Source organism: Tiliqua scincoides, chromosome 16 (assembly GCF_035046505.1).
Source record: "Tiliqua scincoides isolate rTilSci1 chromosome 16, rTilSci1.hap2, whole genome shotgun sequence".
Taxonomy (NCBI): Eukaryota; Metazoa; Chordata; class Lepidosauria; order Squamata; family Scincidae; genus Tiliqua; species Tiliqua scincoides.
The window spans coordinates 6,857,053-6,918,000 of NC_089836.1; the positions used below are offsets into that span (position 1 = coordinate 6,857,053).

The following is a 60,948-nucleotide window of genomic DNA, read 5'->3' on the forward strand; positions in this document are numbered from 1 at the left end:
ATGCTGCCTCCTCACCCAATGATATGCCCACTGCCCCTCACCTTTCTACTTCCTGACTCTGAAAAAGAAGAAGGGAACGGGGCAGGAGTCTGGAGGAGGAAAAAATTGGCAGGCTAGAGTGTTGGAGCTCTAGCCCACCAAGCTCTTCTCCTCCATGTTTCTCCTTCTGCTCCCTACCCCTTGTCCTTTTCAAATTAAAGGAATGGGAGGAGGTGGGTAGTAGCAGCAAGCAGTGGGAAAAGCTGCAGCCCTAGAAGTTCTCCCTCCTGATGGGAACATGACTCTTGTGGCATGGAAAGGAACTGCCAAAGCAGACTGTGCCTCCCACCAGACTCTCTGAGCTGCTCCCTAATTGGATGAGACCCCCTGCTTCCAAACTCTCTTACCCTTCGGTAGTTGAAGTCCTGCTGCACAGGGATCCCGGCTGCAAGGTGAAGCACACAGGTCAGGGTCAGGCCAAAGATGCACAGCACAGCTCTCATCTTGGTAATGGTTCTCCGTCACTCCAGCTCAAGGACCAGGAACCTGACAGTAGCAGCCAAAGAAATGACACAGCTCTGTAATGACTTGGGATAGCTGCTTCCCCAAACTCTTCCAAATGAATTCTCCTAATTTAGAGAGAGAGAGAGAGAGAGCATGCACACTCACTCCCTCCCTCCCTGCCTCTGGACATTAGAAAATGTTGCACTCATCAAGGCCTGCCCTCCAGGCCACCAATCATTTTGTAGGAGTTTGTAGTCAATCACAAAAACAAGAGTGGTGATGCTTGACAGAGTGTAGCCCCTGATGATCGCTTGCAACTTGTTCAGGAAACAGAGGGATCATTTTGGACAGAGGGAAGAGGCCAAGTCTACACAGTGCCCTTTTTGGGGACTACACGTTTGAGATTGAAGCACTTCCTGATTGAAGGGTATGGGAGAGGGAGAGACTGTAGGAAACAAACAAACGACACTGCTTGTTTGTATATAAAGCAGTTTTCCAGCCCTCTTGAAGCCAGCTCAGAGGCGGAGGACTTGGGCTTTTTTTAGGGGCATAAAGGGTCCAAGTGGCAATGGTATGCAATGCCTCCAACACACACCCTTTCCATCAAGCATCTCACCCATCTCATCCCCAGATCTTCTCCTGCCCCTTAGCCAAGCAAGAGGTGTGCACCCAGTTCCCTCCTCAGAGCAACCCAGCCTTCCAGACACTAAATGCTGTAATGATTTTGGGGGTGTCGCTGTGAATGCTAGTTGGCCAGTTTTTCTAAAGGGGTGCATGGGTGAAGGAGAAACCAAAGCAGTAGTTTGGAAAACATGCAGGCCTAAAAGAGACTAAGGCTGCTATCCTATCCACACTTACTTGGGAGTAAGTCCTATTGCCTATAATGGGACTTACGTCTATGTAGACATGCATAGGATTGGGCTCACAGACAGAGAAAGCTCCTTTCTAAGGGTGAAACTGATTCATGCAAGTGACCTGTTGGGACTTGAAGGACTGCTCTGCTGTTGGCCCCCACCTAATAACCTGGATATTTGCAGACAAGTCAAGTATTACAAAGGCACCTTAAGCCTCCACTAATCCCTCCTGCAAAGGAAGTCAAGAGCCTGTTAGCGCTGCCCTGGGAAGCCTCTCCTCTTGGGAAACTGGGGAGCACATGCAGCATAGACTCAGTGGTGCAAATTATCCCAGTGCTAAACAGAGAGTGAGAAAGGGACAGTGCCATGAGCTGCAAGGGGTCTTGCATTGCAGCAACTGGGTGCTCCAGCTACTGGGTGCTAACAGCGTGGGGGGTCTTCACCCCAAATTCCCGGCCAACTTGGCTAGCCACCCCAAAGGCCAGCCTGGTTCATCACCTCTCCACCCAGTTAGGACTCTGCCACTAACCGGTGGGTGAGCAAATGGGACAAAGAGAGGTCCCAGCACCCAAGCTCAGAAAAAAGGGTGACAGAGAAGAAGGCAGCAGAGACGCCTCACCTCACCCTCTCACGGCTTTTGCCCGGATCAGCTGCTAAGCAGGAGACTTCTGAGCAGGAGAAAACAAGGCGAGGCCCTTTATGGAGAACCAGCCAAGGGGAGGACTTGCAGTGAACCTATAAATCATTTTGCCCTGTTTTGCAATTCAAGAGGCTCTGCATGAGGTCTGCGTCTGTTTTGCTGCAAAGTCAACACTCGCTCCACCCATTTTGGCTGTTTAAGCCACCAACACAAGGTGCTGACTCAGTCCCCCATTAGCAGCACCTGTGAAATGGGCACAATGGAAGAAGGTAGCGCCTCTTCTTCTTGCCGAGTTGCAACAGGCACACGTGTGTAATGGCGCAGAGCAAACTGTACCACCCTCCAAGCATTGCAAATGCCCCCCCCATGTCATCTTGCAGGGTCTGCCCCCTCTGAATGAAATCAATCATTGCCCATTTTGGAAAGACTGTAGGATCATCCTGAAACCGTCCATTTAAGTAGCTGCCTCATGGACTCCTCTCCAAAGGCTCCTTGTGCTCCCCTCAGGGTTGCAATTTGCCTCCAGTCCTGCTACCTCGCAAGGTGAAAGGGAGCTGCTGCCTGAGGAACAAGAGGAAGGCCACAGAGCAGCCTCCATTTTGTTTGTGACTGGATTGTGTGATTGGCCACAGAGCCACCATTTTGCTCTCACCTTGCGCCACCCTTGGTTCCTCACGAGGTGAAGGGGCAGGCCAAATGCCGCCATCCCAGCAGGCCTGCATCATTACTGTGAGGGAGAAAAGCAAGCTGGGAACTGCACTGAGGTGAAAAGGAAGACCTGGTCACAGAGGACCAAAGGGAAGCCATCTTGGCACTTGACAGAGGAAAAAAAGGTGGGAAAGAGGAGAGGGCCTCGTGCCTCAGGACTGCCATTTTGCTCTTGCCGTGGGAGGCCGCACACTCCGACAGCAGCACCTCAATGGGGGAAATGGGAGAAAGTCCTTGTTGCACCATGCTTTGGGGGAATGGCTGCCAGCCCCTAAGCTGCTCTCTGACCCTCGTCATGACGGCCTCCCTGAGCACAGCTGTGCCTGGAGATGCCAACTGGTGGCAGCTGAAGGGAGATGTCAAGCAGTTATGCCTCATCTGCCTGAATGAGCTAAAGGAAGTCTTTCTACCCCTCAGAGCTGGGGCTGGCCTGCTCCTGGTCACAGAGGACCGAAGGGAAGCCATCTTGCACTTCACAACTTGGCACCTGACAAAGAAAAAAGGCAGGAAAGAGGGCCTCAGGGCTGCCATTTTGCTCTCGCCCTGGGATGCCGCACACTCCAACCGCAACACCTCAGCAGGGGGAGGACCACAGAGGACCGAAGGGAAGCCATCTTGGCACTTCACATCTTGGCACCTGACAGAAAAAAGGTGGGAAAGAGGAGAGGGCCTCATGCCTCAGGGATGCCATTTTGCTCTCGCCCTGAGACGCTACACTCTGACAGCAACACCTCAGAAGTTGAAATGGGGGGAACTCCTTGTTGCACTGTGCTTTGGGGGAACGGCTGCTAGCCCCTGAGCTGCTTTCTTAGGGTCATGATGGCCTTCCTGCACTCAGCTGTGCCTGGAGATGCCAACTGGTGGCAGCTGACGGGAGATGTAACCAGGCCAAGCAGTTATGCCTCGTCTGCCCAATTGCCTGAGTGAGCTAAAAGAAGCCTTTCTGCCCCTCAGAGCTGGGGCTGACCTGCTCCTGGCCACAGAGGACAAAAGAGAAACCATCTTGGCATGTCACCTGACAAAGAAAAAAGGTGGGAAAGAGGAGAGGGCCTCATGCCTCAGGACTGCCATTTTGCTTTCGCTCTGAGAGGCTGCACACTCCAACAGCAACACTTCAGCAGGGGGAGGACCACAGAGGACCGAAGTGAAGCCATCTTGGCAGTTCGCTTGTGCCTCAGGGTAACGTGCCTTGCTCACCATGGCTATTTTGTTTGAATGTCCACTTTTACTTCAGAGTTCTTGTCTCCGACCCCCCCCCCCACAAGAGGATAGAAGACCAGCATAAAGAAAAGGCAGGAAGACATCATTGTGGAGACCTAGGACCTGAGTGAGAACCTGCATTGCCATGTCCAAGACTGAAGGCGTCCATGGAGGCTGCCCATGGGCAAAAGTCCATGCCCTATAAAGGCAGGCCACCACCTCAGGTCATGGTCATCCTTCGGGCCTTTTGCCCCACCACCTGCCTTAGAGAGATCAGAGCATTGGCACAGGAAAGGCAATTCTTGCCTTAGTTTATTAGAGAGGTATACGGGTGGGTCCGCAGTATCTGCAGATTTGGGATCCACGGATTTCAGTATCTGTGGGTTCCCAAACCTGCAGGGTGGACCCACCCACCTCCGGATGATTACAGGGCCCCGAAACCAGCTTATTTCTTTATCTGTGAGTTTTCTTATCCACAGGGGGTCCTGGAACGGAACTCCTTCCCTGGGGACACTGAGGCTTGGACGCTGGGGGGGGGGGTTCTGAGATTTGGGTTATTGTTAACAGAATCCATGTGGGTGGGGCATTTTGGCAACAGTGGGGAAGCACAGTGGCATATCTAGGGTGTGGCAAGTGGGCACATCTGTCCTGGACGCCAGTTGAAGACAGGTGCCAAACGCGGACTTCCCCATATTCTACCGACGGTGCAATTCCACGCCACAGCCAATGATGTGTTTTTGCACCAGTTTCAGGGGACCTCCAAAAAGAGATAAATGTCTGCAGAAAAAAAATTCAAGGTGTTCCCATATACCTGAAACAGAGGCGTTGCAAATGTGCAGTGCTAGTAGGAAAGGGTATCTTGGAACCACTGGAAAAAAATTGGGATTGAGGAGAGGGAGAGGCAAAGAGCCTGTGTGAGGGCTGAGGAGGGCAGGTAAATAACTTGTGTCCTCCCTGTTATCCCCATTTCTGGACCTCTGTATAATAAGGAGAGGAGCTTTTAATGTACTTGGAGCACAAACTTCTTTACCTCAATTTACAGTCCTTTACAAAAAATATATATCTAGCAGGCGAGCATTAATTGTGAAATATACCATTATTTCTCTTTGAGAATCAAACCTGCCCTACTCCCCCAAAAGTCACAAATATTTTTTTGCTCTGGTGCTGCCCCCCGTATGTCAATCACACAAAAACACAAGGGAAAGATAATCTTTTGGATAATCCCAAACAAATTCTTTTTATTTAGAAAGGGAACCAGAGAGCCCAAGCAACCAGGGCAGAAGATTGGTTTGGAACAGGACTGGAAATTTGCAAAAAAGGTCACCTCGGCTGCTATGACTGCACAGGCCAGTGCTTTGGAAAGCGTCCAATTTCCCTGCAGAAACACAAACAGAATTCTGAGACAGGTGGCTCTGGACAGGTGAGTAAAACTTGCAAAGGAAAAGCCTGCCTTTATGTTCTAAAATCCTTCTCCACTGAATCATAATCTGAAAATACAATATATAAAGCTATGTAGGCTTACACCCAATGTGAATGCCAATGTTCACATAACATATGCAAACATTCCTGAGATCCCAGAAAATTTCTAGCTCCCCTCCTTTGACTACGGGAGCCTCTTTTGGAACCTGGGCTCGGATACAATTTACCCCCTGCACCTCACTCTCATGGGCCCTGGCTGATGCAGCCGCAGTGCAGCCCAGAGGTAAGGAACACACATTCTCTTGCCTTGAGGAAGCCTCCGTAATTCCCCCCTTATCACAGGATGTAGTGCAAGCCCCATCAGCACAGCTGCAGAGGCTCTGAAAAATTGGATAGGATTGGGCCCTGAGAGCAGAATCAAAAGTCTCGTTCAAATTTTGCCTTAGGCACAAGTGCTACACATCTTCTATCTACCTCCCCCCCCCCATCTGTGAAAGAGACAGTCTACAGCTCAGGGGTGTAGCATGTGCTCTGCCAATTAACTGTGCCAGGTTCAACCCCTGGCATCTCCCGGAAGGGCTGGGAAAGACCTGTCGAGTTGCTTCCAGTTAGTTTAGATATGATCCAAAGGTCTGACTCAGTCTAAGGAAACTTTGTGTGTACACAATGGGAATAACAATGCTCACCTGCTTTAAAAATTTGTTGCAAAGATGACCACAGTGGTGTGTATGTGAAACACTCTGAATGTACGACTTAACTGCTAAGTGTTTTCTATACATTATCCAAAAATTTATATACAATCCTTCAACAATAAGGTACTCTGAAGGCATCAAGCAAAAAAATAATATATGCATAACAATCTATTCTTAGATGAATTGTTCTTAAAGACTGGTAGACAGTGCGTATTCCAGATTGATGAGCCTGCAGTCATGTGTTCATGTTATGAAACATGTGTGCCGGTTACAAAAGAAGGTTAAAATATGCTGTACATCCAAATATTGTCATTGTTAATCATTGTTATCATTGGCATTATTATATTGTCACATATTTCAGCAAACTATGAGCATGACCCAGCCTTTCTGCATTCCAGTTACATTCAGTTATATGCGCTCATTTTCTTTCTCTCTGTGTTCCAACTGGTGTGGTGTGTCTATAAATGCAAGCCAGATTTTCAAACTGGACCACTCTTGAGTACATGAGCAGCCAAAAAAGCAGTGTACACGCCCCCTCACCTTTGAAATCAACAGTACTATAAAATCATTATAGCTGGCAACCCTCAGCACCACAGATCACAGCTGCAAATTTGAAGTCCATGCTTCAAATACTAATTTAAAAAAATCAGCTCATACATAACGCTTGGGCCACTTCGTTACAAATCTAAAGACTATTCAGTCTAGGCTATTCTGTCTCTATTTTCAAGTCGATGGTAACTACTTGTGATCAATTTATATATACAAGGTTGTGGAGGATCTCCCCTAGTGGTGGACTGCCATTGATGAAAGGAACAGGGCCTCACACGACTCTAGGACCACGTAGAAGCCTCTCTGAGGCTGGCGATGTGGTTGGAAACTGTGCCTCTGGTTTGCCCAGGGAAGCTTCAATAGGTTTCTCCGGTGCGTCCTGGAGTCATGTGAGGCTCTGTGCAGGTAAGTGGGGGGGGGGATTTGCACACAGGAGGTGGTGGCATTCTGCAGTGGGGGGGCGCCATCGTGGGCCTTTGCCTCGGGACATGGGCCTGGGGAGGTCCACCACTGATCTCCCCACCACCACCTACCCACACCACATGGACTTTTAGTTTTTTTAGATTATACCTACGTATCTCTTCACTTCAGGCATGGATCTGTGGAAGTAAAGAAATTGTGGTATCATAAGATGTGAAATCCGAAGGAACAGAACCCAAAAAACTACTCAATTTCAGCCACACTTTCATCTGCAGAATTAGCAGTCAATAACAGTCATCTCCTTGCTTATGTATAGTGTCAGTTTAGGATCTCAAAGACCAGAGTTTAAATCCCAATTTAGCCATGATGATCACTGGGTGATTTTTGTTGATGGAACTCCTGCTACAGGTAGCTGCAGGTACAAGAGCAGGCTATAGAGCTATCCTGTTTGACTGACCCCAAATGACTTGAAGATGCATGGAGAAGGGCTTCAGGGGAACTCTACTAAAGAGCCAACCACAGTGGATGTCCATCATCTTCAGGTGAAAACTATCCATACATCTATTCCTCAAAATTCTTTAGCTTTCTGTCATGGGGAAGCTCACCCTTTGATCATTTTTGGTTGCACAAAACAGCAAGAGTTGGCTTAGGGGAACCCGCTCCTCCTTCTGCCACCCCTTCACAGGCATGAGACAACCTCATCCTATACTGCTAGTTATTCTTCCCCCCACCCCCACCCCTGAGCAGGAAATGATAGTTCCTTTGAATCAACTGCAATTACCAGGTTTGGTTAGGAATACAATATTGTTCTTGGAAAATCCCAGGGAACTGGCCACAGTCTTGAATTTTTCTTTCACATCATCAGATGCTTCTGGTTTCCTGGCTTAAGAATCAAATAGAACATGGTGCCAACTTGAGAATTTTGGCTACAAACAGACAGACAGCACACACATGTTTCCGAATGGGACACCTGTATTTGCTCCTCAGTCTTGCAAAGCTCCTCCATACACAGTTTGTTGGCTCAGGGAAATGGTGGGTGGTGCATGATAGTAATGACTGGACTCCCTACTGCACCCTCTCCACTACACTGGTTTCCCCTGCTGAGTTCCACAACAAGAGTAACTAATCTGTGGAAGCTTAATTAATCTGTGGACCTCCTTGCTACACAATGTTGTGATGGCACTGGGTTTAGATGCCTTTACATTGGGACGGGACAGATTTATGGAGGGAAAGTTCATTACAGGTCACAAGGCATGCAACATCTGGGTTTTAGAGGTGGCTTATCTCTGAATGCCAGATGCAAAACAGTGGCAATTGGATACAGGGATCTTGGTGTCTCTGGGAGCACCCACGACATCTGTGGGCCACTGTGAGATGTAGGAAGCTGGACTAGATGGGTCCTTGGAATATAGCAGGGCTATTCTTACATTAAGAGGATATTAGCATCTGCTCAGCAGAATACCCCAACACTGATGGCCAGCATGGCCATCTACTGAACCATTAAATTCACCCATTGGCTTTTCTAATGGCTCAACTACCTCTTACCACAAATATGTGATGCAAAACCACAAAGGCAGAGTTTATTACGAAATGGGAAGCGCAAAAACCCATCTCATCCCCTCCTTCAGCTGCACACATGTTGCACTCTGAGCAATGAGGGAAGGCTTGTAGCTTTCTTGTGTTCAGCACATTTGCATGGGGTCAACACTGGTAGGTCCACCTGACACATGTAAAGGCCCCTCCCATCTCCACTGTGCCCCTCCACATCCATGATACTTACTGTACAAGTGCAGTGCGTTAACAGCTGCTCCACTCGTTTCAACATGGTGTATGCAATAACCACTGTAATCCGTTTCCACCAAGCGAACAGTGCTCTGTGCTTCAATTGGAAAACAAATTTTTCTTCTTTATTGAGCATAAGCATTGTGCATTCAGAATATCAGTGTAAGGGTTGAGATGTCACTGTCCCTCCCAGAATTTCTAGACTCTGATGTACCAGTCCAGAATCGGCAATATACAACAAAGCATGCACTGAAGATGCCTAATGGCTGAAGTGTCGGGTGTATCAACTGCTCCATGCTCATTGCTCATTATAACACAGAGGTACTGAGCAGCAGTGATCCTGCCCTTTCTATCAATAGATGAGTAGTGGTATCATCCCAAGAAAGGCAGAATGGATGCAGTGGGACGCACCCTCTGCCTGCGTGGTAGGGGGATTAACAAAAGCACTGACAAGACTTAAGGAAATGGAAAGAACCAAAGGAGTAAAATTAGGATGTGCAGTCTTAGAGAATTTTAACTGAAGTAATTGAAAAGTCATGCAGAAACAGACCGAGCAAAACAGGTAAAATAAGCATTTTCTGGGGTTCATCAGCAGAAAACTTTTATGATGTTTATAACAATTATTAGCAAAGGAATGTATGAGTGTCCCAATTAGCTTCACATAAGGATTTGGGTTGCAATCCAAATTTACACATTCCTAGGAGCAGGTTCCATTGAATTCAATGAGACTGACTTCTTAGTAGACATGCATAGGCTAGTGCTGTAAAAAAGAAGCACTGCAGGGTACCCAGAGATTGACAAGTTTCTTACCTTTAGTTGTAAATTTCCCAGGCTGGTCAGTAGGGAACAAAAGAAGCTTCTCCTTCTTGCATCTTTTCTCTCTGACAAGAAAGGAAAGATTTATTTATTTGTCTATTTATTTGTATTCCACCTTTCCCATGCCAAAGCAAATGCCCAGGGTGCCTTACTAATACATTAAAATGCACAATATCTAAAATAAATAAAGTCATAATAGAAACAATAATATAAAACCATTGGGGGGGGGGAGAGCAACAAAGCATCACTCAAACTCCAGATGAAGCTTTGAGCCCTCACCTAAAGGCCATGAGGGAGGGGGTAATTCTTCATTCCCCCATAAAGATCAAAAAGTTTCCATAATAAGCAGGGTTGTCTACACTCCCCATCATTGCCTGGTACAATTCAGAGTTGCTCCAAAGGTTGGGCAACCACTGGGAATGAAGGCATCTTCTCTCAGAGAACCACTCATGGCCCTCTGGGCACTTGAAGGTCAAGGTTTATTATTCAGATCTTGATGGTGAAATTTGATGTTCAGTTATTAGAACTGAAATTTGATTTAATGGTTTGGAGTCAAATGGAGTCATTTTGGAACTGGTCATATTGCAAAATTGTAATGTAATTCATCCATTTGCACAAAATGTAGCTGGCGTGGCATGTCCCTGTCAGATACTCCTGAACGCCCACAGAATATTTGTCATCAGCCCTTACAGAGGAGAACTCTGAGGGTAATACTGGGGAGGAAATTCATTTTGGGAGTGCTTTCTTCATGCTTAATCTCTTGCCCCTTCGAACATGTAGAAGGAAAATTGCAAAATGTTGATGGTTCACTCACAAATTGTCTCTTGATAGAATGATTCTCACATTACAAAAGGAGATTTGATCACATCCCAATCCTAACCTGTGCTGGAATAGCCAGGCCGCACGGCTTGTGCTGGATCCTGTGCAGGCTAGGAGCCGTTGGAGGTCATCTTGGGGTAAAGGGCTATTTTTCCCCCTACCCTGTGTAACACCTTAGCCTGCCCTATGGGGCTACTTGGCTCTGCCCCATCTATTTCGCTGGTGCAAATCCAAGCAGCCCATGTAGGGGTGACCATACCGAGAATGGGGGTTAGGATATGGCATGCACTGCTCCCAACCCTCCCAGGTTTGATCTACCTCCCATTCCACCCTTGGAATGCCCTCCCATCACCCTCTCCCACTCCCTGTTCAGCTGGCTCTGGCCGCACATTTGCAACACTCAGGAGGCGGCACAGGGGGTCTGCGCCAGCTCATCGCAATCTTAGGATTGCACTCTAAAGCAAACTTACCCAGGAACCAGGTTTGTAAGAATCACATTTCCATTCTTTGCCAGCACCATTCTAGTGACAGAGCCCATGGTATGCGCCACCTCTCCTTGATCTAAGACCAATGCAATGGCATGCCATTTTCCTTTAAGCTAGAAAGAGGGTTTAGTATTGAGTCTCTTATCCAGGCAGGGAAATTGACATAATGCAATCAGTAAAACTGAACATCTTGTGCAAAAATGTTGATTGATTTAAAAGATTAATATTCCTCTTTTCCCTTAAAAGCTGAGATGCCTAAAGCAACTCACAAACAACAAAATATAATACAAAAATGAAAAATATAATAGATACAATTCAAGAAAAGTCATGGATGAAAAGCCAGCACGTATAAAAGACAGCAGAATAAAAATGGGAAAACAGCCTATTTGGGGGGAGGGGGGGAAATAAAAGGAAAAGACTAAAATCTTTGGCCCACATAGCATTTCAAGATTTCTGAGCATCCATTCAGAAACTGGCAACTAAACTGCCAAATTGTCAGTGACATAAGAATAGGCCCTCAGTTGGGCTGTACTTGTCGTAAGAGGCGACTAAACAGCCACCGGGTAGATGGGACTCGTCAGCCTGGGAAGGCAGCTCATCTGAGAGAAGGAAAACTCTGATCCCAAACCTCCACTGCCTTGTGGCTACATCCAGTTAAGGAAAAGGCTTCAGGAGTCAACCTCGAGGCAAAATCCGGAGCCGGAGTCCCTGAGGCAGTCCATGGCTGAACACAGTCACGTTCTGGCAACTCCTGCGACGCCGCTGGAACCAACCGTATTGGCCTCTGCCTTTCCATTGGACCATTTCAGCGACGTGGAGAGGGGGGATTTGCTGCATGGGTAACAGCCTATCCTCCATACCTACTTTACCCAGGCTTCGCGCACTGGAGAGGACACTCTGTTCCAGAACCACCATTCAGAGCGTGACACCATAGTCTTCCGAGACTGAAGGATGCCAACAATGAGTGAGAGGCGCCAGTCACTAATATTTATTTCATTTTTATTTCATGAATTTATAACCCAGCCTTTTTAACCACTGTGCCGTGGCACACTGGTGTGCTGGGAGTGGTCCACAGGTGTGTCACAGGAATTTGGGAGAAGGTCATGAATTAATAGGGCCAGTGGGAGATGTGAGCCCACTGGCAGCATGGTGTGTCTTGTCAATTGTCAACAACCTGGTGGTGTGCCTTGACCATTTTAGTGCCTTGTCAGTGTGCCGTGAGATGAAAAAGGTTGAAAATCACTGTTATAACCCCACCTTTCCAAGTATAAACTGCACTAGGCAGCAGTTTAAATAACATTAAAGATGATATCTAAAGCTCAACAAACTGGCAGCCATGAAGAGTTTTGTAGCACCTTTCCTACCCCAGGCTCTCTCAGCTACCTCTCTGGCCATCATAACAGAACACATCCCCTGGGTTGGAGAGGTCAAGGAGGCCCCTAAGAGGCGAGGGGGATCACTGGATCACCCACATCATCTCCTTCTTGGCCAGCTACCCAGGGCAGTAGGTCAGTATACCCTGAAGTTCAAAGGCCTAAGGAGGTTTCTGAAAATGTGGTGTGAACTCATTGGCTCATGATGGCCTCTGTGCCTTGACCTCTGTACTAGATGGAGGAGTTCAAACAGTTCCACTTCTGCTGCTGCAGCCGTACAAGAGACACCAAAGATCCAATAGGAAAGGAGCTAGGCTGTTAAAGCTGACTCCCAGTGCACAGTTGCAAGGTGGTATTCTGCTCTCTATGGCATTTTGGGATGCAACCCCATTGGGAAATCTATTAGCTGTACCTTTGAGATGTCAAGGTCGGGCTGTATGGGAATGTCAGCCGCCCCCTGGAGCACGACTGCAAAGGCTGACACAAAGCTCCACAATACAGTTTTCATACTCACGACGATTCTTTCTTCAACCCTTCTGGGGAACCTTTGCCACGGAGATCTCAGCTCCTTGGTGCCACCTCATTTTATACCCTGCCACTTACATTCCCAAAGTTTATCCAAGCAGATCCACCCTGTCTCGAGGCAGCCAGTTCTGCTGGAGGATAAAGATGAAACAAGAGAGTTATTTTCAGAAGTTTTATGGGTGGGCGTGGGCACCGGTGGCACTCTCTGCCCATCACAGTCTGCTCTGTGGGGGTATAACCAGTGACTGGTCTCCCCATGTCCTCCGAGATGTGGGTAGCAGTTCATGAAGAGCCTTAGTGCCATTAGATATATGGACAAAGATCAGAAGATACCAAGAGAATCTTTCGAATAGAGAGTAATAATCATTCACAAACAGTAGGTTAATCAAAAGCTGTACCAGTGTCTGTACCAGGTGTAGCAGAGTGCCAGTAACTCCTGGAATTGAGACTAGGTGAGGAAAATGTCTTAGCAAAATGCAGAGTTTCGTGTTCAAGTTATTTCTCTGCAGGTGACCAGAAACAGATGTCTATCCATTCCTTTTTGAATTCTCCTTGCCCCCTCATTTCAGTGTAAGTCCTGGAACAGACTGCTTATCTCTGATCAATCCAGAATACCCTAAAATACCAGTCTGGATCACAAACACAACACTAAGTTGCTGTTGGTCATGGGACAAAGATCTGCACTGGGGCTGACCCCCAAAGGTGTTATGGAGACTGCTAACCCAGTCAGTTGAGCCCTCTATCAACCATGGGGTCTCAGTCAGTGTCGTACTTGGGTGACTCCTGACACCACCCCTTTTACTTTCCTCAATGCCGGTTCCCCTAATCACACAGAACCCAATCCTATGCATGTCTACTCAGAAGTAAGTTCAATTACAGTCCATGGAGCTTACTCTCAGGTAAGTATGGATTGAATTGCAGCCTCAAGTCTTCCGAAGAATGAACGTTCTCCATGCTTATATTCTACACAAATTCATTTTAAAGAAAAAAAATCTCCTTCCTGAAAGGAAGTACAAGCAAAAAGTAGAATTACCTTTTGGAAGTACCACTGGAGGTCACTGGCAATGATGTCATCACCAGTTACTTCTAGATTGGGAGGCCAGCAGTAATGCAACAAACACTGTTAAGAGGCTCAGGGTGGCTGAGATGAGCACATGAAAAGCGTATACTGGAGCTCTGCCCACTGAGCTGAGCCTCTTACTGCTGCTCATCTCATTGCATTGCTGGTCTCATTTCCAGGTGGCAGGAGTCTGGGGGTCCTCTCGAGTACCACCGGACACCTCCTCAAGTACCACCAGTGGTACAAGTACCATTGGTTGAGGAACACTGATCTAGAACAGTTCTGATGTAGTATATGAAGAAAAGGGTTTACATAATTCTATAAGCAAAAAGATTTTGCTAACACTCGGAAAAACTGTGCCCGCATTCTAATGGCTATTTGGAAAATCATTTGCAGAAATTCTGAATAATAATTCATTTTTACAGCACCCCTAATTTTACCCTCCCTTCAAACATATAACGGAGGGTTATACTGAGAGAAAGTGAGGATTTATACTCCCAGATTTCTCAACAGTGGAGAGACGTGGGGTCTCCAAAGGATCTGTATTGGGACCAGTGTTTTTTAACTTGTGTGCAAGTGATGTGGAGTTAAGAAAGAACAAGTTAAGTTGGCCAAGTTTGCAGGAGAGATCAAATTAGTTAAGGTGACAGGACCGAAGGCTGGTTGTGAAGTGCTCCAATTAAGCATCATCAAACTGGACTAATGGGCAACCAAATGGTTCAGTTTCAATTTGTGTAAAATGATGCACATTGGTGCTTAAAACACCCAACTTTGTTTACAGTGATGGGATCTGAGGTGGCACATCAGGAATTGGATCCTGGTGTCATGGCTGACAATTCAGTAAAAGCAATGCATGGAGACAAGACAGCAAATGCTGTGCTGGTGGTCATTAGAAGAGGGGTTGAGAATAAGACTGCTAATAGTTTATTGTCCCTGTGCAAATTGGTGGGGCGGCCACATTTGTACACAGTTTTGGGTCACCACACCTTAAGGAGGATATTTGAGAGCTGGAAAAGGAACAAAAGAGAGCAACCAAAAGGATCAGAGGGCTAGAGCAGTTTTTTACCAGGAGAGGCCATTATAAGAGAGGATCTTTCTGAGGCTTGTAAAATTGATGGATCAAAAGAAGCTTTTCTCCCTCTCTCACACTGCTAGAACTGGGAGGGGGGGGGGGTCATTCATTGAAACTGATTGATGGAATATTCAGGGCACACAGAAGGATTCAGGCTCTTCTTCATGCTCTGCATTTTTTAGGCTCTTGCAAAGAGACAGTCCAGTCTGGCTTTTGAGAATGGCGCCTGTCTGCTCTTCCCCCACACATCCCTCACTCAAAAGTGCAAAGAGGACCATTTGTTACATTCATTTTATTATCTTTCCCCCCCAAAAAATATTCATGTTACAGACGAGATTCTCACAGTCCACACTGATTTTGAACATTTCCTTCAAGCCCATCCAACAGAGGATACGTTGTCCCAGATAAAGACCATGTCCATACAAAGCTGTTAGTACCTCTCCTGTTGCTGTACAAAGTTTGTTTTACCACTGCTGTTGTAGCATCCCACAACCTAGACCAATGCTTCTTCCCAGCTGACTTGGCCCATACTCATGCAGTACAGATTCTTGCAGCTGCTAGTGCATTGTGCACCGCTTTTGGATTTATTACTGAAACCAGCTCATGAAAATCTCTTGATAATTAGATTTCCACAGCCTCTGGTGAATTCTGCCCTATTGTACAAGTCGTGACTTGTATAATCTCCTCCATTTTGAGCCACCCCACTCTGTATAAACCCACAAACCATCATGTTTCCAACATACACCAGTCCCTAAAGCCATGATTCTGTTAAGCCTCTGAAGGGTACAATATCCTCTGAGAAGACACTGTGAGAGGGAAGATTCAGTTGGACTGGTGACATATGTAGAGTCCTGGGGGCAGATCTGGAAGTGGTCTAACGAGTTCTTTAACAGAACTCACCAGTGGTTTACATTGCCATGCTATGGCTTTTGGATTAGAATCTCTGTTCCATCTTCAGCCTACTGTGGGTAAGCTCAGCAATGCTGGCAGCAACTGTTACCCTGCACATGCCTGCTCTCGTCTGATCTTGGAAGCTAAGCAGGGTCAGGCCTGGTCAGTACTTGGATGGGAGACCGCCTGGGAATACCAGGTGCTGTAGGCTTATACCATAGTCTTTCAAGACTGAAGGTTGCCAACCAAGGCTGCAGGAGCTTGTTAAACTTCTAAATCCCATAAATGACCCTAAAGTAAAATTACTAAGTTACCAAGCACAAAAGGAACTATCCCCAAACCCCAAGACCCCCAAGTAAGATAGGAGGCATGAGTGACTTTGTACTTCCTGTCCCCAGTATCTGGGTTGTCTCTGTAAAAAACAGAGATGTTCATTTCCACTTTGGGAGATGTAAAGTCTATCACCTGAGACTGTGGCACAAGCAGGAGAGACTTTTTGGTAGTGGTGCCACCCTCGTGGAATTCTCTCCCACTGAAGAGTTGTCTGACCAGCTTCCTAACTGGAGCTCTCAAAGAATGCATTGGGGGTCCTCTCCATTGAAAGAATATGAGCTACCTGACACTTCTGTTCTGTTCATAGAAGACCAGCTTAGAAGCAGTTATTTGCTAATATAACAATTATGAAAAACCCTAAAGAAATTTTTTTTCATGAGGATGTCTCTGTAAGGGGTTATACCAAGGATTTGGGCTACTGGATCTAATCCAAGCTGCTTCTTTTCCAGCATCTTGCTTCCAACAATGGCCAACCAGATGCCCCAATGGGAAGTCCACCATTAGGAGCCGAAGGGAACAACCCTCATCCTTGGTGTATACTCAGTATAAGTACTAAGAGGCAGACTGTAAATGGGTGTTCTATTCAAATTGTCATTGCTAATAGGAGGATCCCTGCTGGATCGGATCAATGTCCATCTTCTTGAGCATCACTTCATCCCGTAGCGGTCACCTATGTGCTCTCAGCAAGCCCACAATTTTGCAGGTCAAAATTGAGAACCTCTCACATGTTGTTGATCCTTAGCATGTGATATTCATCATCATCATCAATTCTGAATTGCAGTATACTTTATGGTCCCTCTCCTCCCTCTCCCTACACATACACACACCACACAAAAACATAGGGGGATTACTGATTCTATTTATTGATTCAATGTCAAGAGACTTCTCTCTCAGGGATATTGAAAAAAGCCCTGAATCACATTGTGAAGAAATCAGTAATACCTCAGTAATTAGATTATACTTATGCATTTATTCATGGAGGGCACCGATCTGTGGAAGAAAAGAAATTCAGGTACCATCATAAGATGTAAAATCCCAAGGAACAAAACCCAACAAAACTGCTCAATTTCAGTAGCAGTTTCATCTGCAGAATTAGCAGGCCGCCCCCCCCCCCTTTCTTGGAGATGTGTCAAATGCATAGACTGACATCTTGCTACAGGTAGCTGGCTACAGGTACAAGAGCAGGTGATAGAAATGTCCTGTTTGGCTGCCCTCAAATGACTTTATGAACAAGCTTGAAGACGCAAGGAAAAAGGTGTCAGGGGAACTTTACCAAACAGCCCACCACAAGGCCCGGTCATCCATCATCTTCAGGTGAAATCTATCCCAGCCTTATTCCTCCGAACCCTTCAGCTTCTCCTCATAAGGAAGCTCACCCTTTGGTCACTTTTGGTTGTTCAAAACAGCAAGAGTTATGCTTAGGCCGGGGAACCAGCTCCTCCTTCCGCCACCCTTCACAGGCATGAGAAATCCTCATCCTAGACTGCCAGCTATCCAGTATTGCTGCCCAGAGCAGAAAATGATAATTCCTTTGAATCAACTGCATTTACCTTTTTTGGTTCGGTAAAGAATCTTCCTGATGCTGAATCCTAGATCATCAGCAAGAGTCATGAATTTTCTTTTCACAGCATTGGTTGGTTCTGGTTTTCTGGCTTAAGAATCAAAATGAACAAGGAATATTGGCAACAGACAGACAGACAGACAGACAGACAGACAGACAGACAGACAGGTGTACATGTTTCAGAATGGGACACCTGCATCTGCTCCTCAGTCTTGCCATGGCCTCTATAGCTGGTTTGTTGACACAGGGAAATGGTGGGTGGTGCAGGATATTAATGGCTGGACTCCCTTCTCCACCCTACACTGGCTACCCCTGCTGAGTTCCATGAGAAGAGGCTACTAGCTTGTGTCCAGTAAAGCTAATACCCCAGAGTAGAATGTCCCAACACAGACGGTCAACTTGGTGTAGTTTAAATCTCTACTGAACCATTAAATTCACTCATTGGCCTTTCTAATGGCCCAACTACCTGTTACCCACAAACATGTGATGCAAAACCATAAAGGCAGAGTCTCTTACGAAATGCAGTGATTCGGAGCAGGGAAGTAGCAAATGGGGAATCCCATAAACCCTTCCTTATCTCCTACTTCTGCTGCACACATCTGGCACTCTGAACAATGGGGAAAGACTGTGGCTTCCTTGTGCTCACCACAGTTGTATGAGGTCAACACTGGTAGGTTCACCTGATAAGGGTAAAAGCCCCTGTCCCATCTGCACTGTGCCCTTCGGTGGTGATGACACTTACTGTACAGGTGCAGCGCATTTACAAGGAGCCAGTGGCCATGTACTTCGAAATGTAATAGGGCATAATTGTCGTAATCTGTTTCCACCACACGAACGACAGTCCCAGCTTCAGTTCAAACAAACAAACAAACAAACAAACAGACTCAAAGTAGTGATCATTTAGATACTCATTGTGTATTTAGAATATTAATGAAAGGGTGGAGAGATGTCACTTCTCCGCTCAGAATCAGTAGATCACTTACAGCGAGTTGTATATGATCCAGGCGGGCCAAAAGCCGTCATACGAAACTCTTGGTTGTTGCACTTTTTCTCTCTGGTAAGAAAGGAAAGATCACAAAATTTCCCAAACAGGACATCAGTGCCTGGTGCAAATCAGACTTGATCAGAGGATGGGCAACCACTAGGAACGAAGCCTTCTCTCACTCATGGCTCATGGCCTGATTTTTGGTGGGTCCCATAGCAGCCAAGCAGAGCATCCAATGAAAACATAGGTGGTGGAAGGATGAGACAACTAATTGCCTCAAGCCTGGAGGCTTTTCAGAAATCAGATAGCTGCTGATTATCCTGCAAAAAGGGAGGGCAGTTGCAAACGTGAAAATATTAAATGTTGGAGCATCTTTTTTCCGGTTATTGTTAGCTGTAAATACATAAACATGTTATTTCCATCTAGAGTTTTTGTAAGTCTCATAAACCTAGGTGGGTCCCTATAGAATGTCATTTTCAAAAGTGGGTCCTAGTGCTAAAAAGTTTGGGAACTTCTGCTCTAGGCAGATGTCGGTCAAGATTTGCCTCTATGTAAACTAAAATGTAATGACCCAACATTTCACATACCTCTTAATATTGGGATCTTGATGGTGAAATGTGATGTTCAAATTTTAGTACTGAAAGTCAACCAATTCATAATAGGGCATGTTATCAAATTATAATGTGATCCACCCATTTGCATGAAATTTTCCTGCCGTGGCTTGTCCCTCTCAAACTTTAGATGCTCCTGAAAAAATCTTAGGTTGTCAAATGATCAAATATTAACCAAATGTTCACAAATCCAGTGAATATTAGCCATAAACATTTAAGGAAAGGAACTCTGAGGATAATTTTGCTTTGGATAACAGATTCATTTTAAGGCCTGCTTTCTCCATACTTAATCTCTGGCCCATACGAATGTGCAGAACGCCAGAGACAATGGCATCACCAGGGTTTGCATCACCCAGTACGGGAGGCCAGTGTGTCACCCCCATGATGGACCTCCTCCCATGCACTGGGCGGGGCAAGGTCTCAGGCAGTGGGTGTGGTGATGCATCATTGCCCCATCATTGCTGGTCTTTTGGATATAACTTTTGATAGAATATAGATATTTAAATGTTGTTTATTTCATTGCATTCTGCTTGAAATAGCGCATTGAATGATACATAACATGATGGTATTATTCAAAAGTATCAAGATTTAAACAATTTCGGCTAGTACTGGGGTCATAGCCCCCATGTGTGTCACCCACACCAGCCTAGCAGTGCAACTGGCTAGAGGCAAAATGTTTGCGGATCACAACTTGTGGATCACAAGTTGTGATCATTCCTTTGTGGGATGATTCCCATACTGCAACCGGGAAACTATGATTACTGTGGCTCAAAGGAACTTACGGTGGGAAAATTCTTGCTATGTGCACATTTCCATTGTCTTCTTTCGTCCATCTAAGGTAATGGATCAGGGTATTCTTCATTTCTCCAGAACTTAAGACCGCTCCATGGGCATGCCAGTTGCCAACAAACTAGAAATAGGATTTATTATTAGCCTTTTATCCAGTCAGTAAAATGAAGATCTCATATAAACACATTGATTTATTTAAAAGATTTATATGCTGCTTTTACTCTTAACTGTGGCAGCAATCATATCCACACTTTCCTAGGAATAAACCCCAATTTGGAAAAGCTTTATCTGTACCTTACTGAGGTCAAAGTTGGGCTGTACTTGAATCCGAGCTGCCTCCAGGACTACAATAGCAAGGGCCACCACAAAGCTCCACAATGCACCTTTCATCCTCACCACGATCCTTTCTTCAACCCAGCTGGAGGAACCTTCGCCATGGAGATCCCTTCTCCTTGGTGCCACCTCATTTTATATCCTGCCACAATGTTCCCAAAGTTCATCCAAGCAAATCCACCCTGTTTCGAGGCACCCAGTTTTGCCAGAGGAAAAAGATGAAACAAGAGAGTTATTTATTTCAGAAGTAATTGCTTTAATGATGGACATCTTCCTAAAATTGGTACTTTCTGCCCATCGCAGTCCGCTCTGTGGAGAATAACATGTGATTCGATCTACCCACATAGCAGTTCATGAAGACCCTTAGTGCCATTGGATACATGGGTTTTGATCAGAAGAGGTTGGGAATCTTTTTGATGGGGAAATAATCACAACGTGTTATTTGTTGGACCACACAATTAGTTGTTATAAAAAGATTGCATAAGCAGTCTAAAAACAAAAGCATAACAAGGTAGCAACGATGATACACTAGAACACCTGTTAAAAGAAGGCAAGTTACCTGCAGCCAAAAACTGGTGGGACCACAAGACTGAAAAAGTAGTCGAGGATGCCACAATATTATGGAATTTCTAACCACAGACAAACGTCTATCTCGCAATACACCAGACAACCGTAGACAAGAAGTAAGAAAAAAAGTCAGTCTTTGATGTAGCAATACCAGGTGATAGCAAAGTAGAAGGAAAAGAACTAGAAGAAAACAACAAAATGCAAAACCCAGTGGCCAACCGGATGACACTCACACAACTGAATAGGAGTTCTAGTATGACCTTGGATACATGGAAATGAGAGCTGACTCATACTAACACCTTACCGATTCCCTACAGTGTCATAACAACACCTCATTGGCTCTCTGAACAGTCAATCTCATTGGTCAGTTTTGATTGCATTATTTGAAAATTCAAATATCTTCACAATGTTGGACAGTAGTGGTGTCACCCCCCCCCCATGAAGGTATCATCCAGTGAGTCTGTACCCCCATACCCCCTAGTGATGCCACTGGCTCCTCCTCCCACCCCCCAGATTGCAAAAGGAAGAGGGACTGGAGTGTGAAGGAGAGGAGAATGGTAGGTTAGAGCAGTGGTTCTGAAACTTTTTATCACTAGGACCCACTTTTCAAAATGACAATCTGTCTGGGCCCACCAGAAGTGATATCATTAACCTGGAAGGGATGTCATAGCTGGAAGTGGCATAATCAAGCATGAAAATTTTTAGCACCCCCCCCCCATACAGCAAAATCAAATCTAAGTAGGTAAATTAAAAGTCGACAGTAAGTTTTAAAATTTATTTAAATAAATAAGAACCCTCCTAACCCTCCCAAGCAGTTGCTGATCTGTTTAAAAAAAATTCCTCAAACATCACAAATCTGCAGTCCTCAAATATCTGCAATCCTATTCACACTTACCTGGGAGTAAGCCTCATTGACTATCATTGTTATAAGCAGATACATAGTAGCCCGTAAAAGTACAGATCTGTAACATTTCCCCAAATGCAGTCACACACCATGGTAGTCAATCAAGTCTAATATTAAAAATAAAATACATACTGAATGACTGGGGACCAGTGGCATAGCTAAGGGGGTGCAGAGGTTAACAATTGCACCGGGCAATAATCTTTGAGGGGGGGGGACAACCGGAGCTTAACAGTAGTGGCCAAAATTGTGAGCAGCTTGGTATTTTAGAATAATATAATCATTTTATACACCATTCAATGCAGACTTTAATGCAGAATGCAATGAAATTAGCAGTGTCAAAATATCACTAGTCTATCAAAAGTTATAGCCAAATCACCAGAAAATAAAACACAACTGCATTATGTAACAAAAACTGGATTTTCTTAACTCAAAACTGATCAATGAGGCTGATTTTTCAGAGAGCCAGTTAGGTGTTACTATGATACAGCAGGGAACCAATAAGGGGTTAATATGAATGAGCTCTCCTTTCCATGTATCATAATACAGTTAACCCTGTAAACTGGGTAGAGTCACTTTTTCAAATGCTGCTCATCTTATATATAACTGTCCCCTTCATCCCAGCACAGTGTCTCTAAACAATACAGGGCACACTTTTTATTCATTTACTTAATTATAAAATCTTCTTTGACCCCTGGAAGCAGATGCCTTAGCTATGCCATTGGCTTGGGGAAGGTGGCAGAGCAAGTGGGTGGTGAGCTGCTGGGGGGAGGAGGTGAATTTCCCCCCATTTTCACTTTTTTTAAAAGCCCAGGCATGATGCCACTTCTGGGGCATCATTTTGAGCCTCGCAGAGGGCTGCCCAATCATTAGCTATGCCACTGATGGGGCCCCACCTGATATTGACTCGCAACCCACTTAGTGGGTCCCAACTAACAGTTTGAGAAAAACTGGGCTAGAGTACTTTGTTTTACCACAGATCTGTGCACATACTGCGCCTTTCATTCCACCATTTCTCCCATTGTAAATTCCTTCCACCCCCTGCCCAAGCTGCAGTGTTTTTCTGAGAAGCTTACAGGTGCCCTTGAATCCACCTGGCTTCACCTAGTGATTGGATGTTTTAAATCATGTGTTAGCAGGGCTAGTTGCTGTGCACCTTTCCTATGGGCCATGCATCAGTGTAGCATTGTCTGGACTGTGTTGTTCAAAGGTTATGGTTCCAGGAAGGAAGAGCTGTAGAGGCTCCATATGGGTGTAGAGGCACCCATACGGAGCAAAGACTTTTTGGTAGTGGTGCTACCCTTATGAAATACTCTCCCACTTGAGGCTTGTCTGACCTTCTCCCTAACTGGAGCTCTCAAGGAATGCACTGGGGGTCCTCTCCATTGAAAGAATATAAGCTACGACCTCTTCATTCTGTTCAAGGAATAACAGCTTAGAAACAGTTATTTACTAGGTTAAGAATTGCTGTTCCATGTTAATTATGAGAAACCCTGGAGAAATCTTTTTCAAGTGGATGCCTCTGTAAGGGGTTCTACCAAGGGTTTGGCTTGCTGGATTTGACCCAAACTGCTTCTTTTCAAGCATCTTGCTTCACACAATGGCCAACCTGATGCCCCAACTGGGAAGTCCCCCAGCAGGAGCTGAAGGGAACAAACCTCATCCTTGATGTATCCTCAGTATAGACAGTATTCAGATGTGGATTGTCTTTGTAAATGGGTGCACTACTCACACCTGTCATTACTAATAAGAAAGGCTTTGCTGGACTGGACTAATTTTCTTGAGCATTCTTGCACCCTATAGCAGCCACCCATGTACTGTCAGCAAGTCCACAAGCAGGGCGCCAAGGTGAGACCCCTCTCTTGTTATTGCTCGCCTCCTCCCAACACAAAACCGATATTCAGACTGCGCATGGTGGTACCGCACAGCAAACATACTGTCCCCACAGCAGCAAGGATATTTAACACCAAGGCTGACTCACAGCAATTGATTGGCGCCCCTGTTTGGATTGGAGCTGTTAATCACTCATTTGAGAGAGTACAAGCCAAATTCTTCAGGAAAATATTGAGTCTTCCTAACTGTGTGCCGTATCTGTCTCGAAACTGGTCAAATGTGATTGGAAACAAGAGCAGAAAAGGAATATCTGGATGCTGTTAAAATACAGTATCCATTGAATGATATTTCCAGCACTATAACTGAGAGGGTAGTGGTTTATCTGCAGCAAATGGTGGCAAGTGGAATCAAGAGATGATATTTAACTGTTAGCATGATTTATATGGGGTAAATATCCTTGATTTATCTGGTTGTCATATATTCCTTTGTATTAATTACTATAGGTTCGTATTTGCTGTTGTTGTGTCTGTTTTCTATGCAAACAACATACAATTTGAGTTTGAGAGAGAGAGAGAGCAAACATAATAGCCATGGTTGGACCGACTCTTGTTCAGTTGGGCTTTGCCCTGTTATCCTTTTTAGCCCACTGAGCCTGGCATTGAGTCTTCAGCAGCAGCCAGAGTTTAGGAAACTTAGCAGCAGGGCCAAACAGAGAGCCTCTCACATGTTGTTGATCCTCAGCATGTGATATCCATCATTGTCATCACCAATGCAGAAGTACATTATACTTTATGGTCCTTCTCCTGCTTCTCCCCACACATACACACAACACACGAGGACACAGGGGGATTTCCGAACCTATTTATTGATTCAATGTCAAGAGACTTCTCTCTCAGGGATATTGAAAAATGTCCCTGAATCACATTTCGAAGAAATCAGTGATTATACTTATGCATTTATTCATTAAGGGCACCCATCTGTGGAAGAAAAGAAATTGGGGTATCATCATACGGTATAGAATCCCAAAAAACAAAATATTTTAAAAATGCTCAATTTCAGCAGCAGTTTCATCTACAGAATTAGCAGGCAACTCCTCCACCCCTCCTTGGAGACCTGGTATCTCCACAGGCTAACATCTTACTACAGAAAGCTACAGGTTCAAGAGCAGGCCATAGAGATATCCCAATTGGCTACCCCCAAATGACTTTAACCTATGAACAAGCTTGAAGAGGCATAGAGAAGGGCCTCAGGGGAACTCTGTTAATTGCCACCCATCTTCAGGTGAAATTTACCCACAGATCTATCCCTCCAAACTCTAGCTTTTCCTCCTAGAGAAGCTCAACCTTTGAGCATTTTGGGTTGTTCAAAACAACAAGAGTTGGCTTAGGGGAACCAGCCCCTCCTCCTGCTGCCTCTTCATAGGCATGAGAGAACCTCATCCTAGACGGCCAGCATTCCTTTTGCCCAGAGCACAAAACGACAGTTCCTTTGAATCAGTGGAATTTACCCTTTCTGTTTAGGTAAACAATCCTGTCCACGCGGAATCCCAGGGACTCGGCGACTCGCTTGAATTTTTCTTTCATATTACTGAATACTTCTGCTTCCCTGGCTTAAGAATCAAAATGAACATGGAATTGCAGTGACAGACAGACAGACAGACAGACAGACAGACAGACAGACAGACAGACATGCCTGCAGTGGCCCCCATTCCCATCCTGCTGGCAAAGGGAAATAGGTGAATGATATTAATGGCTGGACTTCCTTCTTCACCCTTTGCACTACACTGACTACCCCAGCTGAGTTGCCTAAGAGGATACCAGCTTGTGTCCAGTAAAGTTAATTCCCAGTGAGGAATGTCCCTACACTGATGGCCAACTTGGCGTAGTTTAAACCTCTACTGAACCATTAAATTCACTCATAGGCCTTTCTAATGGCCCAGCTACCTGTTCCCCACAAAAATGTGATGCAAAACCCTAAAGGTGAAGTTTCTTATGAAATGGGGTGGTTGGAGCAGAGAGGTGGCAAATGGGAAGGGCATAAACCCATCCTCATCTCCTCCTTCTGCTATATACATGTGGCACTCTGAGCAGTGGGAGAAGGCTGTGGCTTCCTTGTGTTCACGGCAGTTGCGTGGAGTCAATCTGGTAGTGTAAAAGCCCCCATCCCATCTGCGCTGTGCCCCTTCGCGGCCACGACACTTACTGTACAGGTGCAGTGAATTTATCAGGAGCCAATGGCCAAGTACTTCAAAATGTAATAGGGCATAATTCTCATAATCCGTTTCCGCCACACGAACGACTGTCCCAGCTTCAGTTCAAACACACACACAAACAAACAAACAGAAAATATTGATCATTTACATATTCGTTATGTATTTAGAATATTAATGAACGGGTGGAGCAGGATCGGCCTTAGGAGCTGATAGGCCCAACTGCAAACACTTTTGAGGGGGCCTCTAATTTTACAGGGCCCCCTCTACTAATTTTTTTTTTAACTCTTAGCTTGAATGGTGCCGGACCAAGAAAAAAAAATCTGGTTGAGCAGAATAGCTGCCTGGGAAGTCAAGGGAGCACATGCCCAGGCTGCAGTGCACCCCAACTCTCACCCATTGCTGCCCTGTTCGGAACAGCCTGTGCTGGAGTAAGATGGTGGAGAGGACAGTGCTGGGAGTGGCGGGTGGAAGGGCAGTGTGGGGTCCCTACCATGTGTGGGGCCCAATTGGGAGAATCTCCCCAGTTGCCTCAAAGCATGCCATGCTCAAGCTGAGAAATGATAGATAATGAATAGAAACGTCCTACATTATCAAATGCTCTGCCAAAAAAGACAAGTTCCTGAGGACCCAATCAAATCTTGTGGCAGCCGGATATAACCCCTGGACCACAGTTTGGAGACCCCTGTGTTTGGAGTTTAGAGACCCCTGTGGAGACCCCCTATTTCAGACTCTCTCAAATAGCAGTGCATAGAAAGAAAGAACCCCTTGCAGAGTACTGCAACTAAGAGATTGGTGGATCACTTACAGGCAGTTGTAAATTTTCCAGGCTGGTCAGAAGCCGTCATACGAAACTCTCGGTTGTTGCAGTTTTTCTCTCTGGCAAGAAAGGAAGGGTCACTGAGCTTCCCAAACAGTCCATGTTCTCTACACTCCCTATCAGTGCCTGGCACAATTCAGACTTGCTCAGAAGATGGGCAACCACTGGGAATGAAGACTTCTCTCACTCATGGCTCTTGGCCAGTGGTTCCCAAACTGTGTGTTAGGACCCACTGGTGGGTAGTAACCTGATTTTTGGCAGGTCCGAGCAGAGCATCCAATGAAAACATAAGTGGTGGAAGGATCAGATAATTAATTGCCTCAAGCCTGGAGGCTTTTCAGAAATCAGATAGCTGCTGATTGCTCTGCAAAAAGGAGGGCAGTTGCAAACATGTGTAAATATAGGGAGATGTTGGAGCATCTTTTTTCTGGCTATTGTTACCTGTAGATAAATAAAAATTGATATTTTGTAAGTCTCATAAAGCTAGGTGGATCCCACTAATTTTAAAAAGTGGGTCCTGGTGCTAAAAGTTTGGGAACCTCTGCTCTAAGCAGATGAAGGTCAAGGTTTAAAATGTAATTTCCCAACATTTCCCATACCTGACTTTTAGTAGTGGGATCTTAATGGTGAAATGTGATGTTCAAATTTTAGTACTGAACAGCAATCATTTCACATAATAGGTCATGTGATTACTATGGCTCAAAGGAACTTACGGTAGAAAAACTCTTGTAATATGTACGTTTCCATTGTCTTCTTTCACCCATGTAACAGAATGGATCAGGGTATTCTTCAGGCTTCTAGTACTTAAGACCACTCCATGGACATGCCAAGTGCCAACAAACTAGAATAAGGCGTTTACTATTAACCATTTATCCAGAAAGACAATTGATGCAGTCAGTAAAATGAAGATCTCGTATAAACACACTGACTTATCTAAAAGTTTTATATGCTGCTCTTAACAACTCTTGACAACTGTGGTAGTTGTACCTAAAGTTGGGCTGTAGGGGAAACTGAGCTGCCACCGGGACCGCAAAAGTAAAGGCCACCACAACGCTCCACAATGCACCTTTCATCCTCACCACAATCTTTCTTCTACCCAGCTGGAGGAACCTTCGACACAGATTCCCATCTCCTTGGTACCACCTCATTATACATCCATCCACTTATAATCCCAAAGTTCATCCAAGCAAATCCACCCTGTCTTGAGGCAGCCTGTTTTACTGGAGGAAAAAGATGAAACAAGAGAGTTATTTTCAGAAGTGAAGATTGATGGACGTCTTTAAAAAACTGGTACTTTCTGCCCATCACAATCTGCTCTGTGAAGAATAATGTGCGATTAGATCTACCCACATAGTAGTTCATGAAGACCCTTAGTGCCATTGGATATATGGGTTTTGATCAGAAGAGGTTGGGAATCTTTTTGATGGGGAAATAATCATTCACAACCATTTGATCATTAATCAGAGCCATGCCTGTGTCAACACCTAGTGTAGCAAAATTAAAAAGCTATACAAGTCTCAGGAGCTCTTGAAAATGAGCTAGGCGAGGAGAATGGTCTCAACAAAACGCACAGTTTGGTGCTGATGTTCTTTCTCTGCAGATGGGCAGAAACAGAGTTCTATCAACTACTTTTCAGTCCTTTTCAATCCTCAGTATAAGTCCTGGAAAGGACTGCTCTGTAGCCACTTCTCAGAATTCAACTGAATCCACCCACCATATGCAAAAGAGGTTGAAGAGCCAAATTATCAGAGGGTTGTATTTGGAGATGATTGGTCTGTGTGTGGTTTGGGGGGATACATCAACCTACACCCTGGTGCCTTCTCCAAGCAATCCACTTACCAGATTCCCCCCTCCTGATGATGTGGGAGCAGTTCTTGAATGACCCCAGTTTCCTATCACCATCTGGAATGTGACCAAGGAGCATGGCGCTCCCCTTGTGCTTAAGTGGGAGGCAACATCTGCTTAGGCCATTGGAGGGAGAAGATATTTAGCAATGACACTGTAACTTTCTGCTGGGGAGGGGATCGCAAGAGTCATGGGAGTGTCATTGTCTACTTCTGTTCAGATCCTCTATTTCGTCAAGTCTTGGGTTGAATGTTCTTTTTCAACCAAAAAGGGCTGGAATGCGACAGACAGTATGTTGAACCATATGGAGACAGGAGGCTGACGTGTGTCATGTAGAAGGATTAACAAAGGAAGCTGCTTTGATGATATGAATTAGACCAGTGATTCTCTAGTTTTAAAGGGCCTAGAGGCTGCTGTCCAAGGTTGAGGTGGGGCCGGCCCATCAATGAGGCTGACTGAGGTAGTTGCCTTAGGCAGCAGATTTGCAAGGTGTGTCCACCTCACCTGCCCTCTCACCTCCACTGCTCCTCCCAGAGGCATCATTAGGGTTTGTGCCACCCAGTGCATGAGGTCTTTGCATCTCTCCCATAATGGACAACATCCCATACCAGGCCATACTGATTAAATTACAATATCATATGTGCATATAGGTTCTCAGATTATCAAAACTGGAAGCAACAGAGCTCATAGTTGAAATCTCTGGGTATACTGGCCATAAAATTCCAAAACAAATGTTGTTTTGATGAATTAAAAACGTTTTGTCCTACAATCTCTGTAGACATCATTAGGCATCCAAAGGCAAAACTCCACCATTCCAAGGGTGTCAACTTCCTGTTCTCTGTTTAACAGCAAAGTCTTACCAAACCCAAATGAATTAATTAGGGGTATCCAATACACTTGGGACTTTGTCCTGCTGTACTTGTAAGAGGCGCTTAAAGTGACAACTTCCTTTAAGTCAATTCTTACTTTCAAAATTACTAAAAACTTCCATTTAAACATCCAGTCATGTTGAAAGATAGAATGATACTCAATTTCTTTGAGAACATGAGACTTTGTCTTCTGGGTGGCAGACCTGATCCAGAGCGCTCCAAAATTGGTATCCAAATACAATCCAGAGATAAAGTTTCATCTCTTTTATTCATATTATATCATATTATACAATCAATAGCCCCAGAAAACAACAAGGCCTTTTGGGAAATTGTGATGGGCTGTTTTCCAGACTCACAAAGAGAGTCTGGTCCAACAAGAAGCTGACGGAACATACCAAGATCCAGGTCTACAGAGCATGCGTCCTGAGTACACTTCTGTACTGCAGCGAGTCATGGACTCTTCGCTCACAACAGGAGAGAAAACTGAACGCTTTCCACATGCGCTGCCTCCAACGCATTCTCAGCATCACCTGGCAGGACAAAGTTCCAAACAACACAGTCCTGGAACGAGCTGGAATCCCTAGCATGTATGCACTGCTGAAACAGAGACGCCTGCGTTGGCTCAGTCATGTCGTGAGAATGGATGATGGCCGGATCCCAAAGGATCTCCTCTATGGAGAACTTGTGCAAGGAAAGCGCCCTACAGGTAGACCACAGCTGCGATACAAGGACATCTGCAAGAGGGATCTGAAGGCCTTAGGAGTGGACCCCAACAGGTGAGAAACCCTGGCCTCTGAGCGGCCCGCTTGGAGACAGGCTGTGCAGCATGGCCTTTCCCAGTTTGAAGAGACACTTGGCCAACAGACTGAGGCAAAGAGGCAAAGAAGGAAGGCCCATAGCCAGGGAGACAGACCAGGGACAGAGTGCACTTGCTCCCGGTGTGGAAGGGATTGTCACTCTCGAATCGGCCTTTTCAGCCACACTAGACGCTGTTCCAGAACCACCATTCAGAGCGAGATACCAGAGTCTTTCGAGACTGAAGGTTGCCAACAACTGATGGGCTGTTTTGGGCAGGATTCTCAGGTTTTTACCCCTGTTCCTTTGCAGATTGGGGTGCAAGATTTTACCCAACTATTCTATGACTGTGGCAAATCTTTCTCACTCACCCCCGATTTTGCTTCCTTAAATCAACCAGAGTGGCCACCAGTGGTGGTTGAAGAAGAGAGAAAATTGAACAATTGAAAGCGGGGAAGGCTCTTCAAGTGCAACCCTGATTGGTGGGCATCAGCCCTCATGCCGGTCTTTACAACCATTGACAAAGCAGGAGTAATCCCATTTAGTTGGTCCAATACAATTGTTGTGCCTATCTATAAAAAAGGAGATAGTGGTTTGCCACTGAGTTACAGACCTGTCAATAACAAGAAGGCCTTTTGAGGGCTGGGGGGGCACATGGAAGCTGAAAATTGTCACTTCTGGGATTTTACCAGTAGCCTCCTTAGACATCAGAATGCCACTGGGGGGAGGCAGTGAGTGCCAGGGGTGGCAAATGCCAGCCCTATCATTATGCCACACTGGAGCATGTGGTTACTTGAACTCCTGGCAGGTACGCCACTGCTCACATGTTGTTGATCCTCAGCAAGTGATATTCAGAGGTACACTGTGCTTTATAGCACTTCTCTCATCTCATGGTCCCTCTCCTGCCTCTTCCCAAACATGCATATATATATATATATATATATATATATATATATATATATATATATATATATATATACACACACACACACACACACACACACACACACACACACACACACACACCTACACACACAAGGACATCGGGTGATTTCTGAATCTATTTATTGACTCGTTGTCAAGAGATTTCTGTCTCTGTTATTTTGCACAAAGCTCCTAATCACATTGCGAAGAAATCAGTCGTGCTTCTCAGCGAGAGCCGCAGCCAGCCTGGTCGAAATTGGCTTCCATCACCCATCAAGCAAGAAGGAGAATTGGCTTCCATCACCCAATTGGTCAGAAATGGCTTCCATCACCCATCAAGCAAGAAGGAGTCCAAGTGAACCTGCCAAGTCGAATCTCTCCTCCCTTGCAGGGCTGGGCAAGTCCTGGCAAGTGGCCACCAGGTAGTGTAGCTAGGAATGAAAGCTGAGTAAAGAGGATGGCTGAATGCTGCATGGGCCTGAGCTGCAATTCTGCCTCGTGAGTCCTACTGAACTCTGGGATGTACTTCAGATTTAAAGGTTTGGGTAACACTGTACATCTCCCCACTGGAATCAGCAGTAACTGAAAATTATTACGTTCAGCATCCCACACTATCAACAGTTCAGAACGCAAATTTAATCTATGCTTCAAACCCACATTCAAAAAAACTCAGCACATGCCTAATGCATGAGCGTCTGAAGAATCTGCAATCTCTCAGCTATTCTGGCTTTCCTCCAAGTGAGAGGATGACTACTTGTGATCAATGTACACAAAAAGGGTTGTGGATTCCAGGAGAATCTCCCCACCGTCGCCAACCACTCCACCTGCAGTTCCAGTTAGTCATTAGGTTATACTTCTGCATTGCTTCTTGCTGGGCATGAACCTGTGGAAGAAAAGCAATTCTGGGATCATCACAAGATGTGGAATGCCTGGAACAATATTTGCTGGCAGACAATAACACTCGCTTGCTTCCACAGTGCCAGGCTGAGTTCAAAGACCAGGGCTGAAATTCTCACTGTACCATGCAGCTGACCGGGTGATTTCTATTGAGGGAATATATGTTTCCTGCAGGCTGGCCAAGTGTGGCCGGGGGGGGGGGGGGAAGAGGCATTAGGCTCCACCCCTACAAGAACTCTACGATATTGGGGGCTCTTTTCTGCCCTTTAGATCGCCTTCCTCAAGCACGAGATCCCCTGGTTGCCTCAGAGAAGGGAGGGTGTTACATTACTCTCTCTCCTCCATTGCCTTGTGGGGACCATGTAGCCTGGGTCAAGAGGTCTGCATCACTGCCTTCCGCTGCTACCCACCAACACTTTTTATCGGTGCCCTGTCTTCTTTTGTAGTCCCTGATGTCTTTCACTTTTTCCCATCCAACACCCTTAATCCCAGATGCAACCTTTGATTGAGCCCCAGGTCTTCCTTCCTTCACTCATGTCTCCTCCTCCCCTCTTGAAAGCACTTGAAATGCTGGATCAGCAATTGTGGCTGAAGTCAGGCACGGCATTAGGGAGCTGTTGGTGCAAACTTCTCTACAAGCATCTCTGCCTTCAGCCCGGGGTGGAGCCCAGCAGGCTTACTTGTCTCTTTGCCTAAGCAATCCTGGTTCTACACCCCACAGTAGAAGCCATAGATCCCAGCTGGCTCATTGCTGCCTCACCCCTCCTTGGAGACCTGGTAACTCCATAGACCAACAACTGGATACTGGTAGCTGCAGGTACAAGGGCAGGTCATAGAGGTATCCCGATTGGCTACCCCCAAATGACTAACTTATGAACAAGCGTGAAGATGCCTAGAGAAGGGTCTTAGGGGAACTCTACTAAGCACCACAAGGCTCAGGTGAAATCTACCCACAAATCTATTCCTCCAACTCTTTAGCGTTTCCTTATAGACAATCTCATCCTTTGAGAATTTGGGGTTGTTCAAAACAAGTGATGGCTTAGGGGAACCAACTTCTGCCACCTCTTTACAGGCATGAGAGAACCTCATCCTACACTGCCAGGTATGCTTTTGCCTGGAACAGAAAATGATAGTTCCTTTGAATCTGCTGCATTTACCGGAATTGGTCAGGTAAAGAATCTTGTAATCAGACAATCCCAGGGAATCGGCGATAAACTTGAATTTTTCTTTCACGTCATTGGATGCTTCTGGGTTCCTGCCTTAAGAATAAAATTGAACAAGAAATTGTGGTGACAGACAGACAGACTGGTTTGAGAATGGGACCCCTGCATTTGCTCCAAACCTGCAGTGGCCCTGATTCCTATCCTGGTGGAACAGGGAAATAGGTGTAGGATATTAATGGCTGGTCTCCCTTCTCCACGCCCCCCACTACATGAGAAGCAGATATTAGCATGTCCAGTAAAGCTAATTCCCCAATGAGGAACGCCTTAACACTGATGGCCAACTTGGCGTAGTTTGATTCTGTGCTGAACCATTCAATTCACTCATTGGCCTTTCGAATGGCCCAACTACATGATACCCACAAACGTGTGATGCAAAACCGCAAAGGTGGAGTTTATTACAAAATGGGGTGATTTGAAGCAGGGAAGCAGAATATGGGGAAGCCTAGAAACCCATTCTCATCTCCTCCTTCAGTTGTACATATGTAGCCCACTGCAGTGGCATTGTTAGGAGGGTGCAAGGATGACATGCACAGGGTGAGGGTGACACCACTGCTGGCCAAACTTGTGAAAATCTTGGGGTTGTTTTTGTGTTTTTTTTTTTAAATAATGCCATCATATTATATATCATTTGACTGATCTCATGCAGAGTGCAAAGAAACAAACCATGTTGAAATATCTCTATTCTATCAAATGTTATAAGCCCAAAAACCAGAAAAGGAAAACACAGCTACCTTATGTAAGAAAAAGTGGATTTTCTTAATGCAAAATTGACCAGTGAGACTGATTGACTCAGCAGGGAACCAATAAGGTGTTAGTATGAGTCAGCTCTCATTTCCATGTATCAGAGCTCATACTAGAACCTTTACAGCCCAATCCTAGCCCACGTGGGAACAGGGAGGCCAGCTGACCTATGTGGGGTTGAGGCCAGTTGTGGCTCAGCCTTGAGCAAGGGGAATTCCTTCCCTCAAGCTCAGTGCTATCTGGCAGCAATCTCTGGGGATGGAAAGATGGATGCGTCTTTCTGAACTCTACTATGCATATGATATTGTAATTTATTCTGTATGGTCTGCTACTGGAGAACGTCCATCATGGGAGTGACATGCTGACCTCCCACCCTAGTGACACCATTGGCACTGTGAACAATAGAGGGAGGCTGTGGCTTCCTTGTGTTCACCATAATTGCATGGGGTCAACACTGGTAGGTTCACCTGACTCATGAAAAAGCCCCCAGCCCATCCACTCTGTGCCCCTCTGGGCCACGACACTTACTGTACAGGAAAAGCGTGTTGTACGTGATCGGGTGAAACGTGTCAAAACCGAGCTCCTGGCGCTCAATTTGCCTATGAACTAAAGCGTAATTTTCATAATCTGTTTCCACCACACGAATGATGCCTTGACCTTCAGTTGAAACAAACAAACTCATAGTATTGATCATTTAGATATTCATTGTGTATTAATGAAAGGGTGGAGAGATGTCACTCCTCCTCTCAGAATTTCTAGTATCGCATAGAAATCTGTGCTAGGCAAGGAAAGCAAGCATTGGGGAATTAGCCTGAAGAAGAGGAGGCATCCTGTGCTCCACGCCCATTGCTCTTATGAACATGGAGACATCCAGCAGCAGTGACCCACCCCCTCCCTGTTAATATATGAGCAGTGTCATCATCCCCAGACAGACCGAAGGGGGCCACTGGGACAGGTGTTCATTGACATAGACTGCCTGTGTAGTGGGATATGCTAGCAGAAGCTAAGAACAGAGCAAGGAAGACACCAGGGTAGGAGAATCAAGATTCGCAGCCCTACAGGCTTTTCACAAGAGAGAATGAAAAGTCATTCCAAGTCAGACAGGACAAAAACACATAGAAACATGAGCAAGCAATGCTGGAGGAACCTGTGCAACCGAAAGCCATGTCTGTCATTCATCAGCATGAGGGCCATAATAGTTGAGGGATGTGTAAGACTCCCAAGTAGCAGCACATAGGGACTAAAAGACCCCTTGCAGGATACTGTAATTAAGAGATTGGTGAATCACTTACGGGGAAGTTCAAATTTTCCAGGCTGCTTTGTAGGCTTCAAATGAACTCTCTCTTTTTTGCAGTTTTTCTCGCTAGCAAGAAAGGAAGGATCAAAAGACCAGCAGTGTTTTCTGCATCCCCCATCAGTGCCTGGTGCAGTTCAGAGGACAGGCAACTAGTGGATATGAAGGTATCTTCTCTCAAAGACCCACTCATGGCTCTCTAGGCACATGAAGGTCAAAGTTTCCCTCTCTATGCAAACTAAAATGTAATTTCCCAACATTTCCCATACCTGACTTTTAGTAATGGGATCTTGATGGTGAAAAGTACTGAAAGTCAACCAATTCATAATAGGTCATGTTATCAAATTATAATGTAATCCATCCATTTGCATGAAATTTTGCTGGCGTGGCTGGTCCCTGTCAAACTTTAGATGCTCCTGAAAAATCTTAGGGTGTCAAATGTCTGAAGTTCAAAATATTTGCTGAATCTTCCGAAATCGAGAGACTATTGGCCATAAACATTTAAATTTTGGAACTCCAAGGATAATTCCATTTTGGAGAGCACACTCATTTCAGGCCTGCTTCTTCATGCTTAATCTCCTACGCATATGAACACAGGAGGCAAAATGTTTGGGGTTCACAACTCAAGTACCTCTTTTAATGGAATGATTCTCATATTGCAAGGGGGAAATTGTGATTACTGCGGCTCAAAAGAACTTACGGTAGAAACGCCTTTGTCATTCGCACATTTCCATTCTTTTCTATCACCCATGTTAAATCACGTTTCAGGGTAGTCGTCAAATATTCAAAATTTCTGGCCAATCCAAGGACATGCCAAGTGCCAGCAAACTAGAAAAAACATTTTATTATTAACATTTTATCCAGAAAGGCAGTTTATGCAGTCAGTAAAATGCAGATTTTGTATAAACACATTGATTTATTTTAAAAGATTTATATATTGCCTTTACTCTTGACAACTCTGCAGCAATAGTATCCACACCTTCCTAGGAAGAAGCCCCAACTTGGAAAATTTGGAAAACCTTTGGCTATACCTTAGTGAGGTCAAAGGAGGGCTGTATAGGAATCTTAGTTGCCATCTGGTGCACAATTTGAAAGGCCACCACAAGGCTCCACAATGCACGTTTCATGCTCACCGCAATCCTTTCTCCAACTCAGCTGGGGAACCTTCACCACGGAGATGTTCGCTTCTTGGTGCCACTCATTTTATATCCTTCCACTTACGTTCCCAAAGTTCATCCAGGCAAATCCACCCTCTCTTGAAGTAGCCTGTTTTGCAGGAGGAAAAGATGAAAAAGAGAGATATTTTCAGAAGTACTTGTATTACTGATGGACATCATACAAAAGAGGGCACACTCTGCCCATCACAGGCTGTTCTGCAGAGAACAACCTGTGATTAGATCTCCCCACGCAACAGTCCATGAAGAGCTTTAGTGCCATTGGATACATGGGTTTTGATCAGAAGATGCTGGGAATCTTTTTAGTGGGGAAATGATCACTTCAACCTTTTAGGTGCCATGACCGCAACCAATAAATAATGAGACTGGGGACCAACCCCTTCCTAGGACCTGCTCTGCCTGCCCTATCACCGCCCACCCCCATTTCCACTTGTGTCTTCACAACAAACCCACAGGGTAGCAGCCTGAGCAGGCCAGCCTTAGAAGTGGCAGGGCAAGACAGGGAGAAGATGTTGTACAGATTTACATCAACAACTCAGTTTGATAAGGCACTTCCATTATTGCATCACCCGGCTCCGCAAAGTGATTAGATGTTTTAAATCACGCATGAGCAAGGCTAGTTGCTGTGCACCTTTTCTATGGGCCATGCATCAAGGTAGCATCGTCTGGTGTGCCCTTCAAAGGTTATGGTGGCAGGAAGGAAGCACAATGATTCGTTTCAGAAAGTCAGTGCAATGGGAGGGATGAGTGACTTTGCGCTTCCTGTCCACCCAAACTAGCTAAAAAGGAGATGTTCGTTTCCTGTAAGGGAGATGCAAAGTCTTTCACCCGGGGCTGTGGCAACAGGTGCCGTGGGCATTTGATGCTCAGCAGGCACCCACTAGGAGCAGTGACTTTTTGGTAGTGGTGCCACCCTTGTGGAATTCTCTCCCTCTCAAGGCTTGTCTGACCTGCTCCCTAACTGGAGCTCTCAAGGAATGCACTGGAGGTCCTCTCCATTGAAAGAATATGAGCCACCCCCATTCTGTTCAAGGAATATCAGCTTAGAAGCAGTGATTGTAATAAGAACAAAAGCATATCACATCCTAGGCATCAACAACATGTGAGGAGCTCTCTCCATGTTGCTGCTGAAGGAGACTCAATGCCTGTGGCCCAAGAAAGATAATGGGGCAATGTCCAACTGAAAGAGAATATGTCCATCAATGGCTGTTAGTTTTAACGGTTGTGTGGTACCTCCATGTAAGTAAATCCCCAAATACCAAGTCTTGTGAATGAAGAGGGAGCAAGAGCAAGAGACAGGTCTCACCTTGAAGCCCTGCCTTGTGGGCCTGCTGAAGGCACGTGGGTGGCCAGCTCAGGAATATGGACAATTGGTCCAATCCAGTAGGGCTCTTTTTATTAGCAATGTGAATCGAACACCCATTTACTGAAAGAGTCTAAGCACTGTGTACACTGAGGATATACCAAAGTTATTCCCTTCAGCCCCCACTCGTGGGCTACCCGTTGAGGCATCTGCTTGGCCATTATGGGAGGCAAGATGTTGGAACTGAAGCACTTTGGATTGTATTCAGCAGCAGTTGCTCACTCCCAAATCCTTGTTCAAACCCCTAGGAGATGGAAACTCGGGAAAAAGAATTCACCAGGTCCCTCTCCTGCCTCCAAACACACACACATACACACACATACGAGTATACACACACAAGAAGGACATAGGGTGCAGTTTCTGAATCTATTTATTGACAGAGTGAGGAGATGTCTGTCTCAGGGACTTTACAAAACCCAGACCACTTTGCAAAGCACCACATGAATTGTGCTCCCCCCAATACAGTTGAAAAAAAAAACCCCAAAACAATTATTTCCTGCCTCTTCTTCCAAGCAGGAGGTTTACTAATTTTGAACAGTGTATACAAACAAAGTAGTGGATTCTTGGAAGACGTCCACACCACCCATCATACCAGCTTTATTCAGATTATGTCTATGCAGCTCTTGACTCTGGGCACGGGTCTGTGGGAGAAAGGAGTTTCTGGTATCATAACAAGATGTGGAAACCCTAAGAATGGAACCCCTCAAGTCTGCTCAATTTCAGCCACACTTTCATCGGCAGAATTAGCAGGCAACACTCATCTCCTTGCTTATGTGTAGTGTCAGATTAGGATCTCAAAGACCAGGGTTTAAATCCCCACTTAGCTATAAAGCTCACTGGGTGATTCCTATTGATGGAACTCCTGCTACTGGTAGCTACAGGTGCAACAGCAGGTTGTAGGGATATGTCTTTCCTTCTGTTCAGTTGGCTACCCTCAAATGACATTAACTTACAAATATGCATGGGGAAAGGGCCACGGGGGGGGGGGGGGATAGCCCACCACAGGTCTCTGACATCCCATCACCTTCAGGTGAAAACTACCCACAAGTCTATTCCTCCAAGCTTTTCCTCATAGGGAAGCTCACCCTTTGATCAATTTTGGTTGTTCATAACAATAAAAGTTGGCTTAGGGGAACCCACTCCTCCTTCTGCCACCCCTTCACAGGCATGAGAGACCCTCATCCTATACTGCTAGCTATTCTCCCCCCCCCCCCAATCCCTGAGCAGGAAATGATAGTTCCTTTGAATCAACTGCAGTTACCAGGTTTGGTTAGGTATATAATCTTGTCCTCAGCGAATTTCAGGGACGTGGCGAGAGTCTTGAATTTTTCTTTCACCTCATCAGATGCTTCTGCTGCCCTGGCTTAAGAATCAAATAGAACAAGGTGCCACCTTGAGAACTTTGGCTACAGCACACAGGCAACAGACAGGCAGACATGTTTCAGAATGGGAGACCTGCATCTGCTCCTTAATCTTGCCATGGCCTCTGTACCCAGTTTGTTGATGAAGGGAAACGGTGGGTGGTGCAGGATATTAATGGCTGAACTCCCTACTCCATCCTCTCCACTACACTGGCTACCCCTGCTGAGTTCCATAAGAAGAGGCTACTAGCTTGTGTCCAGTAAAGCTAATTCCCCAGTGAGGAATGCCCCAACACTGATGGCCAATGTGGCATAGTTCAAACCTGTACCGAACCACGAAGTTCACTCACTGGCCTTTCCCATGGTCCAACTACATGTTACTCACAAACGTGTGGTGCAAAAATCACAAAGGCAAAGTTTAGTACAAAACGGGGCTATTTGGAGCAGAGAAGCAGCAAATGGGAAGTGCATAAACCCATCCTCATCTCCTCCTTCAGCTGCACACATGTTGCACTCTGAGCAATGGGGGAAGGCTGTGGCTTCCTTGTGCTCACCACAGTTGCATGAGGTCAACACTGGTAGGTTCCCCTGACAAATGTGAAAGCCCCATCCCGTCCGTACTGCGCCCCTCCAAATTCACGATACTTACTGTACAGGTGGAGTGCGCAAATTGGACCACGAGTTTTAACATAATGCACACAGTAATTATCGTAATCGGTTTCTACCACATGTACGGTGCTCCCCCCTACAATGGGGAAAAAACAACAACAACATTTTTCTTAAAATAGAATGTGTGTACTTAAAATATTAACCCAAGGGTGTTGGTGTCACTTCTCCCCTCAGAATTTCTAGACTCTTGTGCTCCAATCCCCACTTTGTGGTATGCAATAAAACTTTGGAGAAATGGGCTGAAGAATAGGAAGCATTCTGTGCCCCGCGCCCATTGCTCTTATGAACGTGGAGACATCCAGCAGCAGTGACCCACCTCCTCCCTGCTAATATATGAGCAGTGGCATCATTCCAAGACAGACAGAAGGGGGCACTGGGCCTGGCATTCATCAGCAGACTGTAGACTCTCTGCCTGTGGAGTGGGGAACACCAGCAGGGGCTAAGAACAGAGAACAGAGCAAGGAAGATCCCAGGGCAGCCCTAGAGATTTTTAGTCAAAGAAAGTGAAACATCATCCAAAAACAGACAGAACAAAAACACTTAAGACAATTAGATGCTGGAGTTAGTACCACAAGCAAAAGTGTTTCCTGTCACTCATCAGCATAAAAGTAACACTTAATAGCTAAGGAATGCATTAAAGTTTAAAAAGTTCCAAGAAGCCACAATTAGGGGACCCAGAGATGGGCAAATCTCTTACTTTTGGTTGTAAATTTTCCAGGCTGGTCGGTGCGCAACAAACGAAGCGCTTCGTTGCTGCATGTACCCTCTCTGGCAAGAAAGGAAAGATCACAGAGCTTCATTCCCCATCAGTTACTGGCACAACTCAGACTTGCTCAGGGGGTGGGCAGCCACCAGGAGCAAAGGCTTCATCTCTCAGTGGACGCTTGTGCTTCTCCCAGTGCACGAGGGTCAGCGTTTACTTAAATTAAAATGCACTTGCGCAACATTTCACTTTTCTGAAATCTCATATTCAGTTCCTAATGGTGAAATTTGATGTTTACATTTTCAAACTGAAATTTGATTTCAAGATCTGAAAGTCAGCCATTTTATAATTGGTAGAGGCGTTTGAAAACGGTGTTATTTATTTTGCTCAGAGGTAAGCCCACTGGGTTCAGTAAGACTGACAGCCCAATCCTTTCAGAGTGCCTCGGCACCAAAATGGCAACTGCTGTATCCAGCGGCTCCTCCAGGGCCACCGGAGGTCTCCTTGAGAGAAACCCCAGGCCCTGCAATTGGGCTTCTCAAGTCTGTGCCAGCTATTTTGCTTTCCACCCCAATACGGAGAAAAGGATCCAGTGAGGCAAGGCTGGTCACTCCCTCCTGGGCCGGTCAATCCCCATGCCCTGCCCTCCTCCAACCTCGGAATGCCTCCCCCTGCCCTGAAAGTCCTTACCACCACCCGCCGCTCTTCCCTTTCTGCAGGCAGCATCCGTCTGGCACTCCCTACTCAGAGGGTGCCATAAATGTATTTTATGGCATGTTTACAACACCCAGTGCTGGCTCTGGAGCTGAGTGCCGGCCCTCTGAGCTCTTAGGATAGGGCCCTTAGGCTGTAATCCTATCTTACTCACTGGAAACAAACACCTCTAATAACAGGTCATGCTATCAAATTATAATTATCCATTTGCATGAAATGCTGCTGGTATGCCAAGTCCCGATCAGAACCAACAAGTGCCCTGTGGACCGCACACAGCCTGTGAGGCCTCTTTTAGTGGCCCTTGAGAACCCTGATGCACCTGCCCCCTGCTCCTGCTTCAGCAGCTTTACAGTCTCCCTGCCACATCACTCTGGCTTCTCCTTTGGAGAAGGAGAAACTGAAAGGGTGCAGCAGGGAGATTGAAAAGCTCTGCCGCACCCACTCCCTTCTCTGCCTGCTTCTCCTGCTGCCCAGCTCAGAAACCAAAAGTAATTGGTGATGCCATGTCACCGCCAATTACTTTCACATTTGCACCCTTAGTGGCATGGGGCCAGCATACTGCAGCCCTGTTAGCAGTAAAATCAGACCACCCTGCCTTAGTTGTCCCTGAAAAGTCTTAGGATGTCAAATGTCTGAAGGGAAGATCAAATATTAGCTGAATCTGTGCAAATCCAGTGAGCAATTGCCATAAGTAGTTACAGAGAAGAACTTGGAGGATAATCTTATTTTGGAGAGCAGATTTCTTTCAGGCCTGCTTTCTTCATGCTTAACCTCCTGCCCATAAGAACATGTAGAACATTTGTGGTTCACTCACAAGTAACCCCTTCGTGGAATGATTCTCACATTTGCCCTGAAAGGATTTTATCACACTAAAAGAAACTTACTCAGGAACTACTTTTGAAATAATCAGGTCTCCACCCTCTTCTGGCACCATTGTAGTTTGATGGCCCACGGCAGTTTTCAGCTGTCCTCGATTTAAGACCAATGCGGAGGCATGCCATTTACCTTGAAGCTAGAAAGAGGGTTTAGTGTTAGTCACTCATCCAGGCAGGGAAACTGACGTGTAACACAGTCAGTAAAATGAACATCTTGTGTGAAAAGATTGATTGATTTAGAAGATTAATATTCCACTTTTCCCTTAAAAGCCAAGATGCCTAAGGGCCCAATCCTATCCAATTTTCCAGTGCTGGTGCAACCGTGCCAATGGGGAGTGCACTGCATCCTGTGGTGTGGGGGTAGTCACAGAAGCCTCCTCAAGGTATGGGAACATTTGTTCCTTTACCTTGGGGCTGCATTGCAGCTCTACCGGTGCTGGAAAGTTGGATAGGATTGTGCCCTAAGGCAACTCACAACAAAATATAATACAAAAACTAAAATACAAGAGATATAATTAAATCAAAGCCTCAGATGAAAGGGCATGATGGAAAAGCAGCACACAGAAAAAGAGAATAAAAATGGGAAAAGAGCTTATTGGGGGTGGGGGGGAGAGACTAAAAGGAAAAGTCTAACTTAAACAGAAAAGTCTTTGCCCACGATGGAAGCTCACCAGGGAAGTAACAGTATTTAAAGGTGCAATCCTAACCAACTTTCCAGCACTGACATAGTTGTGCCAATGTGGTGTGCACTGCATCCTGCAGTGGAGAAGCAGTCAAGGAGGCCTCCTGAAGGTAAGGGCATGTTTGTTACCTTACCCTGGGGGCTGCATTGCAGCTAAGTCAGTGCTCTGAAGTTGGTTAGGATTGCACGCTAAGTCTATTAGGAGGGAGTTCCAAAGTCATGGGCCTGCCACAGAAAATACCCTGCCCTCGTGGTCAAGATATCTCCTGAAGGATCTCTCCAAATGGGGAGAATGGGCAACGATATTGAGAACAAAACGGCTAATATTATAATGCCATTTTACAAATTGATGGTAAGGCCACACCTGGAGTATTGCGTCCAGTTCTTGTGGGCACATCTCAAAAAAAATATAGTAGAAATGAAAAAGGTGTAGAAGAGAGCAACCAGAATGATTGCTGGGCTGGGGCACCTCCCTTATGAGGAAAGGCTACAGTGTTTGGGGCTCTTCAGTCTAGAAAAGAGGCACCTGAGGGGGGAATGTGATTGAGACAAACAGAAAGATGGACAGCATTCACGCGACCCCAGAACCTGGCAGCATCCACTAAAATGGAGTGTCGTGAGAGTTAGAACAGACAAAAGGAAATATTTCTTGACCCAGTGTATGATTAGCCTGTGGAACTCCTTGCACCTTTGCAAGGTAGAATTCTGTGCTTTATTGCCGTTCTGGAAAGTGACCCCAATTTGGAAATCTTTTAGCTATACCTTTGAGATGTCACAGTCGGGCTGTATGGGAACATCACCTGCCATCTGGAGCACAATTTGAGAGGCCACCACAATGGTCCACAATGCACTTTTCATCCTCACCATGATCTTTCTTCAACTCTGCTGAGGAACCTTCGCCATGGAGATCTCGGCTCCTTGGTGCCACCTCATTTTATACCCTGCCACTTAACGTTCCCAAAGTTCATCCAAGCGAATCCACCCCGTCTCGAGGCAGCCCGTTTCGCAGGAGGAAAAAGATGAAACAAGAGTTATTTTCAGAAGTTTTATGGGTGGGCGTCGGCACCAGTGGCATTCTCTGCCCATCACAGTCTGTTCTGTGGGGGTATAACCTGTGATTGGATCTCCCCATGTCCTCGGAGATGTGGGTAGCAGTTCATGGAGAGCCTTTGTGTATACGGATTTTGATCAGAAGATGTCAGAAATCTTTTTGATAGGGAGGTAATCATTCACAGTCAGTCAAAAGCTCTACCAGTGTCAGTGCCAGGTGTAGCAGAGGGCCAGGAACTCTTGAAAATGAAACTAGGTAAGGAAAATGGTCTTACCAAAATGCAGAGTTTAGCGTTGACGTTCTTTCTGTGCAGGTGACCAGAAACAGACATCTGTCCTCTTCGTCAATCTTCAGTATGAGTACTGGAAAGGTCAGCTCTCTAGCCACTTTTCAGCATTCTTCTGACTCAATCCACCCAACATATGCAAAAGGGGCAGAAGAGCTGAATGATCAGAGGGTTATTTTTGGAGAGGATTGGTCTGTGCGTGAACTGGTGGGACACTTCAACCTACAGCCTAGTGCCTTCTCCAAGCAATCCACTGATCAGATTCCCCCCTCCCCATGATGTGGGAGCAGTTCTTGAAAGACCCTGGTTCCCAGTGACCATCTGGAATGTGACCAAGGAGCATGGAGATCCCCTTGTGCTTAAGGAACAGGGAACATCCTGTCATTTCTGGGAGAAGGTATTTAGCAATGACCCAGTACCCTTTTGCTAGGTTGTGGATCAAAGATAGGGTGACCAGATCCAAAGGGGGTCAGAGTGCCTACACCTTTAACCATTGCATCCAAGAGGCAGGTGCAGCTTTTTTTTAAACCCTTCCACATTGAGCTGCCCTGTGGGAAGCAGGATACTGGGCCAGATGGACTTTGGCCTGCATCCAGCTCAAACCCTTCCACTTACAAACACAAGGACATAGGGTGCAGTTTCTGGATCTGTTTATTGACAGTGTAGGAAAGATGTCTGTCTCAAGGGATTTGCAAATCACATGGCGAAGAAAGGAGGAGAGTTTCTCAGCAGCAGCAAAAGTCCGCATTGTCAGTCACCTGCCAAGCAAGAGGATTGGAAATGACCCTGGGAAGTGCTCTCTCCTCTCTCCAGCCCTGTGTGGTCTGCTCAGGGCCAGCCCCTGGAGCAGTGGGGCCCAGCAGGAGGCATTTGTGCTCTCCCCCCACATTGCATCTGACTTCTAATACAATGAGAAACAGATCCAAATGGAACTCAATCAATGGATTCAAAGGAATAACTCACCTATTGTGATTCAGCGCAGGCAACTGTGAAGACAAAGGACAAGAGTGGGGCAAGTTCCTGCACAGGTCAAATTACTGACAATTCCATCACACTCCCCTCTCCCATGAAATGTGCCACTTCATTTCATGCAAAGTAGGTTCGAGTTGGGTGTACAACTGGAGCATCTCCTACCTTCTGGGGGCATGAAAATGATGCCATCCTCATTGTAGCCATGGTTCAGACAAAATTTCTTAAAACTATCCTTTTCTTCATCCGTGATCTTGCGGTCACGTGCTGAGCAGAGACAGAGAGAGAGAGAGAAAGCTCTGAATCCTGCATGCTTTCCATACCTCTCTACAGTAGGAGCCAGCATTCTGTTAAAAGGAAAAACCCCAATACGTTTGAAAACACGGGAGCCACAACAGGGCCTTTCAGAAAGGCATCTCTTAAGGGAGGGTCAACCTCCCCTCAGCACTGCTCAGAACAGATTCTGTAATTCTGAATTTCCTTGGGAATGTTCTTTAGCTTCTGGAGAGTTCTCTCCAAGTTCATCGCGCTGGCGCATGGGCAATATCACCCCGCCCTGTTGGAGCAGCCATTGCATCCTGTGGTCTTTCTTCACCTCGTGGTACCAGCCCTAGCAGACAGCTGCTGAGGCATTCATCAGTCATCCCCTTGTCAAATAAACGCACCAAGCAAGGAGCATTTCACTGAGAGTCAGCTGGATGTGGGCACCTGGACTACTGAATGCTACATGCACAGAGCCTTGCTTTGCATTGAAAACTGAATGTCGGGGGAAAATGGAGAACTTCGGGGGCGATGGCACTAGATCGTAATACTGCCAAGTTTTACAAGCTGGAGAAGAATTTTTAATTGAATTGTAAGGCACTTTAAATACCTTGGCAGAAAGGTATATATAAATGTAGCACATCAGGACTTCCCCTGTTCCCCACCCCCCAAGTTGTGTGTGGCCACACTTTGGGTACATACAATAAAACCAGATCATCTCGCAGGTCTCGCCTTTAGACTCATTTTTTGTCTTAACAGCAAACCAGTTCTTATAATCCATCTCGTAATCCTCTATGGTGAAGTTGCCCCAACCTGCAGGAAAGAAAAAAGGGGGGCAATAGAAATTTAAGTGCATGACAGCAAGCATAAGGTAGCAAAAGTTGGCAAGATTTTTTTTCAACCTTTTGTAACGTATACGTTAACTCCCTCCACTTCAAAGCACTCCAGGATGAGTTTAAAAATTGCATTGAAAGAACACCACAATTGAAACAAAAACCCAACAATGTAAAAATACCTAGATAATAAACCCCCAAATAGAGACGCCTCACTTTTCTAGGTTTCAGATACTTCTAAGCCTCTTTGGAAATATAGGAAAACAGAGTTCATCAACTTTAAGCAAACGGTTCCACTTGAGCATGCAGAGTATGCAGTCTCACAGCCCAATCCTATCTAAACCCTGCACATGCCCAGGAGCTGCAATGGGTCGACTCGGACCTGTGCCAGCCTACATTGATCTGTGCAGGCGGATCAGGCCCAGGACAGGGATCGGAAATTGGCACACGCCACTGCCACTGAACCTGCCTCCCTCTGCCCTCCACGAACAGGAGTGAGATGAAAAGTTCTGAATCAAGCCCAGAACATTGAAAGAAACAGGGGCTTCATACCTTGCCAAGCTTAGTATTTTCTGCCATTTGTGTCTTACACCCTTAAAACTCAGTTACGGGAGGAGGTCCATCATGGGTCCATCATGTATACGTTACAAGATGCAATGAGCTCTCATACCTGGTAATGCAAACTCTAGTGACACCTCTGATTGTTACACATCTTCAGCAGAGACTGATAGGAAAGAAGAGGAATTTTTTCTGATTCTTCCTAAAATGGTACATCGTTGACCAGAACAGCCTCCCCATAAAATATGGAATGTTAAGCCAGAAGTTGGCCAGCGAATTCCTGAACATCTGAGGCTTCCTGGGTCAACACTTGGTCCCTTTAGCTCAGTGCTGCCTGGCAGCAGTCTCTGGGGAAGGAAAGACAGGGGCGTCTTTCTGAAGCCTACTGTAGGCCACCACTAGGGACTGAACTTGAAACCTTCTGCATTCACAACCTTCTTTCTGCCACATGGGCCATCCCAATTTACGTATGGCCAAGGCTTTTCCAAACTTTTGGTGCAGTTGCTTGCACTTGCCAGCTGAAACCACAAAGAGAAGGCAACGGGTTCTAAATCAGCAGGATTAAATGCTTAAAAGGGGCAAAATCTCCTTCATACAGACCAGACATGTGGATGTACTGCCCACTTTCCTTTTTCTTAAACTTGATTGTGATTTTTTGGCAACCTCCTGGCCTGCAAGAGAAGCAGAAGTTATTAGGCCAGGAATATGCCAGCTTCAGGTGAGCTCAGCTTGCATCCTGGTGGACTGAAATCCCCAAACCAGAGGTCCTGGAAAGTTTCCTAGAAACCACATCCATGATCTGGAAGGAGAGCCATGTTGCTCAGCACTGTTGACACTGAGTAGCAGCAGCTTTCCAAAGACCCAGATGAAGAAGGGTCTTTCCCAGCAGATGCTAATGGGAAATGAAACTTCTGCACACAAGGAAGGTGCTCTGCCACTAAACCAGAGTCCCTCCCCAAGAGCTACAGCTGCTGGCGCCCTGGCAAGAGCACGAGCAGTCCTTTTCCCAGGCTCCTGCCCAACCCCAATATCTGGGAAATACAAGAGCAAAGGGAACTTTGGCTGTCCAGGTAACAGGCCTGGCACAAAGCCGCCACCTGCCGGGTACTTACAGGGGGATGTTGAAGCTGATCTCAAGAGACCCATCATCTTCAAACTCTACATAGGCTATCAAGATCTTCAGGTTATCTTCGTAATCCAAGATCTCCTCACAGTCGGTCCTGATGGCAACGGCGTGCCATTTCCCTGTCACCTAAAGACAAAAGACTGAGTGAGGGACCAAGGCAGGCATTAATGGAGGGTTGGGGAAAGCAGCCTCTGTTTTGCAAAGCAACACCTTCTTCTGTTGCACACAACTCCACTCAGTTGACATGCAGTCCAACAAACATGCTGGAAGAACTAAGAAAGAAAGGATTCGTGGAGGAACACTGAACACCCATCATTCCTTTTGCTGACACGCGCCATGTCGGAGCTCCCCACAGGGCCAGCCACAATCAGGCAAGTGTTATTCTTTCTTGACAGCTGACCGCCACACTCCGCAGCCGCCCTCTCACAGCCCAGGGATCAACTGCGAGTCTTCGTGGCCCAGTACTCTCACTATGGCTTATCGGCTGGGTCCATCTCACAGGCAGGGTTACTCCTCGTAGCGTCTTTGGGCAGGGAACAGCTTTTCGTCTGGACCACACCACCTGCCCCCACTGTTGATCTTCTTTTCCTTTTGCGGGACTGCCTCATGCGAGTTGCTAGTATTGCCTTCACATTTTAGCCTGCTTCCCAGTCAAGACCTTCCTTGTGCAGGGCACTGGGGTGGCCACCCTGAGCTTTCATGATCAATCTATGGCCATAAGGGGGGGCTGTGCTGGCTGAGAGTTGGCCTGGGCCCACATCCTGCCCTCACCCTTCTTGGGATGGCTCTACTTCTCTAGTAGAACAGGTGCATGTGGCAGGGGGCTTTTACCAGGGGAAGGATATGACAGGGGTTCATAAACAGACACTTACAGAACAAATAGTTCCCTCGTCCTCTGGGTCAACCCCTAAAAATTGTTTGGCAGAGATCTGGGACAGATCGAAAGAGGTGACTTCTTCATACAGCCCGGAATCCCTGCCCTAAGGTGCTATGATGGCCCTTCACTTGGATGACTTATAAAAGGGACTTAGAAATTTCAGGGAGGAATTGGCAGTCAGGCCTGCTGGCTTTGCAAAGCTCTGACATCCAGTCTCAGAATCTCTCTCGAGTTCCAGTCTGCCGCATGGGCAGGGACGTGTGTTTGAATCTGGGCAGGAGGGAAATTTTCCCTAAGATAATTCAGTAGGAAAGTTTAGAATTTTTTTTGATTTGTTACCTGTTCAGCATCGTCATCAAAACCATCCACAGCAAGGACCGAGCAGAGCAGGGTGAGTCCCAGGCCAATTAGCCAGACCTTCATCCTGTACGTTGGTAAAAGAAAAGTCAGAGGCACTAGAGAGTGATTGACTGAGGCGTCACAGGGTCTCCTTGCTTTATAAACAACTACTTGTACCCAACCCCACCCTACTCCCCAAGATTCCTGTCACCTCTCCATCCCTTCTTGCCCTCCTGTTCCCCCCAGCCATATGCGCAACTACAGAGATTAAACGGTTATTGTTGGCACTGGACGTTGCTGCCCCAAAGGCCATTGGAGGATGACCTCACCAAACACAAAGAGCCATTGCAGCTCTCCAAACAGAAGAGGGCATTTGTGTTGGCCTGAGTCCCAGTGGGCATTTGGACTGCAGTCAGCCTGAAAAGGTCTCAGTTCTCTTATCCATGGCAAAGAACAGAAACTTGAAGGTGGGGGGAATGCACACAGGGCTGTCCCAAGTTCTCTTGGCACCTACGTCAGCATGTCGTCCCTTATTTGGACAAGCTTCTGCTCCTTTGACACTCTAGCTCACCACTCAGCTCTGCTCTACACTTCTGCTCTGTCACTCTCTTCCTTTCTAGTCCAGGGAGGAGGTGGAGGAGGATCAATGGAAGCAAGTGAGCAGTCAGAGGTGGTTGCCTGCCCCCAAACCGCTGTCTGAGTAAACCACTTCAGTTGGCTTCATAAGAACATCAGAAGAGCCCTGCTGGATCAGGCCAAAGGTCCATCTAGTCCAGCTTCCTGGATCTCACAGTAGCCCTTGATGCCTCTAGGGAGCACACAAGAGACCTGCATCCTGGTGTCACTCCCTTGCTCCTGGCATTCTGAGGTAGCCTACTTCTAAAACCAGGAAGTTGTGTATACCCATCATAGCTGGTCACTTGTCATGGATTTCTCTTCCAGAAATCGGTCGAATCCCCTTTTCAAGACATCTAGGCCATATACCTTCACCACATCCTGTGGCAAAGAGTTCCACAGACCAACCACACGCTGGGTAAAGAAATATTTTCTTTTGTCTGTCCTCTCCCAACACTCAATTTTAGTGGATGTCCCCTGGTTCTGGTGTTATGTGAGAGGGAAAAGAGCATCTCTCTATCCACTCTATCCATTCCCTGAATGATTTTGTATGTCTCAATCACATTGTCCCTCAGGTGCCTTTCTTCTAGACTAAAAAGGCCCTCATGGTTGGGCCAGCCATGGACACACTGGGCAGTGTACAGTTGCCTCATTGGAAGTGTACCCAAACCCTGTGGTTCAATGCATGACAATGTCACATAATAGTGTTTAGTTGAATGACCAAAGAGATCTGGTGCCTTGGTGGGAAACCATAACAAAGGGATGATAAAAGGAACGAGGGGGGGGGGGTTGAAGGTAAATCCTAATGTCTTTAAGAGGATCTTTCCCAGTTTTTCCAGTTGAAAAATTGCAGCATTTTCTTTCCAGACTGCTGAGTGACGTATTTTTTCAAGTATTGTTTTAAAATATCGTTCCGGCCAGTTTCCCTGCTGTCAAACTGCAGCCAGGTCACTCCATCACTTGTACAATTAGGCATTTGGCAGTACCTACTGCATCTAATGTGTGGGGGTGCCTCCAACTTTGCAGAGTTTCTGCAAGGTGAGTTCCATTCTCAAGAAGGTTTCCACACATCTGTAGTTCCTGTTCTATAATTCACCAGTCAAGGAAAGGAACGCCAGGATCCTTGGGTTTAGACCAGGCCAGGCTAAGTGGCCTTGTGCTGCCACTCAGGCACAAAGGCTAATGGAGCCGATGACCCTCTTATTTCAGCCAGAGTACGGCTTCACACAGTGATGGTCCAATGCTTCGCATGTAAAAGTTCCTAGGAATCAACAGTTCAAGGATCAAGGAGCAGGTGACAGGAAAGACCTTGTGGTGAGCTACTGCCAGCTGGAATGGACAATACTGGATAAGACAGTCCATTGGTCTGACTCTGCCTAAGGCAATATTGTGCATAGACGACGGGGTGAGACATCGCACAACATTAAAGCAGTGGTGTAGCTAGAGCGGGTGCAAAGCACTAAGTATTGCAAGGAGCCTCACCGCAGCATGCAAGAGACCCCCTCAGCCTCCTAAGCCTGCAGAACACTCTTCCCGGACAATCAATTGGGTGAAATAATTTGGGACTGCAGGCCTGGCGCACTCCCATAATAGTGCACAACTTTTGCACTGCTTTGCCTATGTTGCACCCTCTTCCCTCCCACTTTGTTCTGCCTCTCAAAAATCCAGCAGTCAAATGTAGACATTTAACACACACACACACACACACACACGCACATGCACACACTTCAGATAAGGAGCTTTACAAGAAAGGCCACATCATCAAGCACTGCGAAGACAAGAGCTGGAGGAACACTGATGAGCCCTATGAACCACTGCATACGGTTGGTTCACCCTGCTATCCAAAGGCAAAGCTTTCTGCCTGCAGCTTGACCCAGGACTCCTTGCCAGAGACTCTGCAGCCATGGAGAATAACAAAAGAGATCGTAGCTAACGACAAGGAGCCAAAGATCAATAGTAGAACACGTGCCACGTGCATCTTGTACATGCAATCCAGAATCTGAACTCAGCCGATTCCAAATCAAAGATAGCCAGGACACCCGGTAACAAGGACAGCACAGGAAAAGTGTTTGCTGAGATGACTGTACTCTACAAATATGGCTTTTTATGCAAATTCCAGTAGCAGAAATTCATAGTACACCAAAAATGAGCATATCAGGGAGGAGGCTGGACTAGGGTGCTAGATCTCGATCTAGAGAGAGAGAGAGGAGCATTCCAAAAAGCACACAATTTGCCTCCCTCTGCAATCTGGTACAGTGCAACCCTAGAACAATGTGTACCTCCTAATCAGCTGGCAAATTTGAACTAGGCCAGCAATAAGGAAATGAAGCAACAGCTCACGAAGGCTGCAGGTGTTTTTCAGCTAGCAGTGCTAGTGATGCATGAGATGTGTATGTCAATCTCCTCCCAGCATGCTCCAGTTGCACGTGTTTAACTTCTAGCGCTCGCCATGCTTGCAACCTTCCCTTTGAGCTCAAAGCTTGCTGAAGGCATGGGGGTGGGCTACTGCAGGAAGGAGAATGTGGTCTAGTGCAACCTCTCTCAACATTTGTCCCATTCTGTACCACTTCGCATCACCCACTTATTGGAAGTGATGATGCCATCACAGTTCAAGTGATGTTCACAGTTCACACTTCTGGACTGGAGTGTCACACACAATGCAACAAACATTGGTAAGAGCCTCAGGGCAGACGGGAGCAAGCGAAACACACACGCTGGAAGCTCTGCCTGCCAAGTCGAACCTCCTACTGTTGCTTGCTGCATTGCCTTGCTGGTCTCACTGCCAGGCGGGAGGGGTCTGGGGATCCACCGAGTAGCATCTGACACCACCTTAAGTACCACCAGTGATGCGAGTCTAGTGGTCTGATCCAGAAGGGCTTGTCTTACTAGCAATGGTAGCTATGAATGGACCACCCATTGATAGAAACAGTCTATCTCTGAGTACTGTATACTAGGACCATAGCAAGGAGGAGGATTGTTGCCTTCAGTTCTACCAGCTGGCTTCCCATTGGAGCACCCGTTTGGCCACTGGATACAGGCCACTGACAGATGGACTTTGGCCCATATCCAACTGTGCTCTCTCACCCTGAAATCCTGGGCAGAACCCTTCAGAAATGTACCTGCAGGGGGGAAATATTTCTAATCCCGGTTGGAATCTCAGGGTTCCTCTCCGACCTCCACAAACACATCCACGCACAGACACAAACACAAGGACATAGGGTGCAGTTTCAGAATCTATTTATTGACAATGTGAGAAGGCGCCTGCCTTGGGGACTTTGCCAAGCCCCAAATCACATGGCAGAGGAAGGAGGAAGGCTTCTCAGCAGCAGCCATCAGCACTGTCAGAATCGGCTTCAGTCACCTGCCAGACAAGAGGATTGGAAGTGAACCTGCGAGGGGCCGAGGCAGAGCTCTCCTCTCTCTAGCCCAGCACTGTCTGCTTAGACTAGCATCACCACTCTCTTTTCCACTGCATATCCCAGGGAGGAAAACTGAGCAGGCTGGACGAAAATTCCCAGTCTTCACCTGAAATCTAAGTCAAGGTTGGCACCCCTTGCAAGCAAATGTCTGCAAAAGTTGGAGCTTTTGGGAAGCCTCTCTTCAAACATTTGCCTGTGGAAGGTCAGCTGTCACAAGCATCAACCACAAGCATCAGTTTCAAATGGAAAAGTTTGCCTGCAGAGATTTCATGTTTTGTCAGCCTGTCCATGTTCTTCTTTGATTTGTCGCATGTATTCAGGGAGGGAAGTTTGGAATTTTAAGCTTGCCTGCTGGAGCATCTCTAAACCTGGGACCTCTGGCATGTGCTGTACCATGCAGACCTCATCAGGTGCCCATAGGCCCTCCTCCACCAAGGATGGAAGAGATCTTTCCCAGTTACTGTCCTGGGCTTTGCCACTGGCATTCAGGAATTGTGCAAACAGGCAGCGCTTCTTTAATGAAACAGGAATGCTGTTAATTTTCAGATATGGTTGGTTGGCAACCTTCAGTCTCGAAAGACTATGAAATAAGCCTACAGCACCCGGTATTCCCAGGCGGTCTCCCATCCAAGTACTAACCAGGCCTGACTCTGCTTAGCTTCCAAGATCAGACAAGATCGGGCATGCGCAGGGTATGCATCCAAGGAAATTTGACAAGGGCTCCACACCCTGACTCGCTTCTCTTCCATGCATCTGCCAGGCCCTTTGCCCTTTTGTTAAAACTGATTACAGGGTCAAATGTATATTTACTAATTCAAACATCCATCCTTCTCCTTGCTAACCCTGAAATTACAAAGTAGTTGGCAACCTTCAGTCTCGAAAGACTATGGTATCGTGCTCTGAAAGGTGGTTCTGGAACAGCGTCTAGTGTGGCTGAAAAGGCCGATTCGGGAGTGACAATCCCTTCCACACTGGCAGCAAGTGCAGTCTGTCCCTGGCCTGTCTCCCTGGCTATGGGCCTTCCTTCTTTGCCTCTTAGCCTCAGACTGTTGGCCAAGTGTCTCTTCAAACTGGGAAAGGCCATGCTGCACAGCCTGCCTCCAAGCAGGCCGCTCAGAGGCCAGGGTTTCCCACCTGTTGAGGTCCACTCCTAAGGCCTTCAGATCCCTCTTGCAGATGTCCTTGTATCGCAGCTGTGGTCTACCTGTAGGGCGCTTTCCTTGCACGAGTTCTCCATAGAGGAGATCCTTTGGGATCCGGCCATCATCCATTCTCACGACATGACCGAGCCAACGCAGGTTGAATTTGTAATTTTGAAATTACAAAAGTGCTTGAGGAACTGGATGGGGACCCTATGCTGACTGTGTCCAGGCCGTGAGCTAATGGGAAACCTCCCCAGTGGGCTTTTCTCAGATTCAGATGGGATATGCTGGCAGCTTGTGAGATCCATTTCTCCCAATTCAGCCTGGCACTACAGAAAGTTCGTCAGCCAGAACTAAGGAGTTGCTTCCTAATTAACCCCAATGCCATAAAAATGTTGCCTCTGACTCTTTCCTAAATGGATGCAAGTGGAATTCAGTCAATGGAAAAACTCACCTATTGCGATTCAACGCAGGCCACTGTGAAGACAAAAGACAAGATGGTGGGACAGTTACTGCACTTGTCCAATTAATGGCAATTCAGTCACAGAGGAGGTGCATGTATCACTTCTCTCCATGCAAAGTATCTTCCATCCTGCCCAGATAGCACACACTTGAGCCAGAAGACACCCCCTCCCCACACAGATAAATTAGAGCTGGACATTTCTCCTACCTTCTGGGGGCATGATATTGATCTGCTCCGGGGTGAAGCCGGCAGCCTCAGCGTCGCTCACAAAATCGTTCAAGGTGTCTTGGTTGACTGTGCGGCTGCGAGCTGGAAGCAATCAAGCAAGAGAGACCAGGCCTGAGTCCCAGTGCTGCCTCTACCTCTTTCCCTGAGGAATCAGGGTTCTAAGCCACGAAAAACCCCCCAAGACAGATACAGGAGCCACAAAGAGGGTGAGCCAAGCCGTCCATTAGATGGGAATGTCCGAAGGGGAATGAATCTGTTTTCATGCTTCAGAGAAAAGGCAATGAGCAGGGCCTGAGTGGATCTGTGAAGAGTCTGAAATACCATGCAGCTAGAATTCCAACTCCATGCCAGGACTGGAGGATGCAAAGGAAGGGGGGAAATCTGTCTGAGCCATTCTTATTGTCAGTGCACACCTATGCACTGCCCTTGTGAAACACAGTGGAAGCTGGACATTGTGAGCACAGCTGTGTGCTCACTGGACTGTGAGTGACAGCTCCTTCCTTCCATCAAAGCCCTGGCAGCCATCTTGCCCCAAGTTGCCACCCAGACAATATGACTTCTGCAAGATGTGGCAACATCCCCCCTGCGTACTTACACATTAGGGTCCACAACCTGCAGACATTGCCTTTCTTCTCATGAACAGCTTTTACAATCAGAGCGCCCTCGTAAGATGTGACACCTTCCTTGATGATCTTGTTGCCCCATTCTGGAGAAAATAAAAAGGGAGCAATCAATCTGGTGGATAGAGGGCAAGTCATGATAGAGAGCACGCTGGCACTGAAGCAGTGCATTACACTTGGGCTTCTACATTACAGTGTTTTGTTTTTTATACATCTTAAAGCAGCGTATCTCAAACTGTGGGTTGGAACCCACTAGCCAATTTCAGGTGGGTCCCCAAGTTCAGGTGGGTCCCCATTCAGGTGGGTCCCCAATGTGTACATTTTTAAAAATATATTGATGCTCCCATGGTATGAGACTGCATTTGGGGAAATGTAACAGATCTGTACTTTGAACAGGCTACTCTGTCTATACTTCTAACAATGATAGTCAAAGGGACTTACTTCCAGGTGAGTGTGGAGAGGATTGCAGCCTTTGGGGTGTTTGGGGAATTTTTTTAAAACAGATTGGCAACTGATTGGGAGGGGGTTCTTTATTTTAAATAACATTTTGAACATATCTATTGTAAACTTTTAATTTACTTAATTGATTTGATTTGTCTTATGGTGGGGGTGTTAAAAATTTTCCTGCTTGCTGATGCTACTTCTGACCATGATGTCATTTCCAGTGTGTCTTGATAGATTGTCATTCTAAAAAGTTGATCCTGGTTCTAAAAAGTTGGAGAACCAGCTACAAATCTCTACCTTTAAATGTATCTGAATAACAAAGGCAAACAGTCAGGTGGATTGATGGGTTCCCAAGTTCTGTCCCTTCTCCTAGTGACAGACCCTCTCAACTACACCCTGGCCATATGCAATCCCAGCCTGCACCTGGCCAGGACTTTTCCCAACTGGCCTGCATTTTGGCAGTTGCCAGCACTTGCCAGCTGAAACCACAATTTCATAGAGAGGGCAATGGCTTCTCTGTCAGTCAGATGAAATGGTTAAAGAGCAAAGTCTCACTCATACAGACCGCATGAATGCTTGTACTCTCCGTTTTCGTTTTTCGTAAATTTCATCGAGATTTTCTTGCAACCATTTGGCCTGCAAGAGGAGAGGAGGCAAAGTTCGTTAGAGCAGGAAGATGCCAGCTTCAGGTAAGTTTGCATCCAAGTATGAGACTGTCTATCCCCCAATGACACTGGGGTGCCCACCTATGTTTGCCACTATAGACTGAGGCTAAACTGGCACCAACAAGGGGTAGGGCATGTGGTTGGTGCTATAGCTTTGGAAATCCCCTCCCCCCGAGTTACTATCGGTACCCTCCCTGTTAGCTTCAACAATTTAAGCAATTGTTGCAAGATGTTTCAGAAAGAAGGGGAAAGGCTAGATAGAGTGATTGATTCTGGAACTTTCTGCATGCAAGCAGCTGCTGTGCCACTAAACCAGTCCCTCCCCAAGACCTAAGTCAGCTGGTTCCCTGGCCAAAGCACAAGCAGTTCTTTTCCCTGGTATTTTGCGAACGCTATCACAATATGGATGTTGGCTGTGCAGGCAACAGGCCTGGCACCAAGCTGGACACTTACATGGGGATGGTGGTGTCCATGGTCACACTGTCGGCTTCTTGAGGGGTCAAGGTGACTACCATCATCTTCATTCTATCTTTGTGCTTCAGCATACACTTGCATTCAGTAGCTACGGCAGACACATGCCACGTCCCAGCCACCTAAAGGCAAAAGGCAGAGTGAAGGACCAAGGAAGGCATTTTTGGAAGGGTAGGAAAAGCCAGGAGTCCATCGGCCTTTGTTTTGCGAAGGAACCCCTTCTTCTATGTGCACACAACTCCACTCACAGGGTGTGCAGTCCAGCAAACATGCTGGAAGGGACTTACTCCTTCCAGAAAGAAATTATTCCCTGAGATATTTTCCCTGAGATAATTCAGTAGAGAAGCTTAGAGCTTTTGGATTTGTTACCTGTTGAATGTCGCCATCAAAACCATCCACGGCAAAGACCGAGCAAAGCAGACTGAGTCCCAGGCCAATCAGCCAGACCTTCATCTTGTACGTTCTTTCTTTGTTCTGGTAAAAGAAAAGTTGGAGGCACTGGAGAGTGATGGACAGTGTGTCAAAGGGTCTCTGGCTTTATAGAGAACTACTCTTGCCCTGCCCCCTCCACTTCCAAAGACTCCTTTCACCTCTCCATCTCCTTTTGCCCTTCAGTTCTTTCCACCCCACCCGCCACGTGTGCAACTACAGAGATTAAACGGTTATTGTTGGCATGGGTATCGCTGCCCTAAAGGCCATAGGAGGATGACCTCACTGAACACAAAGAGCCATTGCAGCTCTCCAAACAGAAGAGGCCATTTGTGTTGGCCTGAGTCCCAGTGGGCATTTGGACTGCAGTCAACCTGAAAAGGTCTTAGTGCTTTGATCCATGGCAGGGTAAGACCACCTGATGGTGGGGACGCATTTGCGGTCAGTGTAGGGTTATCTGGCTGGAATAACAAACCTACAGATCAGGCGGCAGGACCTGAGACTGTCATAGTAATGTTTCACTGAGTGTCCCCAGAAACAAGGTGGGGAGCCAAGGTGGAACCTCAAAGCCAAGGAATGGGAAAAACAAAAAGGGGAACAAGGGGATCCTAATTTTTTAAAATAGAGGATTTCCCCAGCTTTTGCAGTCTGCTAACTGCTTTTCCCCAAAGTTGTGTTTTAAAACTTCCACCGTATCACTTCACCAGCTGCTTCTCCTTCTGCCCTTCCGGGCCGCTTGGAGGAGACGGAGCTGCAGCACGAACTGAAGTTGAAATGGAAGGGGGTGGTGAGGGTGTGGAGGTGACCCTCTGAATCCTAAGTCTCACGCTGTCCATGACATGTGGCAGGCTGAGGCTTGGGCTGAGAACCTGAGACCTAGCAACCCCAAGCCAACACGATCTCTCCCACAGGGTCTACATGTTACACCAAGGGCAAAAATACCCTTGTTGCTTACTCCACCCTCCAGCTAGGCTTCCCAGATCTCAAACTTTGAAGGATTCGAGAGCTTTCAAGGGAAGTCAGATATGTTTCTGCAAGATAAGTGAAAACTCTCAAGGGGGGTTGGCAGATCCTACTTCCTATCAAGGAAAGGAAGGCAAAAAGCTTGTGTTTAGACCAGGCCCAGTCAATCTTGGAGGCCTCATACTGCCAATTGCAGCTTCATATGGTGAACATCCATTGTTCAGCATGGAGGTGGTCTTGGGTGCAGACCCTGGGAATCCCAAGATGTATATAATGGGAAAGACCTCTTTGAGAGCTACTTCCAGTTGGTGGACAGTACCGGGCAAGAGATACTATTGGTCAGACTCTGTCCACCCATAGATGGGGTAGACCATAGCACAACATTATTTGCACAACATACAAAATTATGCATGGGAAGGATAAAGTGGATAGAGAGATGCTCTTTACACTCTCACATAACACCAGAACCAGGGGACATCCACTAAAATTGAGTGTTGGGAGGAAAATATTTCTTTACTCGGCGTGTGGTCGGTCTGTGGAACTCCTTGCCGCAGGATGTGGTGATGGCATCTGGCCTGGATGCCTTTAAAAGGGGATTGGACAAGTTTCTGGAGGAAAAATCCATTACAGGGTACAAGCCATGATGTGTATGTGCAACCTCCTGATTTTAGAAATGGGCTACGTCAGAATGCCAGATGCAAGGGAGGGCACCAGGATGAGGTCTCTTGTTATCTGGTGTGCTCCCTGGGGCATTTGGTGGGCTGCTGTGAGATACAGGAAGCTGGACTAGATGGGCCTATGGCCTGATCCAGTGGGGCTGTTCTTATGTTCTTAACATTAGAATGCAAGGTTTTTATGCATTGACTCCCAGGTTCCATCTCCAGCTGAAGAATCTTGGGTTGCAAGGCTGGTGCAGGGATCTCTCCCTCTGCCACAGGCCCTGGAGAGCTTCTGCCAGTCAGAGGAAATAGTGCTGGGAATGGTGGACTAGTGGTCTGACAGTATAAAGCCCTCTCTCATCTTCTGTGGGCCTGCCTGAACCCCTACACTGCTCTCCAGTATTCTGCTGCTAAGGCCATTCACTTCTCTTGTCACTCCAATAATATCACACCAACCTCTCCTTAAATTCCTTCACAGGCTTCCGGTTCATTTCTGAGATTTTGGAAATGCTTCTGGTCTCAGAGCCCTCGGTGGCCTCCTAACCCTTCAGTACCCTTATTTTGTTACATTCATCCCTGTCACTGACTAATAAACTTCATATCTTTGTTTTAGAAGGGTTGGCAGCACAGTGAAACTGACATGATTGGTGACAGGGTCTTTCCACACCTTCTATAGCTGCAAAGTCAGATCTGTGGAGCAGCTGCTCCTACCAGCCTTGGCTTTGTAATGGCAGTCCCTGGACTGCCTCTTGTCCACTTTGAATTCTCAGGAGTGCAGTTGCAAAAATCTGCACTGTGGCTCTTTCACGCGCCACCTGTGCGTTTAGTGCAGCTGGGAGCTCCAGGCTGTCGCACTTATTCCAAACCCGTTTATGGTTTAATAATAATAAACCTTTTCAAGCAGCAGACTGGAAATACGAGACCTGAAGTGGCCTTTAGATGGCAATCATGGCTTAGATATTGGAACTCTGCGTTTTGGCCTCCTTTCTTTGGAAATCAGGCCATTTGCATTTACTCATCATCTACAAGGTTCCTGTTAATTTAGTCTCAGTTTATGTTCTGCTCCCTCCTTAGAAGTTTTCCAGCGGGGCTTAAACTCATGTCTTTTTATACTAACTATACTAACTAAGTTTCGTGTTTAATATGGGTATTGAGGGTTTTTATGGTGATTAGTTTTATGGTCTTGCATTTTTTAATTGTCTACTGCTAGTTTTCTGTTTTCTTTTAATCTAATTGCTCTTGGCTTTTAATGAGATTTTAAGGTTCCGTATTGGTTTTTAGGAGTTGTTAATGTTTTTATTTTATATTTTCATAGTGTAGTTTTTTATTGTGTTTAGAAGCCACTTTGAATGCCCATTAGGAAGATAAAATGGGATCTAAATAAAATATAGGGAAACAGAACTTGCTGTTGGAGCTTTCTCAATGAAATGATTTTGTGATACTCTTACCCAGAGAGGAAAAACTCCCCCCCCCCACACACACACACAAAAACAAAACAAAACAGAAAGGCAGAGCTTAAAGAAATAGGTTTTAAAGTTATTTATTGAGCAAGGACATTGCCGTGAGGGCAGGGGATGAGCTCAAGTTCCAGAGGCAGTAGAGAAGGAACATTGGAGCTGGGGAAGGAGAGGGAATGTGATCAGCAGCACCCATTTCCAGATCCTTGGTGC

At 46.3% G+C, this 60,948-nt stretch overlaps 1 protein-coding gene, 3 long non-coding RNA genes and 1 pseudogene across 4 annotated transcripts; 1 reads left to right on the plus strand and 4 right to left on the minus strand.

Annotated features, from left to right (window-relative positions):
* The first annotated feature begins 15,879 nt into the window (after positions 1 to 15,879).
* LOC136635738 (5S ribosomal RNA) lies at positions 15,880 to 15,999 on the plus strand (annotated as a pseudogene).
* A 28,871-nt stretch (positions 16,000 to 44,870) lies between these two features.
* LOC136635419 (uncharacterized) lies at positions 44,871 to 46,229 on the minus strand. The gene is made up of 4 exons (XR_010793391.1): positions 46,130 to 46,229; positions 45,332 to 45,433; positions 45,161 to 45,183; positions 44,871 to 44,955 (listed from the first exon to the last, which is right to left on the minus strand). It is a non-coding gene; the product is annotated as an uncharacterized lncRNA (long non-coding RNA).
* Positions 46,230 to 47,431: 1,202 nt separating this feature from the next.
* Positions 47,432 to 49,246, minus strand: LOC136635496 (uncharacterized). The gene is made up of 3 exons (XR_010793396.1): positions 49,161 to 49,246; positions 47,931 to 48,070; positions 47,432 to 47,489 (listed from the first exon to the last, which is right to left on the minus strand). It is a non-coding gene; the product is annotated as an uncharacterized lncRNA (long non-coding RNA).
* A 3,771-nt stretch (positions 49,247 to 53,017) lies between these two features.
* Positions 53,018 to 55,728, minus strand: LOC136635400 (uncharacterized). The gene is made up of 4 exons (XR_010793389.1): positions 55,623 to 55,728; positions 55,007 to 55,108; positions 54,791 to 54,813; positions 53,018 to 53,136 (listed from the first exon to the last, which is right to left on the minus strand). It is a non-coding gene; the product is annotated as an uncharacterized lncRNA (long non-coding RNA).
* Positions 55,729 to 56,642: 914 nt separating this feature from the next.
* PAEP (progestagen associated endometrial protein) lies at positions 56,643 to 57,780 on the minus strand. Its single transcript, XM_066610893.1, has 3 exons — positions 57,597 to 57,780; positions 57,210 to 57,349; positions 56,643 to 56,727 (listed from the first exon to the last, which is right to left on the minus strand). The coding sequence occupies exons 1-3, from the start codon at positions 57,678 to 57,680 to the stop codon at positions 56,643 to 56,645; spliced, it is 309 nt and encodes a 102-aa protein (XP_066466990.1). The 5' UTR covers positions 57,681 to 57,780.
* Positions 57,781 to 60,948: the final 3,168 nt, after the last annotated feature.

Bases quoted from the DNA above. Each gene is read 5' to 3' on its own strand.
- PAEP (XM_066610893.1), bottom strand. From the start codon at position 57,680: ATGAAGGTCTGGCTGATTGGCCTGGGACTCAGTCTGCTTTGCTCGGTC. The intron at 57,350-57,596 runs GTAACAAATCCA...TTTTGCCTTTAG, and splicing joins TTGATGGCGACATTCAACAG to GTGGCTGGGACGTGGCATGT. The intron at 56,728-57,209 runs GTAAGTGTCCAG...CTCCTCTTGCAG, and splicing joins ATGGACACCACCATCCCCAT to GCCAAATGGTTGCAAGAAAA.